At 37.2% G+C, this 65644-nt stretch overlaps 1 long non-coding RNA gene and 1 pseudogene across 2 annotated transcripts; both read right to left on the bottom strand.

Moving 5' to 3' along the window:
* Positions 1 to 14668: 14668 nt before the first annotated feature.
* On the bottom strand, positions 14669 to 15357 carry LOC145798840 (uncharacterized). The gene is made up of 2 exons (XR_014340569.1): positions 14964 to 15357; positions 14669 to 14928 (listed from the first exon to the last, which is right to left on the bottom strand). It is a non-coding gene; the product is annotated as an uncharacterized LOC145798840 (long non-coding RNA).
* Positions 15358 to 27053: 11696 nt separating this feature from the next.
* LOC114267668 (G-type lectin S-receptor-like serine/threonine-protein kinase At4g27290) lies at positions 27054 to 35189 on the bottom strand (annotated as a pseudogene). The gene is made up of 6 exons (XR_014340566.1): positions 33773 to 35189; positions 28518 to 28687; positions 28184 to 28394; positions 27857 to 28093; positions 27619 to 27769; positions 27054 to 27531 (listed from the first exon to the last, which is right to left on the bottom strand). The product of XR_014340566.1 is annotated as a G-type lectin S-receptor-like serine/threonine-protein kinase At4g27290 (transcript).
* Between the last annotated feature and the right edge of the window lie 30455 nt (positions 35190 to 65644).

Genomic DNA, 65644 nt, shown 5'->3' with positions numbered 1-65644 from the left:
AGAGAAGAGGCGAGAGAGCGAAGAGAAGAGAGGATGAAGAGAAGGTGGCGTCTCTCTCTCTCTCTCTCTCTCTCTATACCGGTGGTGGCGCCGGTGGGTATCGCCTCTTTCAAACTCTACTTTTCTTTCTTTTTTTTTTCTTTTTTTTTTTTCTAGTTGATCTGGATCTGAAGATGAGGGGGGAAAAAAATATTGTTGATGATTATGATGATGATGTGTTGATGATGATGATGTTGATGAAGATGTTGTTGATGATGTGTTGATGAAGATGCTGTTGATGATGTGTTGATGAAGATACTCTATTTTCTCTACATTTTTTCTTTTTTAGTTGATTGGATTTGATCTGGATCTGAAGATTAGCTCATAAAAAAAAAAAAAAAAAAAAATTTGTTGATGATGATGATGTTGATGAAGATATTGCTGATGATGTGTTGATGAAGATACTCTGTTTTCTTTGCATTTTTCTTCTTCTTCTTCTTCTTCTTCTTCTTCTTCTTCCTTTTCTTTTTCTTCTTCATCAGAAAAATCTGCAGAAAAACGCAGAACAAAAAAAAAAAAAATTCAAAACGATGTCGTTTTGATGTCGGGCCATTTGAGCCACGCTAATTTCGAGCTACGAATCGGAACTGAAATCAATTTAGAGCATAAAAATCAATAATGGCGGTGTTTGAGAAGTTAAATTTGGATTTTTTTGACTAAAATTCATAAAAGGATAAAATAAAATTAATAAGACAAAATATCACATTAAATTTATAATTATTTAATTTTTTTCCTCACAAATATCACATCAAACTATAAAAAAACATATAATCTTCTTTTCAAACACAAAAATTCTGATATACTAAAATAGCTAAAAATTAAGGGTTCACCTTGTGTCCAGTCCAAGATCGGACTGGACGGTGCTATTAGGCCTGTGGAGGTTCACCATGCGTCCCGTTTTGATAATCCGAACTGTTCAATGTGTAGAACTCGTCGAGTACTATATGTCTATAAAAAATCACATTGATCGGATATAGATAGTTATGTGATTAAAATAGTTTTTTTTTCAACCGTTAATTTGTTCACCGTCCATTTTTTTATACAAAACTGATTTGATCATATAGCTATCAATATCCGATCAACATGATGTTTTACAAAAATTTAGTACTCAACAAATTATACACATTAAATTGTTCGAATTATTAAAACGAAACTCATAATGAGTTTTCACAAATCTAATAGCACCGTCCAGTTAGAGGACACAAGCTGAGCCCAAAATTAAAACAAGCTATGAAAACAATCAAAATTCCAAACGATGGCCAACACAGGGAAAGGAAAATGATTGGACATCCACCAGTCACTCGAGCGGAAAAATTCCAAGCAAATGTGACATTGTTGACTTTGAAAATTAAGAAAGAAAATAAATGTTATTTATGTAAAATTTATATACAACATCTGTCACCATTTTGGATTTTTCTCTTTCCCACAAACGCGATAGAAATGGACCGGCTTCCTCTCAAATCATAATCTAAATTAAGGAGTCTTGTCTGAGTTCATAAAAGTCTATTACAAGATTTTTTTTAATAACTCAGACCATTTGTTTTATGGGTTTTTTCAAATATATTATGCAGATAAAAAATTAGACCAATCTAATAACTGTAATCTATTTAATTTATCACATTTATCATTAAAAAAAATGAATTGTCTATTTTTTGAAACACATTTGTCGTTTATTTTTAATACAAATGTGATAAATTGAAAGGTAAACTACCAATAAGTCTTAATAGTTGAACTTAATTCCTATCAAGTCCTATTTAAAATAAGTTATAATAAAATTGTTACTAAAAATAATTTTTTGTGACGATTTTTTGCATATATTGCAAAAAATTAATAATTAGTGACTTTTTTTATCATGATTTTTATAAATTATCGCTAAAATTGACAAGTAATGACATTTTTCTATAACGAATTTTTCAAACTATGGTTGAAAGTTGAAAGTTAATGACTTTTTTAGGACGATTTTTAAAATTATTGCTAAAATTTATAATTAGTGACATTTTTTGTGACATTTTTTATGACAATTTTTAAACTATCGCTGAAAATTAACAATTACTGACCTTTTTTTTATTAGTATTTGATAAAAAAAAATACATTAATTATCACAAAATCTATTGAACAATAGGTTTATCTATTAAGGCCTACACGTAAATCTCTCTAAAATAAATAGATTGTGATTATTAGATCGATCTAAATTTTTTTATATATAATATTTACAAAGACTCTTATAAAATTATTCAGATCAACAAAATGAGAATCACAATAAATCGCAATAACAAGCCCCACAAACGAGGTCAACGCCGTCCACAGACTGGTGGCAACGCCCTCAGTCGACTGGAGGAACCAACTCCAATAGAAATATAGCATGCACACATCAAAAATAATTTATATGAGTTGACTAATCATGACAATGTGACATGCTAGTAATTAGAACTTATTTAAGTATATACGTTATTTTAAGATCATAACTTCTAGGGCTATGCTATGGTATAATTAGATACTCTTCAGTCATTTTAAAAACAAAAAATAAATAAAAAAGTCATAATCAAACACATGAAGGTATAATCAAAGACTTTTGAATCATAATTAAATTAATATAATAATCAATATGTGTCATAATTAACACTGTAATATGTATAATCATATGATAACTAAGTCATAACTAATACCACAATAAATTACAATTAAAGACTATAATGATTGTAATTGAGGCATATGGTATTCCATTCTGTATATTTTTTTTATTTATATATCAGTCAATAAGAAAAAGGGAGAATTATAGTACAGTGAGATAGAGAGAAAAAAAAATTACAAAAACATATGAGGTGCAAGTGATTCTGTTGCGAGGGTGCAACTTGCACCCCTCTATGTTTGTGTAAAAAAAACTTTTCTGTACCACTGGGATGCAATTTCTCCAAATAATAATAATAATAATAATAATAATAACAATAAAATTTTTAATAACTAGGGTACCCTTACATTTAATGAAATTAATTGGCATCGATGGCTTCCCACAAGTAACTTATGTGGACAATGTTGGTGTTTGGGAAGTGTGTTTTTTTATAGGTTTTTTTAGTTGTAAGATATTACTGGAGAAAGTTTTTTTGTGTTTGAAAAGATAGTTGAGTTTTTTTGTGGTTGAATGTGATGTTTGTAAGAGAAAAAATGAAATAATTATGGGGTTTGATGTGATATTTTGTTTAAATTTATTTTTTTTGGTTTTGTAACCAATTTGTCTTTTAGTGGAAAAAAACGAAAAAAAAAATCCTTCCCAAACACCGCCAATGCATGTATTTGGAAAAACATTAATGATATGTAAATAAAAAATTTATATAGAATTTCTATATTTAATAATATAATTTAGGGCAATCGGTCTAAAAGTCTAAATTACAATTTTATTTGACCAAAGGTATAGGGTCTGAAATATTTTGTCCAAAAGGACAAATTCAAACAAAATGACAAAAATACCTTATATATATATATATATACACGAATTAGAACATGAAAATCAAACACTCTCTCTCTCTCTCTCTCCTCCTCGCAATTACCGTCCACTGCCTCGCATCGCCTCGTCGTCGCCGCTTACCACTTCGTCTTGCCTTACCATTGCCACCACTAGCCCTACTACCACCTTCACCACCCTCTCCTTCTCCCTTCTACAAATCCTCATTTTTATTTTCCCAATATAAACCCCTAACTCTATCTGTCACTCTCATCTTTCCTTCTGCAAATCCTTACCCCAATCGATGTCTCTCTTATGGTTCACCACCGTCATCGCCTTTGCTCTGGTGCCGCACGCGTAGTCCAACCGTCATCCCCATCTCGCCTCGCCACTCCACCAACACATCATCTACCGCGTAGATCTAGGTCGAGGGTCGGAGTCAATCCTCAACAAGGTTCCATCAACATGCCCCAATGACAAGGTGGATCTAGAGCTGTCCGATTAGCGACGCAGAACTCTCTCTCTCTCTCTATCTCTCTCATTCTCACTCTTTGATATACAAGTATTTACTAGGCAAAAATCGGTATACTGTGACTAAAATAAACTTTAGTAGCCTAAAACATGAATTAATGTCGACTAAAACAATTTCTAGTCGCCTATTGTGGCGTATTTAGCGACAAAATTTTTTTTTAGTCGCCAATAATTAATATAAAGCTACTAAAAAATTTAATAGCTAAAATTGTTTCCAACGCCGACTAATGTAATTTTTAGTTGCCTATTCTACAATTTTTGGCGACTAAATTTCCTTTAGTCGCCAAATTTGGTCGCAAAAAGTGTAAATTGTTGTAGTGTGTATGTGTATGTATATGTATATGTATACATATGTACAAATTTGAATCTTTTGTACCGAGGTTCATGGATGGTAAGCACCACACAATTTACGTTCATGAATGCGCCTTACTTTTACAGTTTGTTATCGTTGATTAGGGTTGTTATTATTGTTGTTATTATTATTGATAATGATGATGATGATGATGATGATGATGATAAATCTGTGCTGTGATGATGATGAATCTTTGTTTGTGAAATTATTTTAACAGATAATGGCTGATAAAGAAGAAGTAGATTGCAAGAACAGATTTGTTTTAAACAAATCTGTTATTGTTGATTTTCAACAAATAAGATAATAGATTAAAAATTGGATAGATAGACAAAAATTGGATAGATAGAATTTTATTTGGACAAATATGTAAACAGATAAACGAAATTACAATTGAAAAGGTTAAAAAATTAAACAGATAGGTAAAAAAATTGAACAGATATGGTAAACAATTTGAACAGATAGTCAACAAAAAGTCAAACAGATAAAAAAAAAGTCAAGGGTAAAATTAGAAACAAAATGTCCTCTAAGACTTCTCACCAAACTATTTCACAAAACATGGACCTCTCAAAAACAAGAAATATTCACTGGATCTAATGCCTTAGACACTCTAAATTATATTTATCACCAATTTTCTCTATAATTTAATGAGAGATATTTATTTTAAAACAAAATGTTCATAATGATGATGTTTCTTTATTAAAATAACATTATCGTATCATTCATGTAGTGTAATTTTTGTATGAATTTTTTTGTATAGATATAAGGGTAAATTACCAACAAGTCTTCTTTCAAAGAGGTGTGGCCTATTTAGTCCTACAACCTTTTGTTTATATCCAAAAGTCCAATAGCATTTTTCTTCTTCTCTGCCTCCGTTCTTCTCTCTTTCTTTTCTTGATTTCCGATGACCATGTCTTATTTTTTCTTTTTCTCTTTTTGATACATAATCACCGGCAACCGACGCCCACAATCTATTGGGGTTTATCGGCCACCACCGACCACCGACCACCGACTCTTTACTTTCTCCTCACCGACGACAAATGAGGTGAGTTTTCGGCGAAGAAGATAAGTAGATCTATATTAGATCTGACTAGATCTAAACAAAAATAATTGTTGGAGTATAATCTTCTCTCTATATTTGCTTCTCTTATTCGATCTCTCAATTTTTCTACATTTTCTTTGCTACATACTTCTCTTTTCCTATTTTAATGGAGAAAATTTTTAAGTTCCAAACAAGCTATTTTCGAATTTTAGTTACAGGCAGTAAAAACATTAAAATTTTACAGTTTCAATATTTTTGGTGCTGAAATGAATCATACTTTAAAACTGCAAAATTTTACAGTTTCATAACATTATTCAAAACTGTAAAATTTTATATTTTTATAACATGTTTTTTAGTTTGATTAATAAGAATAAATACTTAATAGATTTTTTCTTTGAAACTGTAATATTTTATAGTTTTAAAACTTGCCTTTCAGTTTGATCAATATTAAAAATTATTTGCTTAAACTCTACAAAAATTAAAAAATAGCATATATTTTCCCCCATATTATTGTTGTTTGTTGTTGTTACGTGTTTTTTTTCCTTTCAGTTTATCAATATTTTGTACATTTTTCTTTTTTTTGCTCTAATTTCTTTGTTTATTTTTTTCGGGCAATATTCTGGATATTTCGGTGAGTCTCCTACAATTTTCTTAACGTCCAGCAAACGTTCTGGATATTCCGACGACTTCCAGTGACATTTAGAACACTCCAACGATACTCCAGCAAACTTTCAACGATACTCTAACAACTTTTCGATGACCGTCTAACGGAAGTTGACGGTGGTAGGATATAGCAGCTTCTGTAAAAAAAAAAAATTTAAAAGAAATATGATTTTTGGATAATAATTAAAAATATATAGGACTAATGGTTGCAAATTTGTGCAAGTTTTTTTGTTTTGATACTTAGATAATTTTGAATTTTGTGTATGGGACTTACAGGTTAGTTTCCTTAGATAGAATTGGGACAATTACATGTATCATTTGGAAACTTGCCTTTTCGACCAAACAAATTTTTTTTTAAAAAAAAAAAAATACAAAATTTAAAATATCACTAAAAATAAGATAAGTCAAAAAATCATTACAAAACAACTGAAACACATTATTTATTCATATTTTTCATAGAACTGAAAAAATTATTCTCAAATATTTTTGGAGAAATTACAAATAAGAATCAAAGTTTGATCTTTATTACAAAATAAATTATAAATTTTTTAATTTGTTAATTTAAACACTAGTATTTTTATTTATTTTCAATTTAAACTAACTGTTTATTTTCATTAAATAAAATTGATAAAAAAAAAGAGTATTTTAATGTATATAAAATGTCTAAAATATCTTTTTTAGAACACTCGGGCAATAATTTTTTTTTTTGAATTTTTTTTACCCACAAATCCAAGCATTTTTTCATTGGATCTATAAAGATATCATTCTATAAAATGACCGAACTATATATATATATATATATATTATTTTCTAAACCAAATCCAAACCAGTTCTCTCTTTCGTTGGTTGCTCTCTTCATCTACTGTTTCCCTCACTGTCCAAACCAAAACACTAACCAACCCCTATCTCTGCATCGTCTCTCTCTCTCTCCCTCTGTTTTTTTCACCCGCTACCGATCTCCTCTCTCTCAGCATCTCTCTCTCTCTTCTTTATTCTGTCGATTTACTTTTTCCTCCGTCGTCATTATCTCCAAAGGCGATCCCACTCCCACCGTCGTTGCACACCATTGCACTGACGTAACTCACAGATCGCCATCCTTCGTCGCACAACACCTCGCATTTGTCTCTCTCTTTCACTCTGTCGATTTACTTCTTTCTCCGTCATCGTCATCCCCAATGACGATCCCGCCACCACCAACGTCGCATACCGTTGCAGTGACATGACTTATTGATCGCCATCCTCTATCGTACAGCACCTTCTTCCACCACAGTACCATCGATCGCCATCTTCCTTCGCATCTGTTCTGTGGTTTTTTTTTTTTTGAACAGATCTATGATTTTTTTGAATAATCTTGATCAATTTATATATATATATATATATATGGATTCAGATCTGATTTTTTTTGTTAGGGTATTATTGTTAGGGTTTTATCTATTCAGCAGATTTAATTTTTTTTTGGTAGGGTTTTATTTGTTCATTGTGTATGCGTGAGTTCAACCTTCAAATTCGACACTTTTTTGTTTGTTTGTTATTGTTATTGATTGTGTATGTGTGTGTAGTTATCTATTGAAATACTTTGAACAGAGAGGTTAGGTTAGGTTGGGTTGTGTGATGTTTTGTTTGGAAGAGAGTGGATAATAGATATGGTTGATTTCTTCTTCTTTTGAAATCCTTTATCTGTTCATTTTCAACACATAGAAAAAAGATTATAGAATTTCAATAGGTAATTTGAACAGGTAGAATTTTTGAACATATAGATTTTATTTGGACAAACATTTGAAATTTGAATTGAAAAGATTAAAAAAGTAAACAGATAGGGTAAAAAAATTGAATAGATAGGGAAAAAATTTAAACAGATAGGAAAAAAAACTTTGAATAAATAGGGAAAAAATTTGAACAAAAAGAAAAAATTTAAATAGATAGTCAACGAAAGTCAATCAAAGTTTAAAATAAAAGGATTAAGAAGTCAACAAATAAATTAATTTACCTTTTTTTAACAAAAAGTGTATACAAAATGGATTTTAGGTTGCGTTTGATAGAGTTTTCTAAATATGATTTGAGAATAGAGTTGTATTTTGAGTTTGTGAGTTTTGAAATTATGATTTGAGTGTGAAAAATTTATTTGGTGAATGAGTTTTGAAAATAATTTTAAAAAGAGTTTTGAATTGAGTGGAGAATTTTTAATGTAGCAAATGATATTTGATACAAAAACTTACAACTCATAACTAAACACACAACGCAAAATTCTATTCAAAACTCATAAATTTTTTTAAAAAAATTAGGAAATTTTTTTTATTTAAAATATAAAAAATAACATGTCGCATTTGTATTTAAAAAAAAAAATTGCACTGTTCCGGTCAACCGGTCGGATGTCCGGCAGGACGGCCGGTTAGCCTAAATTTTTTCGCCTTGGACAGAGTTTTCAAAAGTAAGTGTAAAATTAATTTTTGAAAATGGTAAACAAACACTACACTCAAATATAATAGTAGAATTAAGTTTAGAAAGTTCTATCAAACAGAAGGTATCTTGAAACAAAGAGCATCAATTTCATAATAACAAGAAGCAATTAATAAATAACAAGAAAGATGACAATTACTTAACTATGATCTTGCTCAAAATAATAATAATAATAATAATTTAAAGTCATTGACAGAGCAAAAGGTAGGTACGAAGCTAAGTATTTATATGATTAATATCCTAAATGGTTTCACTAAAATAACAATAATATTTTTATTGGTTAATTGAAATCATGTAATGAAATTAATTAATTTTCCTCTTCTTTTCCCCAAACAAATTACCTTCTTACAAGTTTGATAGACAAGATTTTACATTTACAAAGCAATACAAGCTATGCCACTAATTTTTCTTACAAAGATTAGGACAACAATTCTATCTTCCATGTAGCATTGTTATGATTATTTCATTTGTTGTACAATAATGTTTTTCAATTGACGAAAAATTTGTATCAGTTATTGCCCTTTTAAAGTAATAGTCGGATTGTTTTTGGCATGTACAACATTGACTTCTCACTATTTAATATTAATATAAATTATATTAAAAAATCTTATAATATTAATGGATCGAGTCAAGACTTCAAACTAAACTCAATTCGAACTCAACCTTAATAAATGAACTCAATAAGACCATCTCCAACGGTGAATTAAAGTTGATATCAGATTCAAATTTTGATGAAAAAGGCACTTTTTTATGCTCCAACCGTTGCACCAGATTGATATCAAAATGAGATTTCAGCAAAAAAAGCATCAAACTGAGAACGAGACACAGATTTTACCAAATCACTGTTACTGACCGTTGAAAGAGGTACACTGGTCAACCAGCCGGTTGCCCGGCCAGTTGACCAACCGGTCAACCAGTAAAGATTCAAACAGTTCAGGAAAAAAAGTTCAAACTGTTAAAAAAAAATAATAATAATAATTTTTGCCTAACCGGTCGACCGGCCGGTCGACCACCCGGTCGTCCCAAAAAAAGTTCAGAAAGTTCAAAAAAAAAGTTCAGACAATTCGCAAAAAAAAAAAAAAAAAAAATTTTTTGGCCTAACCGGTCAACCGCCCGGTCGACCACCCGGTTGTCCCGGAATAGATTTGGTGAAAGGTGAACCGTTGGAGTGAGTGGTATCAAAGTTGATGAAATGGGTCATTTTTTATTCAAATTTAGTAAAAAATTTGATTTGACTACATTTCACGTCTCCTTTTACTACAATATTTGAGACTACATCTGTTTTTGTGAGTAAAGGAGAGAATGGATTCTCTCAGAATTCTCTGTTTGTGCCTATCTCAAACTCTCACACCCCAACGGCAATCGACGATGTCGAATAGCTCTCGCGTCGGAACACCATCAGCACTGGTAACAAAACTTCCATTTCTCTCTCACTATTTTTTGAAATATGGTTCTCTGATCTGAGTGATATAGTTTTGAATTCAGTTCTGAAATGGTTTGATTTCTAAATATGTCTTCTATATATGATTGAAATGGGTTTCTGAAATGTTCTTTAATTATTTTTTGAAATGGGTTTCGAGTGGTCATTCATTATTCTCTTTTATGGAATAATTTCCCCTTACAATGGTAATGATGATTTTATTTACAATGCTTCTTTTTTTTTTTTAATTATTTTTTGAAATGGGTTTCTGAAATGTTGATTTTGAGTTTGTGTTAATTTGTGTTTCCGGGTTTTTTTCTGTTTAAATAGTGTCTTGCTTCTTCTTCTTCTTCAGGTTTGATTTTCTTTCTTGCCTTGCTCTTGCAGATTGTTTCTATTTCAGTTGATTTTTTTTCTCTCCTGTTTTTTGCTATATTTTAGTACCTGTTCTGCTGTTCTTTTGGGGGTTTCAAATCCCTTTGCAACTTTTTTTAGAACATCACCATCAACATGGTCCAGCCTTGTGGAAGCGGTAGCTATGAATTTCCCACCGATGATGATTCTTCTCACCAAGGGCCTTCCAGATATTGGAGGACCCACTTCATCAGTTTGATTTACAAATCAAGTACATTGTCTCTTCAAGTTTATTTGATTTTTTCCGCAGATTGTCTAGGTTTTCTTTGGAATATTTTTCCTATATTTGTATCTTTCTTTCCCCCATATGTTTCAATTTGCATATTGGGTTGTGATGAATTTGTCTTAGTTTTTAAAATTATTAAAACTATATTTGTATCTCACGAGTTTTGTGATAAGAGTGCCTTCAACAAATTTAACTGGACTTCAAATTTAACTGTTACATTTATTTGGTACCTATTTATGTATTTGTGTTTAAGGTATCTATTCCTTTGAGTTATTAAACATTTTCCCCTTTTGTAGCAGATGTTGGACTACATTGTTCCTCAAGGTGGGAACAAAGTAAGGGAAATTTTGGTAAATTATTTATTTGAAAAATCTGATGAGATGCAGAAATTGGTAAATTATGCTTCTAGATTTTATTTTATTATTTTAAAAGTATGTTGATAGAGTTGTTTCTGAAAATGAGGTACTTCTTTATTTTGGCGATAATCACAAAGTTTATTTGTTTTGTGTGATTGTGCATGCTTGTTTTTTCCCCGTATTTTTTAAGTTTTCGGTTATATTTTTTGCAAGCATCCATGCATTTAATTATGCATCAGGAAGAATGATAATGTTTGTTGTTACATGCACTCTTTTTATTTTTTTATTTTTTTTACAGTGTTCATATTTTATCTTGCATATAATTTTTTGATACATTCATGCATTTGTGTTGTGGTGGTACTTTTTCGTTGGTTTTTGCTCAAATTTTATGAAAGCAAAATTTAGAATTGTATTTTCTTCTTCTTCTTCTTTTATATATATATATATATATATATTTTCTTTTTTCCTACCTGTGCTTCTGCATCATTCATTCTTTTCCTGAGGTGTTCACATGGGCTTCAAAAACAAATTGACAAGAAGGTGACCATGGCAGTGGATGGGACATCAGTGATCAAGGAGAAGTTAGTGGGTCTGAGTTGTATGAAATTATTAAGGTTAGATTTGCTCTTTGGGTTAAAGCTTCATCAAAGGGGATCATATACTCTGTCATGGACTTAACAATCTAGAACAGATTAAGGACTGCAGCTGAGATCTGTTCTGTCATTTGCTGGTTGCTGTTTGAGTGTTTTGGGTGGCTTTTTGGATTCTGTTGGCCTGCTGGTTTGGTGAACATCTGCTTCACTTCACCCCTGGCTGGTTTGGGCAACACCTGCTGGTCTGCCACCATGTGTTGTGGGCTGGTCTGTCATTTGCTAGTTGCTGTTTTTGGTGTTTTGGGTAGCATATTGGTGTCTGCCGGTTTGTTGGTTTACTGGTTTGGGCAACACCTGCTTCAGTCCTGGTTGTGTATCTATCTGCTGACTGTGTATCTATCTGTCTCAGTGCTGTTAGCTCTGCTGACTTTGTGCCTTTGTGCTGTGTATCTGCTAGACCTGCTGTTATGTTTCTGTGTATCTGTTTGGTCCCTCATTGGTGCTGTGTCACTGTGTTGGCTTTGCATCATCCCTCCCCCCACCCCACCCCCGGTTCTTTTTTTTTTTTTCCCCCTTTATTGATGTTTTATTTCCTTTCTTGTAAGGTTGTCTCTCATCAATCAAGTTTTTTTGTTGATCAAAAAAAAAAAAAAAAAGGAGAAGATAGGGGAAAGAGAAAATATAAACATAAAATTTCTTAAAATAGATTAGATAAAAGAATAGAAGAAAAAAAGGCAATAGGATTAGAAGAAATTGCAGTGGAGCTACAACTCATTTAAAACTAAAACATAAATATGTTATGGTTTAGGGTAGTAATATATCGTTTTGAAACTCATGGAACCAAATGAATTTTGGCTGTGCTTTTGTAGCTTCCTTAAACGAATTTAACAGTCATAGTCCATCCTGAAAAAAGCCATTGGTTCTCCAAAGTAGATTGATTCAAATAATATATGAGCACAAATTACTTGCAATGGAAAGTTAAATTGTTTTATGATTTAATTATATATTGAAACCATTTTAATTTGAAATAATTTATATCGACATGCGAACTGTGCTGCAATCGTAAAGTTTAGAATTCCTCAAGGTAATGGTATGCACTTCAGCTCAAAGTATAAATGTCTATTTTCAGTCATACTTGCTCAGTATTTAGTTAATTTCCCTTTACAGTAATTGTGTTAGAATTTACCTTCACCTACCACACCTACTACACCTACCACTACCTACTACCATCACCTACTACATCTTCACCTACCTTCACCTACTACCTTCTTCTCTTCTATATATATCAATCATTGTAAACATCAAAAAAATCGATCAATAATATACATCAATTTATTTTACATTCATCAATTTATTTTACATGGTATCAGAGCAAGGTTGAGAAACTAATAATTCTGCTTCACCGGCGGGCGGCAGCCTCGCCTTGGCCGCCCGCCGGACCCCTACATATACCTTCACTCCGCTGCCACAAATTCCATAACTGATCTCTAACACACAGCAGCACACTCACAAGAAATGGAAGAACACGGTGGGTACTCCGCTGCCGCCCATTGCTGCACCATGTGCGGCTCCTCCGTCAAAAGACGATCACTTCTCTCATCTTTCTCTCATTTCTCCCAATCATCTGCCATTCCTTCTCTCCCGAAAACTCTACCGATCGGCGCATCCTAGTCTTGCTCGACGGCTTTGCTCTCAAGTCCTCGCACTCGATCTTCTTCACAGGTCTTTAGAATTGCGGATTCGAGAAGGATGTATGCGACAAGCAATGGGGTTTTGGGATCTCCTCTGCGACAATATTAATCTCTATCCCAGTCTTCCTCCTTGGCTCCCCTTATTTACAGCACCAAGGATCCTTGCTCTATTTACAGGACCAAAATTCCTCATGGAAGCCCTATTACAACCATATTCAAGGTTTTGGCTGCAGCAATTTACAACAGTTGCACGTCTAGGAATTGCAGCAACACTGTTGAGAGCATGAGCACATTTGTAAAGATGCTTATCACGAGGCATTAAAGAAAGTATACCATGAGCAGAACCTACAGAAGATAGCTGTCACCAAACACTTTACAGCTTTTCTCTCTCTCTTTACTTTTTCTCTCACCCACGTTGCCCCATTTCTTTATTTTATTTTATTTTATTTTATTTATTTATTTATTTATTTATTAAAAAAAAAAAAAACACAAAACACAAAACAACTTTAGACGAAGACGACTTGCATACCACTCCTTTTATTCATGTCGGGGTTTACCCCGTTCACCATTTTACATCAAAAAAAAAAAAAAAAAAAAAAACAAACAAACAGACACACCAACAAAACAACCACACCCCCAGTGGGATTTTTCTTTTCCCTTCTCTACTCAGCTGCAGGTCTCTTCTTCTTACTTTTATCTTGGGTGTCCCGTGCTCGTCCGGCCTCCGTGTTTTCCACGCCGCCGGGCAAGTTCACTCCCCCATACTCCTCCACTGCAGCATACGGCGGACCTCCAAATCGGAACATCACGGTGGCCTTCCGCTTCAGCTCCTTATTTTCCGCCTTTAGCACACTTATCTCTGCTCGCGCATCCTTATACATGCGTTGGAGCAGAGCCAGCTGGGAGTTTAACTGCTGCACCTCATTTGCCCTACTCTGCAGCCTGTTCGACAAGTTTGTCACCGCAGTCATGGTTTCCACACATGACTTTAATGTATACTGATTGGCTTCCACATCCGACTGCACTGCCATTCTTTGCTCCACAGATCGCATCGGAAAGTTCAGCGGAGTAAACTCCGGGGCACTCGGTTGAGGTTCCAGTGCCACCGCTCCAGTTCTCTCTCTTGTTGACTCGTTGAGGTCGGGAAAGAGGGTGAGCAGTCCACGGGAAGACGAGGCCATTTTCTGGGCAACAAAGTGTTACAGACTATCTCTCTCAGCACAAGGAACTCTCTTTCTCAGCAACACGAAGGATTTTTCAGAGGTTTCTCTCAGTTTTTCTCTGCCTCAGCCTCTGCCTTCGTCTTGGTTATATAGCCAAGGCAGCCACGCGCATCGCGCGCCTCTTGACGCCCGACAAACTGGCACGCCTTTTCATGGCACATCTTTTGATAAAGTGGACACGCCTTTTGATGGCACGCCTTTTGATGGCACGCCTTTTGATGAATTGGGCACACCTTTTGAGGGTGCGACTTTTTAAGGGTCCGACAAGACTCTGTAAACTGTCCCGACATTGATTCCGGTTAGCTCCTTTATGGGTCCGACAAGACTCTATAAACTGTCCCGACATAGATTCCGGTTAGTTTCTACAAGGGTCCGACAAGACTCTGTAAACTGTCCCGACATTGATTCCGGTTAGTTTCTACAAGGGTCCAGCAAGACTCCGTAAACTGTCACAACATTGTCTGCATCCAACGGTCCGACATGACCTCATAAACTGTCTTCTCCAACGGTCCGACATGACCCCATAAACTGTCTTCTACACCGTTATGACACCCCCATACAGTGTCCTCTACAACGTTATGACACCACCATCCAGTGTCTTCACCAATGGTCTGACACGACCATACAGTGTCACCTATCCTCTTTTTATTTTTATGTATTTTCTTGTTTTGTTCCTCTCTTCAAACTCAAGTTGGTTAGTTTCTATCCTCCTTGAGTTTGCGGGGGGCTGTTAGAATTTACCTTCACCTACCACACCTACTACACCTACCACTACCTACTACCATCACCTACTACATCTTCACCTACCTTCACCTACTACCTTCTTCTCTTCTATATATATCAATCATTGTAAACATCAAAAAAATCGATCAATAATATACATCAATTTATTTTACATTCATCAATTTATTTTACAAATTGGATTTACAAAAAGTCCGTAGGTTGTTGATTTATGAATTTAGTCTTTACAAGCTTTTGATTCAGATATCAAATTTGAAAGTATTTATCATCTTATTGAATATCCATTCACATTTTAGTTTTGCACACTCAACTAATTAAACACAATTTCTCATGAGTTAAATCATCTCATCTTGTCTCACATTTTCCATCTATTAGCCTCTTAAATAAAATATTGGATTTAGACACCTGCTTATTTCACCTGCAATTTAGTTACACTTTATCCTTCCCTCTCTGTTGTAAATTGTGCTTTGTTATATGTTACTTATAGGGAATCTTAGTCTTAGGTCTATATAGACTTTGTTACTCTTACATTGTTTTTCCTCAGCTCTGCATTTTTTCCATTTTTGCTATCTTATATAGGCCAATCCACTTCATTTTACTTTGATTTAACTATTGAAACTATGAAAGTGATGCTGTTTTGAGTTTAGGACTGCTGACAGGGCCAATTCCATCGTGTAATACATCAAAGAGAAGATTTCTACCTGAAGAAGTAAGTCAGCTCTGAGGTTTGCACAGGAGACATCTCTTCAAGCTCACCCTGTTTCTCTCTCTCTCTCGGTCATCAGACCACCATCATCGTCGGACCACCATCATCACAACATTCGAAATGGTTTGATCTCTTTTTTAAGTGAAATGGTTTCTATTTTCTGAAATGGCTTTATGAAGAATGCTTTCTTGCTTTGTGAATGCAAGTGCTTTCATGCCTAATATGCACCCTGTGAATATTAGGCATGAGTACTCTACTTTGATAAAAAGAGATCTTCTCAAGTGGTTTTAAAGTGGGTTTATCCAAAATTAGATGGGTCTCTTTATTTCAAATGGTTTCTATGGGTTTCTCTAAAATGGGTTTGAGGGTTTTCTAATAGATGAAAAGGCATGAGATGAGGGGGAATCATTTGTCATCAGGATTTTAAAGCTCAATTTTTATCATTTGTCTTTCTCTTTTTCTTTTCCCTCAACAAATCGCTAATCAAATTGAAGAACTAAACATAGCCTTTAGGGTTCTAAAATTTGTGGCGAAGGACCGTCCAACTTTCATTCATCTCATGGTTACCTTGTAAATCTCCTCTTTATATGTATACATGTTTGCTACATGGATACCAATTGAATTGCAGGAGATTGAAAATTGATAATAAGAAGTGTTCTCTTTAGTTGTTGATTGGTTGTCCTTTTCATTCTTTGTTCCAATTTGAGAATGGAAATGAAGAACTATACTTACCTTCCCAATTTTCCAATTACTAAACGTTTAATTCTCCACTTCTCGTTCCATTTTTGTTCTTTTATCCATTCCCTGCTGTGCTATTGGCTAAAAGAATTTGTACCGAATAACAAAGGTAGCATGTAAAAGTGCAGCTTCATTTCGTTGAAAATATTTTGTTGGCAATTCTTTTTAAACCAACTAAAAGGCGGTGATATGGCACAAGTTACACATAAAAACCTATTTTGGTAAATCGGTCCTTAATTCTTACAATCTGTAATATTGTTTTTGTCAACAAAAAAAATAAAATAAAAAAATCATGCAATCATATTGAATTTGACTGAACTAATTTATTATTTTCCAAGTGGTTTCTGTTAAAATGGATTGAACAATTACTTTGGGGGGGTATATTTTCTACATTGGTTATGAAAATCAGGCCTCGTTTGGGAACAAGCTAATTTAAAAACTTTTTGGCTATTTGGTTAAAATATGAACTAAAAAAAATTAGTATGTTTAGAATGATTTTTTGATTTTTTACGAAAAGATGTGTAAAAAATAGAGAGAAAAGAGAATCTTTGACTTTTTGGTATAGGTTATTGACTTTTTGGCTAAACCGGTTGCTTTCCAAACGAGGCCGTCACTTCATGTCTGTTGCTTCATATATTTACCAATTCACAAAATAAATCATATTTGGTGCTCTTATACTCAACTTATATACTGTCCTGCAGAGCTTGACAATTGGTAGTGGCTTAACTTTTTAATTATGAGTTTTGACTCTCGTCCTCATTCTTTGTTTTATAATTTTGAAAATTTTAATGTCTTTGCTAAATGTCATGTATCAGGTAATGATGTCTAAGAAAAATGCAATTGCCTAATAAAATCCAAGTCTAAAGGCAGTCAGGCATTAGTTGCTAATAATATTGCCTAAAGTTTTCTAATCAAGACATAGATGTGATCTTAAGGTTAGATCTTCGATTCTCATGTGCACACATTTACATCTCCATGTGTGTTCCAAAAGGCCTTTGGTCCACTAGAAGGACAGTGTACTATTTTGTCTTTATAGCGTTGCATGATTGCAATGAAGCTAAAATGCTCGATATTGTCAAATCGACAAGTAATTTACCTTTCACTTGATATGTTTTGAATTTTCGAAGTAAACACCGAGTCCCATGTTTGTTTGGTGGACATGACCTTGAGAGTGTCCTTCAAAATTGCTAATAATAATGGCCAGTGTTGATAGTGGCCATTATTGCAGGTGGAAACATTTGGCGCAATAGCAGAAACTGAAAAAAAATTGCTTGCATTCTTAATAAGTATGAGGTGCTCCTTCATTTTCTTTTCTTTTCCTGTTTATTGTTATGTATCCTTGTTTAATGGTTAGGTTTTGGTAGGAATAAAATGACCATTGGATGAAATTTTAAATTTCAAGGTTTTCCGGGATTAGGCAAAACCAATCCACAAGAAAAACAAATTCAAGAGATTTTGGTACTGATACTTGAAAAGAAAAGCAAAAAGCTTGAAGGTGATAATGTTGTGGATGAGCCACCTATTGATGTACCATCATTGTTTATAACTAAACTTGTTTATGATTTCTTGTTTAATGTTGAAGATCTAAATTATCTGCATTGCTATTTTGAAGGACTTCTTGTTCTTGACCTCTATTATGTGCAATGTCATGGCTTCTATTTTATTTATACATTTTGATCTATATTATGAATTTCACAAGGTTTGTAATCACATTCTTCCAAATTACACATTGGAACAATCTTCTGTGTAAATAAAATAAATGGAAGCTAAAACCAAACAAATAACTAAATAACGTACCGAATTTATTTATTGAACTGAATTAGAAGAAAAAGACCAAGTTGAGTGTGTGATACTCTGTCTTTAAGACAGATTTGTCCCGTTACGGTGCTTACGGTTGAGTGGCATCTATCTCCTAGGATACAATGATCTTAACCAATTTGTAGTAGCACTTCAAAACAAATTGTTCGGCGAACCAAACCTGTATTCTAACTCTCTGAATATTTATTCTAAAACTAAAATGAAGAATAATGCACAAGAGAAAAATTCTGGATAGCAGTATATAAGATGCAGACTATTTTTTCGGATCCTCTGGACTGTAGGAAATGAATCTATATATAGGCACAAAAAGTGACCAAAAATCTGTCCCAACAGGCGAATAAATTGTCGAACAGATGTGACACTGTTTTGAACAGGTTCTGTTTGAAAATTGAATCTGTCCGTTGCATTGAACAAATTTTCAAACAAAAAGATCCGTTGGTTGGTTGGTTGGTGCAGTTTTTCAAACCTGTTGGAACTTTATTAATTAAACTATTTGGAATATATATATATATATATATATATATATATATTAAACTATTTGAATAGTTTAATAAATAAAGGAAGAAGTACAAACTTTAGGAAACCACTTAGGAACTCAAAATTTGAATTTAGAATTAAATTAAATTTCCACAATTACAAACTTTAGGAAATCACTTAAGAACCCAAAATTTGAATTTAGAATTAAATTAAATTTCCACAATAATTTTTATTGAAAAAATTCAAATGAATTTTATCTAAAAAGTAATGTTAAACCCGAAAACGACGTCAACTTCCCATTCACTCATAAATGGTTTTGACGTTCCGTCTTCACCGTGTGACTTGTCACACGGTAAGGAACACTTCACCTCTTCGGACCTATCCCAAAAGACGTACGGGGCCCACTCAATTTTGGGTTCAGAGTTGACTCAAAATATGCCTATATTAACCATTTTTCCAACAATCCCCCACATGAATGGAATTTGATGGAGAGAAAATGCAACAACATGATCTAATTACAGAAAGTACAGAAATTGAAAATATTTTGCAAAGGATAGGTAGCTTTTGGCTTTGAACCTTCCCTTGTGAGACACTATCGGATTTACTAGCTAACTAGTGAACATGATGTCTTGAACTGTTCAGTCGTTTGAGTAAACCAAGACGATAGAACTCACACAGTATATCCCCAGACACAGTTTAGTTCTCACTATTGTGTTCATTTTGACCCTGAGTAACCTGGTCATTCATGAGTGCTCTAAAGACTTGTAGCCCTTCACAAATCTTATAGAACCGGCCCAGTTCACACTCACATAGGTGATTCTTATGGAGAGTATCCTGCCATACTCCACTAGATATACCTAGATATAAGAATCATTAAAAGTATTATTTAACCTAAAAACTCTGCAGTCATCACTATTTCATCATAGAAATGGGTACGAGTTAGACTCTCCAGTGATCCTTCTGAGTCATTCATAACTCGGTTGTCCCTTTGAACCTAGCTCTTGGGATCTCCAGTCAATTAGGTTGGGTTGCTGTTGTGGTAACTCTTATTTAATAGGCTTTAGTCCCATTCCCCTAGATGAATTCTCAACTAGCTCTCTTGCTAACCCTTTGGTTAGTGGATCCGCTATGTTGTCTTTGGATTTAACATATTCTATGGAAATAATTCTATTAGAGAGTAGTTGTCTTACGGTATTATGTCGACGATGAATGTGTCTAGACTTGCCGTTGTACATATGACTCTGTCCTCTACCTATTGCTGATTGACTATCGCAATGTATGCATATAGCAGACACTAGTTTTGGCCATATTGGAATATCTTCAAGGAAGTGGCAAAGCAATTCTGCCTCTTCTCCTGCTTTGTCTAAAGTTATGAATTCTGATTCCATAGTAGACCTAGCAATACAAGTCTGTTTGGAAGATTTCCAAGATACAGCCGTTCCACCAAGAGTAAAAACATACCCATTGGTGGACTTTGAGTCTCTTGTATCCGATATCCAATTTGTATCACAGTATCCTTCAAGTACTATTGAATATCTAGTATAATTCAGCCCAATATTACGAGTAAATCGGAGATACCTTAGAACCCTTATAATAGCTTTTCAGTGTTCTACTCCCAGATTACTCGTATATCTACGTAATTTACTTACTGCATAAGCTATATCTGGGCGAGTGCAGTTCATCAAGTACATTAAGCTTCCAATAATTAGGGCATACTCTAATTGAGAAATACTTTCCTGTACATTCTTAGAAAGATACAAATTAACATGTACATGTGTTCTAGCAAGATGATCATCATCTTTGTTGAATTTGTCAAGTATTTTCTCAATGTAATGAGATTTGTGACAAAGCATAACCTTCTGATGTTTTAGTAATTTTCATACCAAGAATTACATCAGCAATGCCCGTGTCCTTCATGTCAAAATGTTTATTCAACATTTTCTTAGTAGTTTTAATCATATTATTATTACTACCTATGATGAACATATCATCTACATAAAGACATACGATGACATAACTTTTGTCTGTGTTCTTAATATAAACACATTTGTCACACTCATTAATTTTAAAACCATTTGACATCATTGCCTTGTCAAATTTCTCATGCCATTGCTTTGGAGCTTATTTTAAACCATATAATGATTTAACCAATTTACACACTTTCTTTTCTTTTCCGGAACAGAAAAATCTTATGGTTGTTCCATGTAAATTTCTTCATTTAACTCACCTCTTAAGAAAGCGGTTTTCACATCCATTTGATGAATTTCTAGATTGTATAGAGATGCAATGGTAATTAGCATTCTAATGGATGTTATTCTAGTAACCGGTGAGTACGTGTCAAAGTAATCAAGACCTTCTTTTTATCTAAATCTTTTGACCACAAATCTTGCCTTATATTTTTCAATTGATCCATCCGCTTTCAATTTTCTTTTGAAAATCCACTTGTATCCAAGAGGTTTACAACCTGGTGGCAAATCCACCAATTCCCAAGTGTGATTTTGCAAGATGGATTTAACTTCACTATTGATAGCTTCTTTCCATAAAGGAGCCTTAGGACTGGACATAGCCTTTTTAAAAGTTAAAGGCTCATTTTCTAACAAAAATGTTAGAAAATTTGGACCAAAAGATTTTTGAGGTTCTAGCATATTTACTCCGCTTAGGTTTCTCTTCCTCATTTTGATCTAACTGTTGTTCTTGATCCTTACTAGTAATAGTATCAAAAGATCTTTTATTGTTACTAGTCTCTTGTCCAGTCTTATTTGGAAATACATGTTCAAAGAAAGATGCATTCCGAGATTCAATAATAGTATTTACATGCATTTTGGAATGTTCTGATTTATGAATCAAAAACCGATATGCACTACTATTCTTGGCATAACCAATGAAAATGCAATCAATGGTCTTAGGACCTATCTTATTCTTTTTAGGACTAGGAATAGCCACTTTAGCCAAACATCCCTACACTTTTAAGTATTTGTAGGATGGTACTCTTCCATGCCACAATTCATAAGGTGTTTGATTCACTTTCTTTCGGGGTACTTTATTAAGTATATAATTAGCAGAAAGTATTGCTTCCCCCCACAAGTTCTGAGGTAATCCAGAACTGATTAACATGGCATTCATCATTTCTTTTAAAGTCCTATTTTTCCTTTCATCAATTTCATTTTGCTGAGGTGAGTAAGGAGCAGTAGTTTGATGAATTATTCCATGTTCTTACAAAACTCACCAAAAGGTGATTCATATTCACCACATCTATCATTTCTAATTTTCTTACCAAGTTGATTTTCAACTTCATTCATATATTGAATGAAAGTTTCCAAAGTTTCATCCTTGGTTCGAATTAAATAAACATAACTATATCTAGTATAGTCATCTATAAAAGTGATAAAACATTTTTTTCCACATCTAGTTTGAATTTTTTTAAAATCACAAATGTCACTATGAATTAATTCAAATGGCTCCGTACTTCTTTCAATTGAAAGGAGTTTTAGATAATTTTGCCTCAACACAAATTTCACATTTATGATTTGAATCAATGTCAAATTTAGGTAAACATTCCATTTTAATTAATCTACGCAAAGATCCATAATTAACATGTCCTAGTCTACTATGCCATAAATTTGAAGACTCAAGCAAGTAAGAAGAAGATGTATTATTATTAATAACTGAGGGTACAACGGTCATTACATTTAACTTGAAAAAGCCATCAGACATGTAACATTTTTCTACATACATCCCATTCTTAGTAAGTACAAATTTATCACTCTCAAATGCTAGCCTAAACCCATTCTTACTCAACGGAGATCCGGAAACAAGATTTTTGCGAATGTCCGGTATATGCAGCACATTGTTGAGAGTGAGTTCCTTTCCAGATGTCATTTTAAGTACAATCTTTCCTTATCCTTCAACTTTGGAAGTTGAGGAGTTGCCCATAAAGAGTTGTTCACCATTGTCCATTGTAGAATAAGATGTGAACATCTTTTTGTCAGCACAAATGTGGCGAGTAGCACTAGTGTCCATCCATCATTCTTTAGGATTTCTGACAAAATTTGCCTCGAAAACAACTACAGAAAGATTGATATTATCTACACCATTGGAAATCTTGTCCACTTAGGTCATATGGGCTTGAGCAGGCTTCTTACTTGTTCTTCTTTTGCTTTTGCCTTTGCTACGGAAATATTTGGTCCGATGTCCCTCTTTGTCACAGATGTAACATTTGCCATTAAACTTGTACTTTTTATTTTCCCCCCTTTAGAGCCTTGTGATGAACTTTCTCCAGAAGACTTTCATTTCTTGGTTTTTGAAGCATGTTCCACCACATTTGCCTTAGACTCCATAGGATGCTTACCAGCTCGCTTTTCGGAATTGCGGTTGTCCTTCTCAATCCTCAAACGCACAATTAATTCTTCTATAGAAATTTGTTTGCACTTGTGTTTGAGTTAGTTCTTGAATTCCTTCCAGACTTTTGGTAATTTTTCAATTAAAGCTGCAACTTGGAAGGATTCACTAAGAGACATGCCTTCTGCGTGAATGTCATGCAGAATGAGTTGGAAATCGTGAACTTGGCTGATCACAATTTTTGAATCAACCATTACAAAATTCAGGAATCTGCCAACCACAAATTTCTTTGAGCCGACATCTTCCGTTTTGTATTTTTTCTCCAAAGACTCCCAAAGTTCCTTTGCTATCTTGATAGGACTGTAGACATTGTATAATGTGTTATCAAGTCCGTTCAAGATGTAGTTCCGGCAAAAGAAATCGGCATGTTTTCAAGTATCAACCGCAGCAATCACTTGCCGGCCTGTTTCATCCTCTTTAAAGATAGGAGCATCTTCACGGAGGAAACGAGCCAGGTTCAGAGTTGTAAGATAGAACAACATTTTCTGTTGCCATCTTTTAAAGTCAGTTCCTGAGATCTTCTCTGGCTTTTCATCGTGATTTACCGGTACTGTTACAAGAGGAGAGGGGGTTGGCGTCATTGCAGCCACCACAGTAATACTTGTTTGGGCATTAGTTTCAGTAGCCATCAATTCAAATTTATTTAATAAAATTATAATTAGAATTTACACTATACAGAAAATTAAACCAAATTCACAGAATTAAATTCTGTTAAAAATAAAAGAAACACGAATGTAACTTTTATTTTCCAATTAATTTGGAAATAAAATAAAATTTTATTCAACCAATTCCACACAGGAAATTAAATTCTGTAAAATAAAAGAAATAAGAATATAACTTTTATTTTTCAATTAAATTGGAAATAAAATAAAACTTTATTCAACCAAATTAATTCCACACAGAAAATTAAATTTTGTAAAATAAAAGAAATAAGAATACAACTTTTATTTTTCAATTAATTTGGAAATAAAATAAAATTTTATTCAACCAAATTAATTCCACACATAAAATTAATTTCTGTAATACTTCAATAATTAAAAAACTAAAACAGAATTTTAAGTAATGAAAACTCAGAACATAATTTCTAAAATCCAAAATTAATTTCTGAAAAAATTACACAAAAATATATTCTGAATTGTTAATGACACCAGTATCGTACTACTAGTTGTCAAAGAAAATAGACAGTATATTACTACTATCTGTCAAATAGCATATAACACTATTTGTTTTTCCAACCAGAATATTATTTTGCAAATCTACAGAAAATAATTTTCTTAAAAGAAGAAAGAGAAAAGGAAACAAACGAAAAATTCTGTAAACAGAATAATTCGAATCTGTCTTAAGATTATTGGAACAATCTTCTGTGTAAATAAAATAAATGGAAACTAAAACCAAACAAATAAATAAATAACGTACCGAATTTAATTATTGAACCGAATTAGAAGAAAAGACCAAGTCGCTCTGTCCTTAAGACAGATTCGCCCCGCTACGGTGCTTGCGGTTGAGTGGCGTCTATCTCCTAGGATACAATGATCTTAACCAATTTGTCGTAGCACTCCAAAACAAATTGTTCGGCGAACCAAACATGTGTTCTAACTCTCTGAATATTTATTCTAAAACTAAAATGAAGAATAATGCACAAGAGAAAAATTCTGGACAGCAATATATAAGATGCAGACTGTTTTTTCAGATCCTTTGGACTGTAGGAAATGAATCTATATATAGGCACAAAAAGTGACCAAAAATTTGTCCCAACAGGTGCATAAGCTGTCGAACAGATGTGACGCTGTTTTGAACAAGTTCTGTTTGAAAATTGAATCTGTCCATTGCATTGAACAAATTTTCAAACAAAAAGATCCGTTGGTTGGTTGGTGTAGTTTTTCAAACCTGTTGAAACTTTATTAATTAAACTATTTGGAATATATATACATATATATATTAAACTATTTGAATAGTTTAATAAATAAAGGAAGATGTACAAATTTTAGGAAACTATTTAGGAATCCAAAATTTGAATTTAGAATTAAATTAAATTCCCACAATTACAAATTTTAGGAAACCACTTAGGAACCCACAATTTGAATTTAGAATTAAATTAAATTCCCATAATAATTTTTATTGAAAAAATTCAAATGAATTTTATCTAAAAATTAATGTTAGACCCGAAAACGACGTCAACTTCCCATTCACTCATAAAAGGTTTTGACGTTCCGTCTTCACCGTGTGACTTGCCACGCGGTAAGGAACACTTCACCTCTTCGGACCTACCCCAAAAGACATACGGGACCCACTCAATTTTAGACTCAGAGTTGACCCAAAATATACCTATATTAACCATTTTTCCAACACACATTACATCAATTCATGGGCATGTGCTATATCGTGCAATACACATTGCCCACGCACCTAGAATATATATAAACCCTATTGTAAAGCCACATTAAAAACTAGATGATGCAGTCCTTTGTAATGACTGGAGACAATCTTAATTCCATTTAAAACCTTTAAATTTGAAAAAATTGCACTAATGACCCAAAAAAAATCAAATTAACAACCATAATTTTATGTGATAAAAAAAGCCTGTATTTCAAATAAGGAAATTTGATTCAGCCATGATTCTATGTTTCTGTCTTTGAATTGAAACAAAAAATAAAATAAAAATATTAGCCTTTTATATAATTTTCACAAATCAAGTCAAGCTCACATTAAGATTTCTCGAGCGCTAAATTCTCTCTCTCTCTCTCTATTTTTTTTTTTTTATGAGCAAAAAAGTTCCTCAATACCTATAAGTCTTCTACACTTTTTTAATGCACTAAAAAGTATTAAAGCCTCAGCACTTTTTTTGAAATATTGATGAGTGAAAATGAGTATCACTTATAAGTAAATAAGTTTAGTCAATAGGATCGGAACATAAGTTCTCAAAAAAACAAAAAAAAAAAAAAAAAAAAATATTAAAGTAAATAAGTATGGTTAATAGGACTTACAAGTTATAGATAATTTTGTTCATTAAACTCTGAATTAAAGACCAAATTAGGTGTATATGGGCCCAATCCAGTCCAAAGCCCATAGGTTTATTTTTTAAGCTTGTGGGTAGAGCATGGACCTTAAGAATCTATGATAATCAGCCCAAGCCTGTGCCGTTGACTAAACAAAACCCAAGGGTTTGAGACTAGGCCGGGCTTGGCTTTAAAATTTTTTAAGGTAAGCACGGCCCATTGCCAAGGCAGTGAGAATAGAATCTGTAGTCTGTCCACAGCCCAATAGCACCTTGGGCAGAATCCTCTCAAATGCCACATAAAATTTTTTTTTAGTAACTTTTCAAACACCTTAACTTATAAGAAAGCAAACCCAAGTGTTTGATCTTTTGTCATATTGGAATGACCAAATCAAAACTTAAAAATTTACGCACTAAATTGTTGAAATTGAAATAATATGAATCAAAATGATATTTGGATCAAACTATAAGAATAAAAACTTATAAATTTATCCTTTTTGTAACACCTTAGTTTCTCCTTTAACCAAACATTAGCACTAGGGGTCTTGAAGCAAAGAGCATCAATTTGATAATTACAAGAAGCAATTAGTAAAATACAAGACAACAGTCAGTTAAGTATGATCTTGCTCCCAAAAAAATAAAAAATAAAAAATTGAAGTTACTGACAGAGCAAGAGGTAGGTACGAAGCCAAGTGTCTATATGATTAATATTATTCCAAATGATTTCACTAAAATGACAATAACATTTTCATTGAATAATTAAAATCAGGTAATAAAATTAATTTATTTTTCTTTTCTTTTCCCCAAGCAAATTACAAATTTTCGAGTTTGGTAGATAAGATTTTACATTTAGAAAGCAATATAAGCTATGCAATATAATTTTTTACAAAGATTAGGACAACAATTCTATCTACCATGTAGCATTGTTATGGTTATTTCATTTGTTATACAATGATGTTTCCCAGTTGACGAGTAATCTATATCAGTTACAGCTCTTTCAGAGTAAAAGCCGGGTTGTTTAGGCATGGGCAACACTGGGTTCTCACTATCCAACCTTAACAGAACATATGACATTGTCGGTCTGTCTTCAGGACGCTGTTGCACACACAAAAGGGCTACTTGGATACATCTCAACACTTCTGATGTGGGAATTGGATCCTCCATGAAAACATCAAATAGTTTTATGGGCTTTCCTTCGTTCCATAACTTCCATGCCTACATCAAAAAACAATTCATCATTTGATTCACACCATAAAACAAATTCTAACCTCATACATTGGTAACATTAAATTTTGAGCTCACGTGTCCCAAAAGGTTGAGGTAATGATCAGGATCATAAAATCCTCTATTCTTCTTGCCACTCACAATCTCTAAAACCATTACTCCAAAGCTAAAAACATCGGATTTCACCGAAAAGTGCCCATTTATTGCATATTCAGGAGACATATAGCCACTACACACAATCATTAAGGAAATATATCAAATGGAAAGCTTTATACATAAATATGAGAGAAACAAAAGACAAAGAGTATGTACTTACTAAGTCCCAATAACCCTATTTGTATTTTCTTCAAATTGATCACCACCAAAAGATCTAGCTAACCCAAAGTCTGCAATTTTAGGATTCATCTCACTGTCTAACAAAATGTTTCCTACTTTCAATCCCTATGAATTACTCTCAATCTTGAATCTCGATGAAGATAGAGAAGTCCTCGAGCAATTCCCACTATTATGTCAAAGCGCTTTTTCCAATCAAGTGATGTACCGCTTGTTTGATCTAAAACAATTTAAATTTAAACTAAGTTAAAAAAAACTCAGTATACTTTAGGTAAAGATTGTGAAAGATTTCAAGTGTTTAGATCTTAACTAAAGATGAATGTGTCTAAACTTTTGTTTGGCATGTACTCATAGATCAACATCCTCTCCTCTTCATGAATACAACATCCCAAAAGTCTAACTAGATTGCGATGTTGTAGCTTTGAAATTAAGATAACCTCATTCTTGAACTCTGTGAGGCCTTGCCCTGAAGTTTTGGAGAGTCTCTTCACTGCTATTTCTCTTCCAGTTGTGAGTTCACCCTATGGTTTATCATGAACCTTGTTATTACTCAACAAGTCAAGAAAGGTAAACAATTTACCATGACTAAAGCAAAAAACAATCAACATTTGATTGTTAAGTTTGCATACATTATGGAAAATTACCCGGTAAACAGGACCAAAACCACCTTCTCCAATCTTATTTGTTAAGGAGAAGTTGTTAGTGGCACTAGAAACGGTAGCCAAATCAAATAAAAGTAATGCTAAGTCCTCTTGCTCCACAATTCTTTGGTTGTTGTCTTGAACCTTTTGGCTTCTCTTATCCAATCTCCGAGCTGTAATGATTGGAAAATTATTTACATGAAAAATATTTAATACATAAGAGGTAACAGCACTCCAATAGTCCCTCCAATCCTACATTACATTATATGCGATAATTATCATCTCTTATTATCATCAATAGAAACTTATAAAATGATGAAATATAAAATGACGAAATCCAAATTGATGTAGAGAACAGAGAATAAACATTTATTATGATTTGCTATTTGTCTTTGTACCTAGTTGCTAGGGTAATTGAATATCATGCAATTCACTTTTATAATCTAAATGATCTTAGAATATCACTAATCAAAATTGCTAAAGCAAGGAGCCATAAATATGCAACATAGGTTAAGTTGTCAGATGCAGTTGTATAGATACATATAAAATGCATCCTGAGCGCAAACTTGAGTATGTGCGACTACCCACTAGCATATCAACTAAATATGCCATCACGACTTGAACCTAAGATCTCATAGATAGAAGCTCCTTAGGTTCAAATAGTTAATTATTTGTTATCTTTTTTAACTCTTTTTTCATTACACAATGTAAAATCAAACTAGAATAGACAAATTAAAATCTTGTTTGTCATTATAACCATATATTAGGACATGTTTGAGTATCAGAGTAAGAATGATCCTTGAGATTTCTTCATTTTAAGAACAAGCTACCTTTTCTCTTTCTTCATCCTAATGTTATTCATTGGTCAAAGTGATGATGATCCTTGACCTTTCAGATGAGAAAAAGGATTGATATTCAAATTTAAATGTAAAAAAATTGAGTAAATGTTTTTTTGTTTTTTGGATAAATAAAAAATTTACTAAATGTTTTGGTTGTTATGAAACACTTCAATTGACAAAAGTCAAATTTAAGCATAAATTTGAGAAAAAAATTTTATTAATGACAGAATGGTAAATTTTAAATTCACAAAATAGACTTCAAAATTTTGAAGAAAAAAAAAAAGAATTTTGTCAAGATACATTAAAAAGTTTAAAAATATGTACCTTATGAATGTAAGTGCATGTAATAAAACGTTCATATACAAAGACTTTTGAACCAGTGAATTTGGTAGTAGGGATGGCAATTTGAAACCGGCCCGACGGGGATCCCCGATCCCGACTCCGATTTTAGCGATTTTTCCCCGAAAAATACCCCTGACGGGGAGGGGACGGTATTTGAAAATCAGTCCCCGATCTGTTCGGGGCCGGGGACGGTGATCAGTGTTCAAGCCCTGCCCCGGCCCGACCCCGGCCTCGATCCCCGATCCGGATCCCCGCCCCGGTTCCCCGACATGAAATTACTAATATACCCCCGTTTATATATATAATATATGTTTGGCACACTCATTCACACTCATTCACACAAACGGTGATTAGATCAGTGTTCAAGTCTCCTCTCTCTCTCTCATACACAGTGCCTCTCCTTGGCTTCTCTCTACTCTCTCTCACTCTCGCAGATACACAGTGTCTCCTCAGTGCCTCCATCACTGTCTGCGATGCCTCCGCGATGCTTCTCTCTACTCTCGCACCTCTCCACCGTCACAGATCGCAGCCACCGTCGCAATCGCAGTCACCACTTTCTCTTTCTCAGATCTGTGTTGATCTCACAGATACACAGATCTCAGATCTCATATCTGGGTTGATCTCCGTCATCGCCGCCGATCTTCACCGAGCTCCTCCGTATCTAGGTTGGATCTAGGTTTACATATATGTATATTATATATATATATATATATATATATGACTATATAGATCTGTTTATACAAATATATCTGATTATATATATATATATATATCTAAATGAGTATATAGATCTGTTTTTTTTTTCTAAATTTATAAACAGATCTGTGATGTTCATTGTGTATTAGTTCATTGTTCATTATTGAAGATGAATAATGATAAATTTACAGATTTTCATTGTTCATTAGATGATGTTCATTGTTCATTAGTTCATTGGTTCTGTGTAGATGATAAATTTATTTATGATGTTCATTGTTCATTATTTACAGATTTTTATAGATAAAAAAAAAATCGGGGATTTTTCGGGGTCGGGGATCCCCGATCCCCGATCGGGGGCGGGGATGGGACCGGGCTATGAGTCCCCGTCGGGGATCGGGGCCGGGGCCGGGGAAAATTCGAGCATCGGGGATCGGGGCCCCATTGCCATTCCTATTTGGTAGGAGTGCGTGACTCTTGGGTTGCTAAGATGGAAGTCTTTGTGGAACATCAATTTTGTCAAATAAACATTATGTCAAACAGTTGGATGGCATTAACCACTGAAACAATGTTTTAAAAATAAATAAATAAATAAATAAACTCGAGCATAAAATATTTATCATTTCTCATGTGAAGTTCCTTCAAAAAATACCAACCGATTAAACTCAAGACAAGAACCCCTGAAATGATTATTATTGATGTAATCATTGCAGTTCGTTTGTTCTTTTTATTGGATCCTTTTCAGTATCCACCAAAAACACAAGAAAACATAATATAAAACATTAGCCAATGAGATTAAAATTTATTCATAAAACATGTTAATGTAATTCTAGATGTATGTACTTGAATTAACCAATGGGCACAAGTAATCTACTTGTCCCAAAAAAAAAAAAATAAAAAAAAAAAATAATAATAATAAAAGGGAGTTTTTTTGATAAGTTCCCTTTCTAAGAGTTTTATTTCATCCAATTTATATATATATATTTTTTTATTCCATTAGGTCCTCTTGAGGTAAGAAGACCAAAACACCCTAAATCTCTCATGCCCTCATTAATGTTGATTGTCATTATATCTTCACTCCAAAAAACAATGCATTAACTACACGCCACTATTTAATATTGATATATATTACAGACAAAAAATTAAATATGGTTCTTTATTGATGACGTGAATGTGAATGTGAATATTCACATCAGATGACGTTGTGATAAATGTGATGTTAAGGTTCACATCAGTATTGCATCAGTATTGCATCAAATTACACGATCACAAGCCTTAACTTGAAATGAATTTTTGTCATTGTGTCGTTAATTATATTATGTGAATATGCATACTAAAACATACGAATGTGAATGTTCACATCACTACATTAGATCAGAGAGAATGTTTATATGCTGTGAACGGTCACATCGCTACATGTTGTGGAACTGGTGTTTTCTCGGCCGGAGTGGGTATTGGGAGTTGGGAGGCGTGGGGTGGTGTAGTAGCTGAGACGTGGGGAATTGTAGCAGTTGATGCAGCAGAGGCGTGAGGCATGGGGAGTTGTAGCAGCTAAGCCGTGGGTCTTGGCAGATTAGACGTGGGTTACTGATTGGACGTTGGTTGGAGGGCTTCGGGCTGCTTGGGTGTTTAGTTTAGTTCTCGTTATTTAGTTTGTTTTAGCAGCTGTGTTGTGGGTCTTGTTTTGTTTCTTTAGTTTGTTTTGGGTGTTTTGTGGGTTTTTGTGGGGACTCATGTATTTAAATTTCTTAGTTAAGTTCTTCTTAACTTATAATTTAAAAAATCGAGAGGCTTAGGGGTTGGTTGTATGGATGCGAGTAGCAGTAGTAGGGGTATTTTTATACTTTCGAATCTCTCTCGATGCATCTCATCTTCCTGTACTTTTAATTTCATGCTGTTTAATGAAATTTTTCTTTGCCGATCAAAAAAAAGAATGTGTTGTCAATTAAAAATATAATGAATGTGTTGTAAATTAAAAATAAGAATGTTCACATGTTGTGAATGTTTACATCACTACATTAGATGAGAGAAAATTTTTCGGAAAGGTATTGTGAACGTTTACATCAGATGAGAGATAATGTTCACATTATTTTTAATATATTGTCAATTAAAAATATATTTACATCAAATGAAAGAGAATGTTCACATTATTTTTAATATATTGCCAATTCAAAATATATTCACATTATATAATAATATAAAATAATAATACTAATGTTATTTAATTTGTGTATGAAATTTCCTATACATTGGTTCTTTCATTTCTCTCTCCTCCCCCAAAATTAAATATCAACATTAAATATAAGGGTATAAGAGTCTAACAAAATAGTATAAATCAAGAAAAATGACTTTATAGAATAAAACTATAAATACATAGAACTAAATGGGTTAAAAAATTCCTTCATAGACTTCTTGAGTTAAAACACTTCTAAATAAAATTTATCAATAAAAATCTCAAAAAAAAAAAAAATAGTGTAATGTACTCACCAAAAATTATATGTAATGCACTCGCTAAAAAAAATAAAAATAAATAAGTACTTGAATTCGACCTTGTTATTAAATTTAATGCACTCTCTGTCTGGGCCATGCTAACATTGTCACAAATTAATAAACACCAACTAATTTTTTTTGACTAAATGGTGTATCGAAAGGATCAAAAGACAACTCTTAATGGATGGTTCCTGTATATTAAGTCAAAGGTCGATTCAAAATTGATTGTTTTTTTTCTCAATAATGTAAAAATATCATATTTTATTTATTATCTTATTTGTCAATATTGTATTCAAAATGAAAATGAGTGCATATTGTGATGACATGTTAGATAGATACCATGTTTGTTGAGTGTATGCCTTCTAGTCTACAGGATCCATACAGTTATTGATTTTTTTACATGTACTTGGATTAGTTTGTGAAGTCTAAAATCCACAAAGAAACCATTATGCATAGATTGATATTTCTATAGTTTGTCTCTAAATATGGAACTTGTGGGAATTCTATAAGGGTGGAATTAAAAAAACACTAAGGGCACCGGGTCTGAGCGGGAAGCCGGTTGACATGGGGTTTAGTTACCCTTAAGTGGAAAAATAGAATATTGGTATTGTGTTTTTGTTCTTATCATTGTATTCTAAAGAGAGTGAATTTCATTCTCAGCAACGTAGGAAAATTTTTGCAGCAACTTTTATGTAACAATCCCAACATTGTTGTCACACCACTAGTGCAAAAATGTCTATTTTTTATATGATATTGACTCATGAAATAATAAATAAAAATGACAAAAATAACATATATATTTTTTTTTAAGAAATGCATATAACAGCATCATTATATTAACCAAAAACATAAATCAAAATGGGTAAAATGATGATTAATATGGCAAACACTTACCGAGATCAGAAGCAGCCATCCGAATATACAAATCTTGTCCATGTTCACTAAACTCTTTCATATCAAGCAACTCTCCAAACCATACCATACAACCACTCACACTAGTTAGTGCAAAAGCAACACAAGTACAATTTCTCAAACAAGCCTCTTTGCAGTCGACCAGACTCATCTTGGTCGTATCCACTAAGAAATACGATGAGTCTGGCAATTTCAGCCCTGACAATTTTCTGAATCCCTCAGGGGCACTGCAATTCCTTGGTGTCCTCCGCACGCACCCACCTGACCAATCACCCATGTCCCACTCCTGTTGCGATCTGGGTATGAACCCATTAGGGCAGTGACAAGCTGCTAAAACATCGAAGCGACATATGCCGTAAGGGCCACACTTTGCATAGTCATCACAAGCATCGCGTTGCATTGTCATTAAATTGAACCATTCGCCAAGCCTTTCATTCCATGTGAGGAGCTGAAGCGAGCCTGTCTGGTTCACTACAAACCTTGAAATAGCAGTATCATCCATGTTCTTAAAGGAGTAGTAAACATCGGTTGAGTTGAAGATAAAGATGTTATCGACCACAGCCTTTGTGTGTAGAGGAGGGTCTCCACCGAAGCGAACACCGTCCCAAGAACCGCTTCGATACTTCACTGTTGATCCTCGGTGAAGGACCATTTGTGGGAGGCCATGATGGTCTAGTTTGTACGTATAGTCGCCAGAAGATGGACCTTGCAAGGTTTTCCACGATGTTAAGAACCATTCTTGATTGGTTTTCAAGTTCCGTCCGAGCTTCATACCAGGTACTAATGTATCGCATGGGTAATCAAAACTTTGCCACAGATAATCGCCGCCCCCATTTTTTACCACAAGGTTGCCAGAGTCTAGCAGCTGCAAGATTGGGTTGTTCGGTGGTGTTGGTGGTGATGAATTTGAGGAAGACCAGACGGTGGTTGTTTGGTTGGTGGTGATGATGATGTTGCCGGTGCCGGTGATTGTGAGGAGGCCCGATGAATCTGATATTGGGTTGTTTTTGTTTGCCACCCAAATGGGTGTTTGTATTGGGACATTCTTAAACCATATTCCGATATAGCGATTGTTGGAATATGGTGGATTGAAGAAGCCTAACTCGAACGCTTCGCCAGAGGAGACAAGCAGTTTACCGTTGTCGGTGAGTGTTTCGTTTGGAGATAGGGTGTCGATTGCCATGGAGAGTTTGGTGAAGAGGGAGAGAAGAAGAGTGAATATGCAGATGAAAGTGAGTGGAAAAGCCATCATTCGATGATCTCAATTACACCAAACATGCAAACTTATTGTTTATTCATGATTTTATATAATACTAATGTTAGGTATCATGAAAAGTCTTTCATGAAACTGATCATGAAAGATTTATGACCTTTGGATTACACTTAAAATAAAGCACCACACACTAATCAAGGTAATCTAAGGATCACAGATTTTTCATGAAAAAATTTTCATGATCCCTAACATTTCTCTTTATATAATGATATTGGAATAGGTTTTGTATAGACCATATGGTTCTATTTCTCGGAAAGTTATTGAGTACTCTTTGGGCATGTTTAATTGGAAGGATTAAAATATGAGATTGATATTATTAATCTATGGATTCAATTATTCTATGTTTATTTTGACATTTTGATTTAGGATTATTAATCTAATGGATAATTAATCTAACAAATTTGTAGGATTATTAGTAATGGGATAGGGGTGGGATAGTGAATGCCACACTAATTTGATAGGATTATTAATACCTCACTATTAGTCTTGTGAATCAAACATGACCTTAGGGTGTGTTTGTTTTGAAGGATTAGAGTGTGGAATTGGATTATTAGTTTCACCGGACTAATAGTCTATTGTTTGTTTGAAAAATTTTGCTCTAGACTAATAGTTCATTCGGACTATTAGTCCCACAAATATGGGACTATCCTATCCCATGAGGGGGTGGGATAGAAACCATGAGATAACTCATCTCGTGGGATTAGATAATGAAATTACATTTTTGCCCTCTAGTATTAATAATGTATTATATTTAGTAAAATTCAAAAAAATTTAAATGCCTTAATTTAAAAATAAAATAAAATAATTTAATTTAATTTTTATTTTTGTTTTATTTCCTTAATTTTTTAAAATATTTTTTTTATAGAAATTTTATTGTTGTTTTATTTTAAAATTTTGTTTATATTTTATTTAATTTTATTATTTAAATTTTAACAGATGTTTCATTTTATTTCATTATTTAAAATAAATTTATTTAAAATTTTAATTAAAAAATAACATATATTTATATTTATATTTAATTTATTTAATTTTTTAAAAATAAATTTATTTAATTGTGCAAAAAATAAAATAAAATAAATTTTTATTTAATCTAGCTAAAAATAATTAAAATATTAAAACTATGTTCAATATTGCTATTACTTAGTAAATAATTAAAAATGATAAAATAGTCATTTGAGCATTTATCATTTTCCATAATATCTCAAACAAACATTAGATTCACTAAAAATAGTCCAATCCAGACATCTAATCCCAAGACTAAACAAACATAGGATACAAATCCAGTCCAACCAAATAGTCCGAGAACAATGTATCCTAGGACAAATAGTTCGATGGATTACAATATCCCCTTATCCAATCCGTCCAAACAAACACACCCTTAGGATATGATCACGTGGAGTTTCAAATATTATGATTAATGAAAAATGTAGGGCTTATAATTTTTTATTAGATGACTGTGAAATATGAAAGGACATAATGAATGATAATTAGTGAAAGAGTATAGACACGTAATATTCTAAGAATACCCAATAATTTTTCCTAATTCCCTGTATGATAATCGTTATTAACCATATGGTGTCAGTATCGAATTTAGTATATGTGGGAGCCGAATAATTGGAATAATCAGAAGCATACTCTAGAAGACATATATTACACGGCTCTACTCTGCACAATAAGGATGCCGAATATAATGGATGGGCCGAACAGATACTGAACCATGGAGCCGAGTACATAAGAGGATGATGAGCGACAAGTGGGCCTGGCCATGAGGCTCAGGAAATAAGTATAAATAAAGGAACAATAGACTAAGAAAGGCAGGAGAGAATTGTAGTGCTTAACTTAGAATATAAGTATTATTTAGTGCGGTTACTGACTTGTCCGTCGGAGTGCTAATTCCGGCACCCCCGCCGGAGTGTATATTCCTTTTCAGGTGACCGGAAGAGGATCTCGAGCGTTCCCCAGGATCAGAAGAGTATTTCCAAACCACTTCTCCACAATTGGCGCCGTCTGTGAGAATACTCAAGCACATCCATGGCGAGCGTGACGGAAGATCCTCCGACAGTCATCGTCGACCCTATACCCCAAGAGGAAACCACTCTAACAAACTTGCTTGGAACAGAGACTATCGCCGCAAGATGTGCCTTGAATTTCGCCTCACCCTCGACTTCGGAGCACGAGACAATGCAGACGATCATGGAACAAGCAAAGCAAAATGAACAGAGGCTAGAAAACATGATTGCTGAGAACGAACGTCTTCGTAAAGATTTGGCCCTGGAAATGGCGCAGTCCAAGCAAGCTGCGCGCCCAAATCCAGAGCAACCTCTAACGGCAGGTGGTTGACAACCTCGAGCACGACAAGACACTGATAGCGACTCCGACTCATTATCCCCAGAGCCCAGGAAGAAGGGACGGCACGAAACCACTAGTTCTTTCGAAGAAAGTCCCCGTGCAATGCACAAGCGAAGAAGGAACAGTTTGGACGAAGATCAACACGATCTCTTCGTACGAAGGATTGCAAAGGCTGCGCTACCCAAGAAATTTAAAGCACCATCGTTTACCTTGTACGACGGCAAATCAGACCCCACCGACCACATCCGCCACTACAAGTAGGCCATGACATTGCATGCAGACGACGAGGCCCTCACGTGCCGAATATTTCCCAGTAGTTGGGACCATTGGCGGTCAGGTGGTATTATAAACTGGAGCCGGCTTCGATCAAAACCTTCCATCAACTACAAAAATCCTTTAGGGCCAGATTCATCACCAACGAAGTCCAGCCGAAGCAAGTCAACTCTCTTTGGGCAATGCAAATCCTACTAGGAGAAACACTAAGAGCATATTCGGTGCGATATTGGGAATGCTTTAATCTTGTTGACGATGCTTGTAACGACTCCATGGCCATCACCGCCTTTAAAATGGGATTACACCCAGATAGTGCCCTCCGCAGTTCCTTGACTAGAAGACCCCCAAAATAGTTTGGGGGTTGATGAAGAAAGTAGAGGAATACTGCAAAGTGGAAGATGACGTCTTGTGGGTCAAAGCCGGACACACGGCCAACAAAACGGCCCCTCTCGAGATTGCTCAGCCAATAAGTTCCGCACCACCTCAGAGCCCTGAACCACGGCAGCAGGCTAAACGAGACAGGAGACGGGACTCTCGCCGATCTAGCGATCAATGCTCGCACCAAGCAAATGAACAACTGCAGGTCGATAGCAGGCACACAAAGCGCGCCAACAAGAAATACATAGAGCTGTCAGAGCCAATCAGCTCGATTATGACCAAAATCCAGCATCTTCCGTTCTTCAAATGGCCGTCCAAAATAATGGGACCTCCTGACACGAGAAGGCGGGACAGGCGTTGTGAATATCACAAAGATCATGGTCATGATACGGACAATTGCTATGCCTTGAAAGACCACCTCGAGGAATTGGTGCAAGATGGTCGGCTCCAGTAACACGTCCGGAAGAGCACAATCAAAACTGTTGCCCTTCGACAAAAGTCACCTCCCCTCGGCGTAATACATATGATATACGGCCTTCCAACGCCATGTACCATACACTCAATTCATTCAGCTCCCCAGAAGCAACGCATACAAGCGAAACAGCCCCAAGAAGCTTCGAGCATCATCTTCGACGGTTCCGATCTTATCAACATAACGCTCCCCCATATTGATCCATTAGTCATTGAACTACACGTGAATTGATTTACCGTCGAACGCATCCTCATAGACCAGGGAAGCACTTCGGAGGTCATGTACTACGAGACCTTCCTCAAACTCGGCTTCAACGAATCAGACCTGTCTTCGGCTCCTTATCCATTATTCGGCTTCAACGCAAATCCAGAATACCCGTTGGGGAAAATCACGTTACCCGTTCGGGCGGGCTCTCAAACAGTGGATGTGGAATTCATGGTCGTCAAGCTCCCTTCGTCGTATAACCTCATCATGGGGCGAACTTGGTTGCATACTATTCGGGCCGTGCCAAGCACCTATCATCAGCTGCTATGCTTCCCGACCGAACACGGTGTTGAGCAAATCCGTGGTTCCCGGCAATCCGCACAAGCATGCTATCTCTTTTTTGGAAAGACACCAACGGAGACACAGGTCAACTCCACTGAAGTGTCAAATCGAGACAGTCTTATTGACGTTGGACGGCTCGCTGACGATAAGCCACGGAAGCTCTAGGCGATACCAGATGATAAGGGGCCGGTTGATAGAAAGCTAGGTCCGCGGCCTTGCTCCTAACGCATTTGCGCAAATTCTATCATTAAACCCGACCTGTGGGGAATGATATTTGTTCTGAATCGCTCACCATGTACACTTTCCACTTTTGTAAGTAATGCAAAGATTCGTGTTTACTCACCATGAAATCCAGCTCAAAAATATTCCAAATAAAGCCTCCAGATTCGAAGCGCCGTTCATGGATGTCACGATCGGCCCAATAAAGTCTCCGAATTTGGAGTACCCTTCGTAGATATCACGATTGGCCGATTAAAGCCTCCGGATTCGGAGCATCCTTCGTGGATATCATGATTGGCCGATTAAAGCCTCCGGATTCGGAGCGCCCTTTGTGGATATCACGATTGGCCAATTAAAGCCTCCGGATTTGGAGCACCTTTCGTGGATATCACGATTGGCCGACAAAGCCTCCGGATTTGGAGTGCCCTTCATGGATGTCATGATTGGCTGAAAAAAGCCTCCGGATTCGGAGCAGCCTTCGTGGATATCACGATTGGCCGAAAAAAGCCTCCGGATTCGGAGCGCCCTTCGTGGATATCATGATTGGCTGATTAAAACCTCCTAATTCGGAGCGTCGTTCGTGGATGTCACGATTGGCCCAATAAAGTCTCCGGATTCGGAGCGCTCTTCGTAGATATCACGATTGAACAATTAAAGCCTCCGGATTCGGAGCGCCCTTCGTGGATATCACGATTGGCAGATTAAAGCCTCCGAATTTGAAGCCCCTTCGTGGATATCACGATTAGCCGACAAAGCCTCCGGATTCCGAGCGTCCTTCGTGGATTTCACGATGGCCGATTAAAGCCTCTGGATTCGGAGCGCCCTTCGTGGATATCACGATTGGCCGACAAAGCCTCCGGATTCGGAGCGCCGTTCGTGGATGTCACGATTGGCCTAATAAAGTCTCCAGATTCGGAGTGCCTTTTGTGGATATCACGATTGGCCGATTAAAGCCTCCAGATTCAGAGCCCCTTCGTGGATATCACGATTGGCCGACAAAGCCTCCGGATTCGGAGCGCCCTTTGTGGATATAACGATTGGCCGATTAAAGTCTCCGAATTCGGAGCGCCCTTCGTGGATATCGCGATTGGCCGACAAAGCCTCCAGATTCAGAGCGCCCTTCGTGGATATCACGATTGGCCGATTAAAGCCTCTGGATTCGGAGTGCCCTTCGTGGATATCACGATTGGCCGACAAAGCCTCCGGATTCGAAGCGCCCTTCGTGGATATCATGATTGGCCGATTAATGCCTCCGGATTCGAAGCGCCCCTCCAGCCTCCGGATTTGGTGCCCCATCGGTGCATGACGTCTTTGGGCCGACAAAGTCTCCGGATTCGGAGCGCCCTTCGTGGATATCACGATTAGCTGATTAAAGCCTCTGGATTCAATGCCCCATCGGCGCATGACGTCCTTGGGCCGATAAAGCCTCCAAATTCGGTTGACCAGTATCATCGAGCGGCGCTCAAGGGCTGAGTAATGTTCCGAATTCGGAGCGCCCTCCAGAATGAAAACATTTACACTTCGAAGCAGGGATATGCAGGTTGAACCAGCACAACCGCGTGAACAAGACAAAATGTTCCAGCATTCAAAATAAGATGCTTAATTAAGCATATAAAAATTCAGAATGAAGTAAACTTCTAGAATGAAACATTTTATTTGATTAAACAGTAATTACAAAAAAACGCAATCTGCGTTCGAAGTATTACAATATCTGTTCTCATACGGCGTCGCGTTGGGATGAGCCGCAGCGTCGAGTCAACGCCTGCTGATCAGAGCACCTGCAACATAAAATGCCTTGATCGGGCTGCACTAGAATCCACGATGCACACCAACGAGATAATCACCTTTGAGGCTGGGACCTTCGACACCATAGACAACGTCAAGGCCAAGATCCAAGACAAGGAAGGAATTCCCCACTAAAACAATAATACCCAACGTCGCGATTGCGGAGAACTTTGCCATTACTGTTTGTCCCTTTGAGGTGATATGCTTTGACGACTTAGAGGTTGATGTTTTTCTCGTCTTTTGAATGCCCTACTCCCGCGCGAGTGGGTTCTCTACTGCGATTCATTACAATGTCAAGCTCAGCCAGAGTCCGAACTTCTCCTCTACTGTTGAAGAAAAACTCCATTCGAAATACACGCTTATCTAACCCTACGTAACAAAATTGTTTTAAATCGAGTCTGAGCACATTAAGCGAAGCCTCTAGAGCGAAAAATCTGAGGCGATTTATTTCGAAACACCTTGCGGTAGCCCTGAGGTGATTTTATTAACACTGAACTCCAAAAGACGAATGCCGAGCGATATTAGCCACAGCTACTCCATGCACCAACTGTCTCTGGATTCGGAGCCCCTGGCACATGACGCCTTTGGGCCGGTTGAGCCTCCTAATTCGGAGCCTACTCGGCTCGATTGACCGCGCGTAACATGCAAAATATATATTTAATAAAGAGTGCTCATGACAAGCCGGCATATAACTGTTCGGAATTAAAATGACTAGCTGACTCGGGCCAGTTAATGTTTATGAATGAAACACATGCAAACATGTGTGTGCCGAATCCAAATTACAATCAAACTTTTAAAGTAGGACATTTTTTTCAATTAGGCAATAACTACATAGTTATGAATGCGATCCGCGTTCGAACATTACATTGAGTGTTTTTACACAACGTCTCCTTCATCTTCACTCTGCTCAACTTCAAAAGCGGCAAACGAAAGATGGTTACGTTGGTACAGTGGCAATGTCGACTCGATGCCCATAGCTCGGAGAGCTTCTTCGGCCTGAAGCGCCTTGATCCAACAGTGCTTAAATCCACGATTTTCGCATCGACAAACTTCCTCGGCGTGTTTTACCTTGGTCTTCTGTATCCCGACTTTCCGGCCATCGTGCAAGCCTTTTTCATAGGCCCTCCCCTTCGTGGATTCCATCGCGAACATGCTCGTCGTATCTCGATCGGCGAGCGCGGCACTGATAAGTCGTTGGGTGACCCTTTCTTCAATGATTGGGTTAGCCAGTCCGACGAGTTGCCCGTGAAATGCCTTGACCTTCCTTAGCTCACGTTCATCCTCTTCCACACGAGCCTCCAAGTTTTAGATGCGTTCATCCCACTTCTCTATTTCTCGACGGGCAGCACGGAGACGCATGTCGATTTCGTAGGCGGTGTAGAGCCCCTTCACCGCGCCATGAATGCCTTCACGAAACACTTCAAAGTCCTGTCGACCTACCATCTACTTTTGGACCTTGGGAGAAAAAATCTGTCGAGCAAATTCGACCGCCATACTTGAATCTCGAACGATCGAGTCCGCATCTGTCATGGGTCTATTCCCCACAAAGACTGCGAAGCTCAATGGGCGTGGGTTCGCACCGGGCTCCCTTCCAAAACAAGGTTGCGGGGATTTGCCCTGTGGCTCCTTGTTCCCCCTAGGCGACCTATTTCAACAACGAAGAGATCCACGTCTCCCCTGATCCCTCGAAGCCCTGCCTCCCGCCCGCGAAGGTTCGCCACTTCGATTCATATTTCCTTCCAGCTCTGCTAGCGTCCTCGCTTCCCCTTTGCTGTTAAAAAAGAGTCTATTCGACATTCGCGATCGTTTATTCTTCATCAAAGACCTGAACTGAGTTGCTCATTGAGCACGCAAAAAAGACCTTCATTCATTTATTCCCTACGGGGGTAGCGCCACCGAGGCAATCTCATTAATATCAAAACCTCAACAGTCTAACGCCGACCCAGTCGTGCCCCCATCACACACTGTTATTCGGCGTTTAATGATCGCAAACCAGCTAGGGCAAGGGCAGATTCATCAATCTATCCGACTTTAGTGTCGCAGCCGCTTCACGAATCGACTAATCAATAATGTACGATTCGCCGTTTAACGTTCGCGAACTAGTTGGAGCAAGGGCAGATTCATCTATCTATCCGGCTTGAGTGCCGCAGCCGCTTCACGAATCGACTAATCAATATCCTATGATTCACCGTTTAATGTTCGCAAGCCAGCTGGGGCAAGGGCAGATTCATCTATCTATCCGGCTTGAGTGTTGCAGCCACTTCACGAATCGACTAATCAATATTGTAAGATTCACCGTTTAATGTTCGCGAACCAGCTGGGGCAATGGCAGATTCATCTATCTATCCGGCTTGAGTGCCGCAGTCGCTTTACAAATTGACTAATCAATATTGTACGATTCGCCGTTTAATGTTCGCGAATCACCTGGGGCAAGGGCAGATTCATTTATCTATCCGGCTTGAGTACCGCAATCGCTTCACGAATCGACTAATCAATATCGTATGATTCGCCGTTTAATGTTCGCGAACCAGCTGGGGCAAGGGCAGATTCATCAATCTATCCGGCTTGAGTGCCGCAGCTGCTTCACGAATTGACTAATCAATATCGTATGATTCGGCGTTTAATGTTCGCGAACCAGCTAGGGCAAGGGCAGATTCATCAATCAATCCAGCTTGAGTGCCACAGCCGTTTCACGAATCGACTAATCAATATTGTATGATTCGTTGTTTAATGTTCGCGAACCAGTTGGGGCAAGGGCAGATTCATTAATCTATCCGGCTTGAGTGCCCCAGCCGCTTCTCGAATCGATTTACTAGTCCTATTCGGCACCAAGAGTCCGTTTACTTGTTCGGATAAATTCAAGTTTAACTAATATAATTACTAAGATTACACTGATTCCAATCGTTGGTTAAAAGGCACAACAGACAGTAATCATTTTATCCAAAGTAGTGGAAGGCAAAACTCTTCATTAATATCAGAAACTTCGTACAAATAATAGTGACATGGGAAGGAAATTTTCATTAATAAATTGAGTACAGATAGTAACTAATTTATACATGAAAATTACCATCAACTAACAAGGATCCACTAAACAAAAAACGTACATCAAAATTAAATATGTCTAATAAAACTAGAATGTGTCCCAGATCAATCCTCGGGATTAGACTCAAGTGGCTTGACGTCCACTTGCTCATATGGAATTGGCAAGGCCAATGTAACTCCAGCGGAAGCAAGGGCTTTGAGCCACCCATGTTTGAATCCTCGATTCTTGAATTTGGGGACCTCATCTACGTATTCCTTCAAGGTGGCACTCTTCCCAGCTTCTAGCGCCGTAAAAGCTTCAGATTCGGCTTTTTCCTTGGCCGCCTTCAATTCTTTTAACTCGGCCTCTACTTTGGAAAGCGCCTCTTGGGTTAACTTGAGCGACTCCTCGCTCGCGTTCGCCCTATCCTCGGCTTTGGATCTAAGCTGGTCAACAGTCCGAGCCCTCTCTTTTTCAGCTTCGGCTCGAGCACTTTCCATTGCGGTTCTCATCGCCTTGAACTCGGCCCTACTTCTTTCACTCTCAGCTTCAACCTTTAAGCGGTCAATTCTTTCAATGGCATCATGCTGCCGGCGGCCTAGTTCAGCTATCCTTCCAACCGTCTACAAAACAAGTTTGGATCGCCACATCAAGCAACGTCGTACGCAAACCAAACCAAACGAGCGAAAATGAAAGTATCGTATACATACCAGAAGGGCCAACTGGGCAGCGAACACTATAGCTACCAAATTTGGCTCTTCTCGAAAGGTGGCCTTGTCAGCCGGTAGCGAAACTAAAGTGGCCAAGCTCAACGCCACGACTGGATCCTTCATGGTAGATGCGTTAGCTGAGATTGGCGTGTCTTTGATCTTCGGTTAAACAACGAAGGGGGCAACCACGTCGGACTCCTCTAAGCGAGGTCATTTGTCAATAGGGCTATCCTCTGAACCGGCCTCTCCCTCGGCGGAACGTTTCTTGCCCCGCTCTTTTGAAACCAGCCGTTCTTCCGTAACCTGCTGTTCAGCTCCCTTCGTCTCGGCCACAACAACTTGAGTTGTTTCTTCTCCAGTAACCGGTTGTATAGATTCAACCGGGGTAGGCTTAGAACGAGCGGCCTCGGCTTTCTTTCGGGCAGCCATTCTCTCGGCATTTTTCTTTCTCGCCATCTATGTGAGATTTTCCCTAGCCATGCCTTTAGAAAAAGCTCCAGGTAGATCTCCCTAATTTGTAAAAATGTCTCCGAAGGAAAACTCTGCCCGACCCGAAGTAGACGGAGAGTTAGGCTCGTTAAGATAGGTTGTCGCAAACGCTGATTTGAGGGCTTCGTTGACTTCTTCGGCCTCCTTAGCGAATACCTTCGTTGATTCGGCAACTACTTCGACCACCGGCTCTAAGTCTTGCTCCGAATCAGAAGCTTCAAGACCAATTTGCCTGAGGGTCCTGAAACTGGGGAAGACAAGAGCCGTAAGGTGCTGTTCACCGGTTGGGATCGGAATATCGTCCGCGGCCAAGAATGTGGTATAAGTAGGCTCGTACCGTAGGAGAATATGGGCAGCTCTCCCTTGCTTCTGTACGTTCGGACGACCAAAGTACTTTAGTGCTGTCTTAATTTCTGCAAGGACTGCGTCGTCAGCCGAGGTCAAAATCCTCGTCAACTTTTTGCCTGCAAGAATAAAGGGTAAGGCTTGGAGAAAACGTCGCATGAAAAAAAAGATCAACAAACAAGGAGTTAGAGGGCAACCTGGTTCACCCCTTCGTCTGGGAATAGGGTCCAAGCGATCTTCGCCCTCGCCGAATTCCCAGTTACCTCAAACATTGACCATTACATCGTCAACTCATTTGCCAGAGCTGGCAAGCATCGTCACCAAGTGATGGTCGGTGTCCTTGGCCTTGAGACAGTAGTGCCCGAGCCGACCGGAGGATTTGGCTAAAGCATAGCCGTGCCGAATCGCCGGAATGCCGAGGTTGATCCTGAGACGCCGGTTCAACTCTACGATTCCCATTACGATTTGAAAAAAGTTTACATTGGGTTGCGAAGGAATCAGACTCCAATAGCGGAGGATGACCCTAAGAAATGGGTGTAGGGGAAAGCGAACTCCACCCTCCGCAATAGATAGGAGAGGAAAGACGATTGTATTTTGGTTGTCCCTCTCCATATCAAGGGTATTGTCCGTTACCAGAGCAAGATAGACATCCTCATGAATAGAAAAATGTTTTCGGAACCCAGAAATTTGACCCTCGGAAAGGAGGTCTTTCAAATGCTTAGCTATTCTAGTAAGAACTCAAGGATATCCTAAATCAAAAATAAATACGGAAAATAGGATTGCAAGGAGAAGAGAAGAAAACTTACGAAAGGCAAAGGAGACAAGGAGGAAACGGATAAGAGTTGCAGAAAACGCGTCGAAGAAGAGATACTGACTGGCAGTCCAGGAAGTTCAAATATTCGAAAAAAGCATATTTTCGAAGGGACTTAAGTTTCAAATCATAATAAATGTGAGAGAAGCACGAATGGGGCAGGAAAGCGTTACAATGACTAGAAAGCATGCACGCGTTCTGACACGCATTGGGAAGAGCATTAACCGTCGAATTTTTTGACTTCCAGCCAAACACGCCGACTAACTGATGCTAGCGAGGTGTTTGGGGGGCAATTGTGAGAGCCGAATAATTTGAATAATCAGAAGCATACTCTAGAAGACATATATTACATGGCTCTACTCTGCACGATAAGGATACAGAATATAATGGATGGGCCGAACAGATACTGAACCATGGCGCCGAGTAAATAAGAGGACGATGAGCGACAAGTGGGCCTGGCCATGAGGTCCAGGAAACAAGTATAAATAAAGGAACAACAGACTAAGAAGGGCATGTGGGAATTATAGTGCTTAACTTAGAATATAAGTATTCTTGAGTGCGGTTACTGACTGGTCCGTCGGAGTGCTAATTCCGGCACCCTCGCTGGAGTGTATATTCCTTTTCAGGTGACCGGAAGAGGATCTCGAGCGTTTCCTAGGATTAGAAGAGTATTTCCAAACCACTTCTCCACAGTATATATATGTCTAAAACTTGGATGGACTTTGAAAAATTGCAGTTAGACTTTGAACTTTCAAATATTGACTGAAATTAATGTTAGTAATATAGAACTCTTAAGCCCCGTTTGTTTTCAGAGATAGAATGGAGCCAATTCATAGTGAGGGAATTAATAGTGAGGGGATTGTTAGTAAAAAGATTGATAGTGAGGGGATTAAATAAAATTGTGTTTGTTTTGATGATAGTTGTTAGTGTAGGAATTGTTAAATTATTTTTATATAAAATAATTAAAAAAATAAAAAAACACAAAAAATTAAACATTAATGTTAAAAAAAAAATAGCCAACATATAAAAAATAAAAAATAAATTAAAAAAATTCTAGTCCACTCACTATTTTTCTAATACCACCTCCACCTCCTCCGTCCCAATTCTCCTTCTAACCTCCATCTTAATCCCCTCCTCCATCCTAATCTCTTTCCCAACTCTACAAACAAACACAACACTAAATAGACCCACCTCCATCCTAATCCATCCCACCCTCTACACCCCAAAACAAATGGGGCCAAAAAGTAATGATATGATATCATTTCGTTGTAGTAAGACCTATTGTAGTTTCTAAAGTTTCGTTATTTCATTATAAAAAATAAAAATAAAAAATTGTAAATTGTAATTTTTAAAATTTTTTTTAATACTATTTGAGATTGGAGAAGTTATTTGGTAGTTTTAAGCCATGGTCAAGTAGTGCTCAAAGAGTGTTATGATTGGTGGAGAGATGGAATCCACATTTTTATTTCAGGAATAGGGGAAAACAACAAGATTGGCATTTGATGATTGATGAAAGGCAAAGACACGTGTTGCCCTAGACCATCTAATAATTTTTCGGAAGAGTGACCATTCATCTTACTTCCCCATCTGTATAGTTGACACCGTAAATGCTTTTGACTGTTTGAGAAGGGTGTATCTATATGGATGGGAAAGCATGCATAACCAAAGTTGAAAGCCAAATCACAAAAATTATTTCAAAGAAAATAAATTTAGAGTATAAAAATCAATAATGGTGGTGTTTGGGAAGCTAAATTTGAGCTTTTTTTTTTATTAAAATTTATAAAAAGACAAAATAGGCTAAAATAATAAATAAGACAAAATGTCAAATCAAACTTATAATCATTTTACTTTTTTTTTTCCACGAATATCACATCCAACTATAAAAAAAAATTAAACCTTATTTCCAAACACAAAAATTCTATCATACTAAATGTACGAAGAGTAAATATTCTTCGTTTTTGTACTTCTTTTGTCCAAGTATTGTTTTGTTTTGAGCGGCATCATGCAACCTAAAAACACAACGATGGTGAGCTACCAAGCGGATGTGTTGTCAGAAAACCCTTCCAATGATCAAGTTAAGACTCACAGAGAGAGAATAAGACAAAAGAGAAAATAGCTTAGTGTAAGGAAGATCGCATCCCTATTGCATGGAGACACTGCAAGATTTATATAATTTGTGTGTGCATTACCTTTCTAGTCCTCTCCTGGACACGTGGATGTACCATCATCTCTTCGTCATACGTGTGTGTGCGACAATACTGTCAAATAACATCGACAAAACAACCAAACAATATTGACACGCATGAACAGTGGGTTCCTCGCTCTACTCTCCAATTGGGCCACGTGGCAGCTCTTGCCGAGCTATCCGCAGTCCGACGCATGGCTGTCCATTCCAAGAGCAATTTCTAGCAACCCGCCGAACTCCAAGATGCCCAACCAATTAACTGCAACCCGGCTAGGCCAATTAAACTCACCCAAGTTCTCTACCATGGGCCATCTCTGCTTGGACCACCATAGCTCAGTGAGATCAGCCTGGTCCACTAGTAAAACACTTCGGCTGAGATGATGGAATTCGGTTAGTCCTGCTTGGTGGATTTAGTCCATTTCAATTTGGCCTAGCTAATCATAAAGCGATGGACCGACCTAGGCCTATCACATTAACAGCTCGGCTCTTTTGTATGGTTAAAACTTTTCTCTCACTAAAATAATCAAAATTTAAAATAGGTGGTGTTTGGGAACCTGGGTTGGGACTTATTTTATTCACCAATGGAAAAAATTTCAAAATTGAGCACTGTAGCGGTGTGAACAAGCGCTGTCCAGTTGTAGTGCATTTTGTGGGTAAAATGACGTATTTACCCTCCGTTGCAATACCTGTTTGGAAATATGAAATGCATCTCTCATCTGTCTCATCTCTAACCGAAGCTCTGCCTGGACGCTTGTGTAGCAGAGTCGAAGACCTCTCTTCGGCGACACTGTTACGGAAGACCAAGTAGGCGATCGTCGACGACACACAAATGTACGGTTGCAAAACACCATTTCTACGAATTTTTCTTCACCGTTCTCCACCGACGATGATGTATGTAATCGGCAATTTTTTTTTCTGCGTTGGTCGTTCAGTCACCGATCTTGCTACTGATCTTCACCTGGTCGTGTGCAACAAAAAATACATTGCTGAGCAACCCTTTTCCCCTCTTTTTCGTCTTCCTTCATTTACCAATTTGTTGAGATTTTCTTCACCATTTTTTTTTTACCTTTCTGCCATATAAATAACAAGTAAAACAAAACAAAAAATTTCTTCGCACAGACTGTTTTTCAGTCTTCATCCAATATTTTTTTTTGCCGTAATTTAATTTTCTGTGTAAATTAAAAAACTTGGATTCATCAACATTTGGCATTCATCAGATTTAATAAAATTTGTAATTTACATGTGATGAATTATTAATTTGAAAAAAAAACAAATAAATCTGCTTTGGGAAATTTGTTTTGATGAATTATTAATGTGGGAAATTTGTTCTGGAATTGAAGATTGAGCAAATTATTTTCCGTTGATCATTCATAAGATTAAATTTTTTTTTTTGGTGCTATTTGGGTTCAAACGCAAATTCAGTAAACCAAACAAAATTGTAATTAATTTTTATATGTGAAAATGAAAATAAATGTTTCCAAACAAATGTTTTTAATTTTTTTTTTGGAGAAATAGATACAATTTTTAATTAAACAAAAATTTTAATTAATTTTAATATGACAAACTAACAGCAACTTACCAATTAATTGATTTTTTTAATTTATTGCAAACAATTGCACCAAAAGTCGGCCAGATTGCTTTGAATAGCCACGTCGAAATTCTGCATTTGTGTGTAAGAGCATCTCCAATGGTTGTTGCTATTTTGCTATTTCTATTGCTATAATTTGGCAATGAATAGTGTTATTTTGTCAAATTATAGCAATGGTGCTCCAATGGTCATTTGCTATTTTTGGCAAATCTCAACTAACTTTTCCTCCAAATTTGTAGGTATTGTTTGGATATATGTTTTTTGTGATTTTATTTTTGTTTATTTTTTGTGTTTTGTGATATTTTTTTACCTGTTTGTTATAAAAATTTTATATTTATATTATTCACAACTAGACAAATATAAAAAAATTTAAAAAAATGAAAAATTGGAAAAAAAAAATTGTTTGTTTAATTCACCCCACCAAAAAACATATCACTACATATTTAATAAATTTTTTTAAATACACATAAAAAATAAACAATCATCAATACCAACAACCAACCACCAACAACCATCCAAATTGAAAATTAAAAATTAAATGGCATTACTAAATTAAAAAATAAACAACGGCTCCTCCATCTATCTCTCTAGAACAATCTGTATCCATCTATCTATGACACCAAGCTCTTTCTCTCTCTCTGCTCTCTCTTCATTCATTGCCCTCACCCACCGATCATTATCTCTCTCTCATCTTTTCTCATCTCCTCTCCTCAAATCTTCCAAATCAAACCCTAACCAAGATCTCTCTCCACTGATCTCCATCTCTCTCCACTGATCTCGGTCTATCTATCTAGAACAAGCCGATCTCTCTATCTAGAACAAGCTGATCTCTCTATCAAGATCTCTCTCTACTGATCCATCTATCTATCTAGAACAAGCCGATCTCTCTCCACTGATCTCGATCTCTCTCCACTGATCTCGGTCTCCATCGATGAAGCCGATCTCTCTCCACTGATCTCGGTCTCCATCGATGAAGCCGAAGCTGGTTCAGTCACGGTTTTCCAGCAGAGTAGTGTGAGTTCGGTCCCGATTTGGAGAAATGCAAGCCCTGGTTGATCCATTACGCCCCTCATCTCTACCCCGATCTTCTCAAAGGTCTTCATTTCATTCCTCTAATCGATTTCTATTTATGTTTTATATTTGGGTAATTAATCAGTTTTTTGTATCTTCAAGTTCGGGCCCAAAAATTAATTAATCAGAAAATCAAAATTATTTTTTTTTTGTGAATTAATCAGTTTTTTTTTTTTTTTTTTTTTTTTTTGTGAATCTGTTGGATGAATCTGTAATTTTTTTGGATTTGGATTTGTTTGAAACTGTTTGATGAATCTGTGAATCTGTAATCAAATTGAGAAACACATAATAAATTTTTTTCTGTGAATACGTGAATCTGTTTGATGAATTGGCTGAGTTGGCATGAAGTGAGGGAGAGAGAGAGAGAGAGAGAGAGAGAGAGAGAGGGAGGGAGGGAGGGAGGGAAGGAAGGAGGAAGGGAGGGAAACCGTTGGTTTTGGCTGAGTTGGATGAATGGTAGCTGCCAAAGCTTGTGTCAAATTTGACACAAGCTTTGGCATTTCTCAAATTTGGCAGCTGCTATGTTTTGCCATTGGAGCATCAAAATTCAATGGCAGCTGCTATATTATAGCAATAGCAGCTCCAATGGCAAACCATTGGAGATGCTCTAAGCAGTCAGAGCCATGGTGGCCACGTGGACATTAACAAATATTTCCTATTATCATTAGGAGTAATTTGGTCAATTTATATTCTATTATCATTTCAAACACATTTTTTAATATAATAAATTTCTAAAAAATCAATCTCATATTCTCAAACACACAAACTAAAAACCCTCTTAAAATAATCAAACCATATAAAAATCTCAAAAAAAATTACTTCCCAAACATCCACGTAATCTGTTAAAATAGCCAAATTCTCAAATAAGAAAAGAAAAATAATTGGACATCCTCCCGTCACTCGATTATAAAAATTCCAAGCACGTGACATTTTGGACTTTGAAAAGCAAGAAAGAAAATAAATGTCATCGGACATCCTCCAGTCACTCGATTGTAAAAATCACGTGTGACATTGGGCTCGTTTGGGAAGTGACTATTTTAATAGGTTATTTGATTATTTTAATGGCTATTTTAGTTTTTGTGTTTGGGAAGATGAGATGATTTTTTAGTTGAGTTATTGTATTGAAAAGTGTGTTGAAATGATGTTTACATTTAAAATGACAAATTTATCCCTAAAAATATATTTTTTTAAATTGATATCAAGGGATAAAATGGTAATTTATGTCTTGATGGGACAAGGGTTGTAGCTGACAGTGTAGGCACAGCCTACACTGCCGGCTGTGCAGAATTTTTTTTTTTTTTTTTTTTTTGAAAAAAGTTGCAACAGTGTTGCTTTTAGGTTAATTTGTCAAAATAGGCTATAATAGCCTTATTTTGTGCTTCCCAAACAGCGCCATTGTTAGTTTGAAAAGCAAGAAAGAAAATGAATGGTATTGGACATCCTCCAGTCAGTCAAGTGTAAAAATTCCGAGCAGCGTGACATTGTTGACTTTGAAGATCAAGAAAGAAAATAAATGTTATTTATACAACATTGTCACCATTTTGGATTTCTCTTTCCCACAAACGTGATAGAAATGGACCAGGTTGTTTGAGTTTATGGAGTCCATGAGATTTTTTTTAATAATTTAAATTATTTATTTTAGAGATTTTTTCAAATATATTATGCAGATAAAAAATTAGGTTATGTAAGAGCGGCTAATTTGAGCCTATTAAATTAATTAGGCCCAATAGTCCAAGATTGGTGGGCCCGAATTTATCATCATCAAACGGGCTAAATGGCTCTAAGCCTCGAAAGGGTTCGGATCCACGAACCTAGAGACTTACTCAGGCCCGGACTCGAAAGGGTATTAAGCAAGCCTAGAGATCCAAGGCACTCAGACTCGAAAGGGTTCGGATCCACGAGCCTAGAGACTTACTCGGGCCCGGACTCGAAATGGTATTAAGCAAGCCTAGAGATCCGAGGCACTCGGACTCGAAAGGGTTCGGATCCACGAACCTAAAGGTTCGAAACAGTTGGCTTCGAACGGATTCAGACGCAATCTAGAAGTCGCTCCGTTAATGAGTCCCAGAACACTTGCGGGCTCGGAGCTTTCCGGGATCTACGTATCAAAACCATGGGCGTAATGGAGTCTGAACAAAGGACCCGATCCTGAGGACGGTGAGTGGAGATAAATTCACTCTTCGGTTAAACAAGCCTACACCTGGGTCGAGGTGGCACGATCTAGGGGGTCCTTGAGACTCAGCAATATTTGCGGCAGGGCGTTCTTTTGAACTACCCCTGACCCTTATGCGGCAGGACGTCCTCTGGGACTACCCTGATCCTTTGGGATGATTGGGGATCATTGGTTAGGTGTGACTAAGAAGAAGGGTTCGCCGAGAGGTTGATCTCCTCTTCGGGATTTTCCTCATCCTCGGAGAGGTCACCTCCTCGGACAAGGTGGCTAGAGAGAATATTCCCCATGTGCCTTGCACATGGGCTCCATCCTACATCATGAGGTGCCTATAAATAGCACCCACCCATAGTTTTACAAGGGATGGATTTTGGAGATTTAACTCTTGGGAAAGAACTAATTTCCTTTCTCCATTATCAACCTTGAGAGTGAAAGTGGGAGATCCATGGGAGAGCCTTGCCATTATTCTTTCTCTAGCCACTTTGCCTTCTTCTTCACCTAATCTCTTATCTCCATCATTTCCTTTATTCTTGTGTTCTTGAGTTGAGACTATTGAAGAATCTAAGCCTCTCATCATCTTCTAGAGAATTCGAAGTTGTTCTTCAAGGATCTTCGAAGATCTTTCTAATTTTCCAACGACGTTCTTGAACCCTCTCCTATATTTTGGCAACTCCGCTAGGGAAGCGGATTGGTTAATGGTCTTAACGAGATCTGGAATCCATACAACTCCAACAAGGATGGCGGGAGAAGATGAAGTTCACCAACAAGGATCCTCTAATGGTGGTGATGACAGGACCATGGCTCCAGATCAACCACTTTTGCTTGAGGCCATTCAAGGACTTCAAAATACTCAGCAGGAGATTCTTACCACTCTTCAGAATCTCACTCACACCATGTTGGTGATGAGTTCTAACTTTGCACCGGCGCCAAACGGAAATCAAACTGGTGGTGGACTTATTCCCGCCGGAGCACAAAATCAAATCCAAGGAGAAGTAGGCCCCAATCAGCCTATGGCTCATGGCAACACGGCCACAGTAACACATGCTCAAACCGCAGTAGGCGGCAGCAGTTTGCCCATGCCCGGGCTCCATGGCGTGCCAATCCAAGATCCAATGGTGACTAGGGGAGGCTCTGGTGTAATGAATGGCGCTCCGGCGACTGTTGGTGTCCAGGAAAACATGAGGAGCATGATGGCGCAAAAGGGAGCTCTGCCCGTACCTAATCTTGTTACGCCACCAGTAAATGTTACTCAAGTACCAGGCGAGCCTCCTTTGGTGCCAACAACAAATCTGCAAGCACAACCCGGTATAGCGGCGCCGTGCGTTGGACTTTACGGCCTCAACTCAATGTCCCATCACCAACTGGCTTGTCTATAGGCGCTGATGGCCAGTATCGTCAAATGTCCTCACCAATGATGAATTCGCAGCATCAGAATGGCCAAGTCGCCCCTAACTCAGTTTTTGGGTCCATAAGCCAAGTTCCGGGAATACCACCATCAAACTCTCTCCCTCAACAGTTTCTCACTCTCGCCGATGTGCAAGCCATGTTCGATCTCGAACGGGACAAGAGGACTTTGCCCTCTTTGCTTGATCTGGATGTCAAGCCGCCTTACCCCATTAAGATGCTGAGCTATCCATTCCCTGAGGGATATACAGTGCCGAAATTCATTAAGTTCGATGGCAAAGAAGGAAATGCTCGAGAACATGTTGTGCGATTCATCGAGGCTCTAGGTATTCATGGTTCAAACCACGTCCTCTCGCTGAGAGAATTCTCTAAGTCCTTCACCGACCGAGCATATAGTTGGTATGTTAATTTGGCCCCAAACTCTGTCCGAAGTTGGGAGGAAATGGTTAACAAATTCCACTCTAAGTTCTTTTAAGTGGCGGAGAAGGTGACCACACTTACATTGTGCAAAGAAAAGCAGCAGGAAAGTGAAGACATCCTTGACTACGTCAAAAGGTTTCAGGACAAGGCCGTGGATTGCCATGAAGCAGTGGAGGAGAGTTATCTGGTTCAAATCTGTCTAGAAGGGGCGTTGAGCAGGTACAAAATGTTTCTAGTTAATCATAAGCTACCCACCTTCTCGGCATTAATAGAAGCAGCTCGGAACATTAGCATTCCTCAGGCTCAAGAGTTCGGATTTAAGGCCAGTTACAAGACTAGCTTCAAATCGTCTCGTGGACCTATTGTTGCTGCTGCCTCTGCCCCAGATACCCAAAAGTCACAAGGAGGAGGTCATAGAGGCCAGAAGAGAAAGCAATATAATGGTGAAAAGGGAAATGTTTCTTATCCATGTGGAATCGAGGAAGTGAAAGCTCTAGTTAAGGAATGGGTGGCCGATGGAGAGCTAAAATTGCCTTATGTCGAGGAAATGCTATCAAAAAAGGACCGCGAGAACCCTGAATTTTGTGTCTACCATCGTACATTGAAACATCCGACAGAGAAGTGTTGGACTCTCAGGAAAATCTTCAGAGATAAAGTCGAGGCAGACGAATTGAGGTTCAAAAAGAAAGGGACTCAAGACATCCGAGAACAACCATATCCTCAGCACCGAGACAAGGGAAAGAATGTTGCTATGATAGCTTATGAAGGCCCGATGATCGAGGCTATCGCCAATCTCAATGACGATGATTATTATCTGGATGACATCCTCGAGCCAGAGGGTGAGCAAGTTTACTATGGAAATGCTCTCGATCTAGAGGGCAGAACATTTATGACTCATGGAGAAGATCCCTTTGATCCAGAAGGAGGAGAAGAGTACTATGGAAGAGGAGGACACCATGTTTATGTGGCATCTTATTTTGAAGAGACCGAGGAGATGGTTAACTACAAGCCTCCAAGAGTGGAAAAAGAACCGGATCACTATGCCAAAACCGTGCAAGACTGTGTAAAGTTCAAGCAGTTCTTTGACTAGCTTGGACTTTCCAGGGAGACAAGAACAGAAATCACCAAGTCTATCATTAATATAGCCGAGGCACACCATGAGGAATGCATGTCAACTGAGGGATCTATCCCGAGGAAGGCAAAAGAGCAATCTAGTGCCATTACTTTCTCCGAGGCTGATCGGAAGTATCCTTTTTCCCATAATCGCCCGCTTTATGTGACTGCTTTTATTAACGGGGTTGAGTTCAAAAGGGCCTTTCTAGATAGTGGAGCCTCTATCAATATTATGACTCGCGCTACTCTAGAAAAGGTCGAAATCTCTGAAGAACGCATTGTGAAGCAGCCGATAGTCATCACTGGCTTCGGTGGAGAAAGGAGAGTTACTATCGGATGCGTAACAGTTGATTTAGCCGTCGGAGAGATTCGCTCGGCCACCAAGTTCCATATTATCGATTCCGAGGAAAACTACCACATCATCCTAGAGAGGACCTGGATGCATAGATATGGGGCTGTACCATCAAGTTATCATCAATGTGTTAAGACTAAATGGGGAAAGAAGACGGTAACAATTCAGGCTACAGAAAGGCCTTTCGAGGTCCATGAAGCTCATTATTCTGATGCCATCTACTTCACCGAACTGGTTGTCGAAGAAGTTCCCACCACCTCTAAGCCTCGAGGGGTCAAAATTCCTCGTTGGGAGGATATCAAAGATGACAAGGAGCCAAGGGCAGAATCAAGTAAACGAGTGATGTCTAGACCAGAAAGTCCGCCTATTCCTCGGAAGGTGATGAAAGTCCGAGAAGGGGGCAAGATGGTGTACTATTTATGAAGGTGCGAGGAGTCGGTTTCTTCAGTCACCGACTCCAAGTCAAAAGAAGAGCCTCCCGACAATGACATAGTGATAAAACCTGAAGTGGCTCCAGAATGCATGCAACATGGGCCTCAGCCTCAGCCTGAACAACTTATTGAAATAGATCTGAGTGATGGACAAGATGCACCGAGGCCGATATTTGTAAGTTCGAGCCTTAGCCGAGAGAAGTGGGAACAGTTGTTAAAGTTGATAAGCCGATACTCAGATGTGTTTGCTTGGTCATATAAGGAAATGCCCGGACTAGATCCTGACCTAGTCTCCCACTATCTAGATGTGTTCCCAAACTCCAAGCCAATTAAGCAAGCTGCTCGAAAATATCATCCAAATCTCGAAGAGAAGATTAAGGAGGAGATTGAAAAACTTCAACAGGCTGGTTTCATTCGGCCAATACAATACCCCACGTGGTTAGCAAATATCGTGCCAGTAAAGAAGAAGAATGGCCAAATCAGAGTATGTGCAGACTTTCGAGATTTGAACAAATCTTGCCCGAATGATGAATTCCTTCTTCCTCACACCGACACCCTCGTGGAAGCCACCTCGGGACACCAGATGTTCTCATTCACGGATGGATTCAGTAGATACAATCAGATTAAGATGGTTGAAGAGGACGCAGAAAAGACTGCTTTTAGAACACCTATCGGAAACTTCTTCTATACAGTCATGCCTTTCGGACTCAAGAATGCCTGTGCAACTTACCAAAGGGATATGACTGCAATCTTTCATGGCATGATCCATCATGAGGTGGAAGATTATGTTGATGATCTAGTGGTGAAATCCAAGAAAGAAGAAGACCATCTCCGAGACCTTGAGAAGGTATTCAAGAGGTGCCAGAAATTCAAAATGAGGATGAATCCTCTCAAATGTGTTTTTGGGGTGACGGCTGGGAAGTTCCTCGGGTTTCTTGTACATAGGCATGGTATCGAGGCAGATGAAGACAAGGTCAAATCTATCAGAGCAATGCCTCCCTTGCATTCTCAGAAGGAGTTAAAGAAGTTCCTCGGGAAGGTGTCTTATATTCGGAGGTTTATCCTAGCACTTGCAGAGATCTCTGCCCCTTTCGGCTCATTGTTAAAAGGAGATGCCAAGTTCGAGTGGAACCAGGAGCACCAAAAGGCCTTTAAGAGAATCAAGGCGGCCTTGACCTCGCCTCAGACCATGATAACCCTGCAGCCCGGGGTGCCTCTAATGTTGTACTTAACTTCAACCCCCAAGTCCATAGGGGCATTATTGGTCCAAGATGTAGACGGAGCAGAACGCCCGGTGTATTATATCAGAAAGAAGATTCGAGGAGCAGAAGTCCGATATACTCTGATAGAGAGACATTGCTTAGCTTTGGTATTCACCGCCCAAAAGCTCAGACATTACTTCTTAGCACATCAGATTCAGATTGTTACTAGGAGTGATCCAATCCGATACCTCATCAGCAGGCCTGCTATAACCAGGAAGGTGGCAAGAGGGTTGTTAGCACTGGGTGAATTCGAGATCACATGTGTAGCCCCCAAGGCGATCAAAAGCCAAGCCTTAGCTGACCTCCTTGCTCAAATTCCAAGTGGTGACTATGAACCAGTGAATGAAAAAGTAAGAGGAGAGGTGCATGCAGCTATGGCTTCCTAGGAAAGCTTTTGGACATTGAGCTTTGACGGAGCAGCAGCCGGAGGTAAAGGAGGAACCGGGATAGTCCTTACAAGCAAAAGTGGGGAAAAGTTATATTTGTCTTATAAACTGGATTTCCATTGTTCGAATAATGAAGCCGAGTATGAGGCTCTTATGTTAGGCTTGATAGCAGCTGAGAAGCACAGTATCAAGAAGATTCGGATTCGGGGGGACTCAAAGTTGATAGTGAAGCAAGTTTCAGGACAGTTCGTCTTAAAGGAGCCTGCCTTGGCCACATATCGAACAATAGTCCGAAGGCTTCTTGACAAATTTCAGAAGGTCGAAATAGAGCATGTGCCTCGTTCCGACAACAAGTTTTCAGATGCCCTCGCTACATTAGGGGCAAGAGTTGATATCCCAGACGAGGAGACGACAATTATTATCAGGAAGAGAACAGAGCCTTCGATAATACCCGAAGACAAAGGCCTTCCGGAGGACTGGAGAGGAGAAGTCCTCAAACAACTCAAAAGCAAAGTTGGAAAATTGACTATGGCCAAGCTTGCCCAATTCATAATTATTCAAGGTGAACTTTACTTCCGAGGAGGTACCGGATTCCTAGCCCGGTGTGTTGGCCAACAAGAAGCAAACTTCCGACTACAACAGATCCATGAAAAGTCTTGCGGGGATGGGGATATCAGTCTATACAGAAGGATCCAAAGACATCGCTATGATGGTGCATGACGGCCACAACCCGAGCAGCTGGTGAAAGCTTTCCAAATGATCTTGCAACTCTAGAGGCAAATTTCAACATTGCGTAGAGGAAGTCTATCTATGACATTTACAATTTGTATTTACTGCATTGTCTAAGAATTTTCTATCTTTCTTTCTCATGTTATGAAGAAAGTTATTTCCTCTATATGATGTATCTTCATTGTGTTATGTTGCATGAAATAGTTTTCAATTTTTATTGCCCCTCGAAGAAGAAAGAGGAATAGTAAACTCGATTACCAACCTGAAGGGATCTTTCTTGCTGAAGTAGTGTGTGCTCCCACTCGGACCTCCGAAGAGTAGTCATTGCTTCTATTAACGCAGGCTTTGAGGGTCTTTCTTGTTGAAGTAGAGTGTATGCTCCCACTCGAACTTCCGAAGAATAGCCCTTACTTCATCAGTACGAGCTTCGAGGATCTTTCTTGTCAAGGTAGAGTGAACTCTTACGTGAACTCTCGAGGGATAGTCTTTGCTTCTATTGGCTGCCGAAGTAGAAGTGCGCATCCACTCGGACTTCTGAGGGACAGCCTTGTTTCTGCTCGAACTTCTGAAGGACAGCCTTGCTTCTGCTCGGACTTCCGAGATACAATCTTTACTCCTATTGGTGCAAGCTTGGTAGACTCGGTTATCTTCCAGAGGAATCTTTCTTGCCAAAGTAGGGTGTGTGCTACTTTCGAACTCCTGAGGGACAGTCTTGCTTCTGTTCGGACTTCCGAGGAACAGCCCTTGCTCTCATTAGTGAAGATTCTGAAGGCCTCGAGGTCGTGGATTTCACACAAAAATTTATTTGCCTGAAATAGTAAAACCGACAAATGAGATGAGCAATATTGAGTTCAGAATATGATTCAAGCATTATCAGAATGGGGCAACATCAACAAATAATATCGATTTATTTAAGCTACAACAATGTTACTCATCCGAACAAGTTCATGAAAATGCAACAATCAAGTTTTTTGTCTCTCCAGGCCGGTTCCTCTCAAGCTGACGTAAAGCTACAACGGTCGCACAAAATTTTGGCATCAACTATGTATTTCCCAAGCATCCACAAGTTAAACAAACAACAATATATCATCTTTATTATTCAACGAAGTATTTCATCATATCAACAAGTCCTATGATGAATTCTACATCAAGAGTTCAAGCATGCTATCTAATATTCTCGGGGTTTATTTTCTCGGGTTTCGTCGACAACAACAATAATTATTTTATTCGTCCCATGCAAGTAAAGATAGCAACAACACTCACTTGTAGTCCATGTTCTCTCCCAACATCAATAGCCTAGTGCAAGCATCAGATTTATTATCACGAGTTCAAGATCCAATCGGAGGGATTCAAAGAGTATCTCATCTTCTCTAAAAAAAAAATTAAGTGCAAGTGTCCTCAAGACTATAATGTTCAAACAACAACATTCAACATTACAAGATTATCAACTCTGATTTTTGTTGGAAATGGTTATAAATTCTGGATAAAAACCAGAATTTTTTCTCAAGTTTGGTCTATTTTTTAGGTGGGCCCCGAGCATCGATTTACTCGGGTCAAAGTGGTAACGCGTTCTATGCCGCGTTGTGATTCCCGTGGTATATTTGGTTGCTCAAAACCATTACCGAGTGAATGGGAAATTGAAGCCAAAGTGTGCTCCATGGAAATGGAGTTATGGTGGAAATTCCTTAAAGTTGTAAATTGGCTTGTCCCACATTGATTTGGTGGGAAGTTTTGAAAGGGTTTATAAGGCTTAGGGTGAGATACTTGGGGTGTGCCCCAAGGGGTACCCAAGTGTTTTAGAGGGAGAGGTTATGGGCAAAATGGGCTAGACCCATTGGACCCAAAAATCACCACACGCGCGCTCCGCCGTCCGTCAGGCTGGGGCGCGGGTGCGTGGTTGGGTTGGGCTTCTAATCTTTTTATAAAATCCAGAATTCAAATTAAACTGGTTCGGATTTATTGTTCATCCAAACAGGGCCCTTCCCGTTTCCAAACAGAATTAAACTGTTTTGGATTTATTGCTCATCCAAACAGAGCCCTTCCCGTTTTCAAACAGAATTAAACTGTTTTGGATTTATTGCTCATCCAAACAGAGCCCTTCCCGTTACTATCTGTTTGAATAAACAGATTCAAATATGTTTAAATTTGAAATCTAACAGGTTTCATACCTGTTAAATTCAAAACCAAAAGCCACCTTTACATCTATAAATAGACTAGCCTCCCATTTGGATTTTACTCAAATTTTTCGTACTCCATCCTCTGCAAATTATATTCTTCATCTTGCCGCATTTTATTTCCGAAAGAAAGAGTGTAAACACTTAGTGTGTTCGTAAGGCAAACAATTTGTAGTGCTGCTATTGTTTGTGGTAAGATCATTTCATCCTGGGAGATAGACGTCCAAATTCTGAAAGCACCGTGGAGAGGACGAATCTGTCTTAAGGACACAGTGTTAAACACTAGACTTGATCAGAAAAGTTATTCAAATAAATTAACCAAGTAAGTTGTTTAATTTTATTCTGTTTTTTATTATGTTTATTTAATCAGATTTTAATTTTGTTTTTGTAACAAAATAAAATCTGTGGTTTTATTTATTTATTTTTATTTCGAGTTTGATTTTTGTAATCAAACAAATTCTCTCCTTTTCTCTATTTCTTTTATTCTTGTTGTTGTTTTGTACACAACAGAATTTAATCTTTTTAAATACAGTGAAGATTGTCCAACAATCTTAAGACAAAATCCTTTTTGGGTATCATCATTGTATTTAATTTTCTGTGTTTTCAAATTAATATTCTGGTTGGAAAAACAAATAGTGATTTATGCTATTTGACAGATAGTAGTAATATACTGTCTCTTTTCTTTGACAACAACTAGTAGTACGATACTGGTGTCATTAACAATTCAGAATATTATTTGGTATTACAGAAAATTCTTGTGATATTTTATTTTTCTAGTTTTAGTAACAAGGAAAATAAAATTATTTTGTTGTTATAATTTATTTTCTGGTTTTAGTAACTAGAAAATTAATTTGTGTTTTAATTTTTTCTGATTTTTGTAATCAGAGATTATGGCTACTACAACTGAAACTGCATCTGGCAGTGGTACTCCTATTGTTACACCTACATCGGTCCCTATTTAGAACCATGTTCATGTACCAATCAATCATGGAAAAAAATCGGAAAAATTTAACGGTACCGAGTTTAAGAGATGGCAGCAGAAGATGCTGTTCTATCTTACAACTCTTAATTTGGCCCGGTTTCTCCATGAAGAGGCTCCAGCATTTAAAGAGGGTGAAAGTGATCGGCAAGTTGTTGCCGCTGTAGATGCTTGGAAACATTCAGATTTCCTGTGCAGAAACTACATCCTAAATGGCCTTGACAATATGCTGTATAATGTATACAGTCCTTTGAAAACAGCAAAAGAATTGTGGGATTCTTTGGAGAAGAAATACAAGACAGAAGATGCCGGCACGAAGAAATTTGTCGTCGGTAAATTTCTGGACTTTGTTACGATAGACTCCCAAACGGTAATATCTCAAGTTCAAAGTTTTCAAATAATTTTGCATGATATTCATTCAGAAGGTATGTCTCTTAGCGAGTCATTCCAAGTCGCTGCTTTAGTGGAAAAGTTACCACCGGCTTGGAAAGATTTCAAAAATTATTTAAAACATAAACGCAAAGAGATGACTATGGATGAATTGATTGTAAGATTAAGAATTGAAGAAGATAACCGAAAGGCTGAAAAGAGGAATGAGAAAAATCCCATTGAGTCCAAGGCTAATGTGATTGAACAAGTTCATAAACCACATAACAAAAAGAGAAAGTTTACTGGAGATGGTCCTAAACAAGGCGATAGTAGCAAGAAGTTCAAAGGAAAATGCTATAACTGTGGCAAAACTGGACATCGAGCTTCTGACTACCGCCGCCCTAAAAAGAATCATGGAAGTACAAGTAAGAAGACCACCAATCAGGCCAATGTAACAGAATTGGATTACATCTCTGACGGAGTGAATGACATCAACCTTTCTGCTGTGGTGTCTGAGGCTAACTTGGTTGGAAATCCCAAAGAGTGGTGGGTTGACACTGGAGCAACTCGTCACATATGTGCGGACAAGAAGATGTTCACTACCTACAATGAGGCTGCAAATGGTGAACAACTTTTCATGGAAAATTCTTCTACTTCTACTGTGGCTGGACAAGGGAAAGTGATCTTGAAGATGACATCAGGGAAAGAACTGACCCTCAACAACGTACTGCATGTACCTGACATCCGGAAGAATTTAGTTTCTGGGTCTTTGTTAAGTAAAAATGGTTTTAGGCTTGTATTTGAGTCTGATAAATTTGTATTAACAAAGAGTGGTATGTATGTTGGTAAGGGATACATGAGTGATGGTCTCTTTAAGTTGAATGTAATGACAGTTATACCGAAAATTGCTATGAATAAGAATAACACATCTTTTGTTTATATTCTTGAGTCAAATTTATGGCATGGTAGATTAGGACATGTGAATTTTGATGCTTTGCGTAGATTAATTGGTTTAGATCATATACCAAAGTTTGAAATTAATCCTAATCATAAATGTGAAATTTGTGTAGAAGCGAAACTAACTAAGGTTCCATTTAAATCGGTTGAAAGAAAAATCGAACCTCTAGAATTAATTCATACTGATGTATGTAATTTAAAATTTATTCAAACTAGAGGAGGCAAAAAGTATTTCATAACATTTATCGATGATTGCACAAGATATTGTTATGTTTATTTACTTAGAAGTAAAGATGAAGCCTTAGAAATGTTTAAACTCTACAAAACAGAAGTTGAAAATCAACTTGGTAAAACCATTAAAATGGTTAGAAGTGATAGGGGTGGTGAATATGATGCACCATTAAATGAATTTTGTGCACAACATGGCATTATTCACCAAACTACAGCCCCTTATTCTCCACAGCAAAATGGAATTGCTGAAAGGAAGAATAGAACCCTAAAAGAAATGATGAATGCCATGTTACTAAGTTCAGGCTTACCACAGAACTTGTGGGGGGAAGCAATATTGTCTGCTAATTATGTTCTTAATAGAATACCCCACAAGAAAACCAATAGCACTCCTTATGAATTGTGGAAAGGTCGATCGCTTTCCTACAAATACTTAAAAGTGTGGGGGTGTTTGGCAAAAGTTGAAGTTCCTGTTCCTAAAAAGACTAAGATTGGACCAAAAACAGTAGACTGCGTGTTTATTGGTTATGCTCAAAATAGTAGTGCATATCGGTTTCTGACTTATAAATCAGAAATACCTGATATAAATGTGAACACTATTATAGAGTCAAGGAATGCTGTGTTTTTTGAACATGTCTTTCCTTACAAGAAAGGACAGGAATTAAGTTCACAGAAAAGAACTTATGATTGTACACAAAGTCAAGAGACTAATGACAATCAAACACAAGAGACTAGTAATAGTCTCGACCAACAGGATTTAACTAATGATGAACCAAGACGAAGTAAAAGAGTGAGAACATCAAAATCCTTTGGTCCAGATTTTCTGACATACTTGTTAGAAAATGAACCTCAAAGCTTTAAGGCAGCAATGACAGGTCCTGAAGCACCTTTGTGGAAAGAGGCTGTTAATAATGAAATTGAATCCATTATGAAAAATCATACTTGGGAATTGGTGGATCTTCCACCAGGTTCTAAACCTCTTGGATATAAATGGATATTCAAGAGAAAAATGAAAGCAGATGGTTCAATTGACAAGTATAAAGCAAGACTTGTTGTTAAAGGTTACAGACAAAAGGAAGGTCTGGATTATTTTGACACATATTCCCCTGTGACAAGAATAACATCCATTCGCATGTTATTTCTATAGCAGCGTTGTTTAAATTAGAAATACATCAAATGGATGTTAAGACAGCTTTTTTAAACGGTGATCTAAATGAAGAGATCTATATGGAACAACCCGAAGGGTTTGTAGTATCAGGACAAGAAAAGAAAGTTTGTCGACTTGTAAAATCGCTTTATGGATTAAAACAAGCACCTAAGCAATGGCATGAAAAATTTGATCATGCAATGCTTACTAATGGGTT

The sequence above is a fragment of the Camellia sinensis genome, chromosome 9, assembly GCF_055761805.1.
Source record: "Camellia sinensis isolate YWXY chromosome 9, ASM5576180v1, whole genome shotgun sequence".
Taxonomy (NCBI): domain Eukaryota; kingdom Viridiplantae; phylum Streptophyta; class Magnoliopsida; order Ericales; family Theaceae; genus Camellia; species Camellia sinensis.
Note: the sequence above shows the minus strand (reverse complement) of the source record. Positions and strands in the feature narration are given on the sequence as shown.